The 71840-nt window shown below is 38.3% G+C and overlaps 2 protein-coding genes across 7 annotated transcripts; both read left to right on the top strand.

Moving 5' to 3' along the window:
• The first annotated feature begins 20791 nt into the window (after window positions 1-20791).
• ATP5MC3 (ATP synthase membrane subunit c locus 3) lies at window positions 20792-24031 on the top strand. Its single transcript, XM_030241866.2, has 5 exons — window positions 20792-20866; window positions 20948-21025; window positions 22009-22086; window positions 22437-22630; window positions 23788-24031. Exons 2-5 carry the CDS (start codon window positions 20987-20989, stop codon window positions 23900-23902), a joined length of 426 nt encoding a protein of 141 aa, XP_030097726.2. The 5' UTR covers window positions 20792-20866; window positions 20948-20986; the 3' UTR covers window positions 23903-24031.
• Window positions 24032-27779: 3748 nt separating this feature from the next.
• Window positions 27780-71501, top strand: ATF2 (activating transcription factor 2). Of its 6 annotated transcripts, none has more exons than XM_050976652.1 (16): window positions 27806-27866; window positions 31603-31633; window positions 35008-35117; window positions 36502-36547; window positions 36975-37049; window positions 37651-37720; window positions 39225-39321; window positions 41004-41122; window positions 42181-42309; window positions 46081-46259; window positions 46576-46690; window positions 46869-46955; window positions 56904-57053; window positions 58910-59116; window positions 62998-63103; window positions 68840-71501. In XM_050976652.1, the coding sequence occupies exons 6-16, from the start codon at window positions 37673-37675 to the stop codon at window positions 69064-69066; spliced, it is 1464 nt and encodes a 487-aa protein (XP_050832609.1). In that variant the 5' UTR covers window positions 27806-27866; window positions 31603-31633; window positions 35008-35117; window positions 36502-36547; window positions 36975-37049; window positions 37651-37672; the 3' UTR covers window positions 69067-71501. The 6 variants fall into 6 exon arrangements, with proteins under 6 accessions (XP_030097778.1, XP_030097781.1, XP_050832609.1 ...); XM_050976653.1 differs by lacking the exon at window positions 27806-27866 and adding an exon at window positions 27974-28146; XM_030241918.2 differs by lacking the exon at window positions 35008-35117 and having other exon boundaries at window positions 27780-27866.
• The last annotated feature ends 339 nt before the right edge of the window (window positions 71502-71840 follow it).

Here is a 71840-nt window from a genome sequence, read left to right as displayed (position 1 = left end):
AGAATAAATGTCTTATGTATTCCTGATGCTGTTTCTTCAATTTTCCTTTATTTCTGCCAATATTGCTTAAAAATATCTCCGACTTAAAAATATCTAGAACATTTTAAATGAAGATATCGTGTTGGTTTTTTTCAGTTTGTCTTGATAGATAAAGTGCCCAAAGAAAAGCTGACAAGCTTCCTTACGTGGCTTTCAGAGACCTTGCTCAGTATTTTTGGTATGTTGCATGCTGGAATCTGAAATACAACTTATTTTCTGTCCCTTACTTCTATCATGAATCAATCATTGTCAGGTCATTGCCTACTGATCATTCAGTCCTTCAGTCTGGTGCCACAAAAGTACTTGTTTTACCAAAAAATAACTAGGTTGCTACCTTACATCAGCTGATCTTAAAGTAAGATTTTCTGGCTTTCTGAAGTTCGATTTGCATGTTGCTACTACTACACTCCTTTGGCATTTATAAATTCATATCCTGTGTAGGTTGATATCTTGCCCCTGTAATGCTTTTCAGGCTGTTAGCATACTTCTTCAACTGGTGGAGATAAACGCCAGTAGTACCTCATAAAAATAAATTTGGGTTCACATGTGCATTAAAGAAAATATCATCATATATTCTGAAATAACAAGACAGTGGAATTTGTTTTGGAATTCTTCCGTAACTGCAGAAGTGCCTCAAAATCATCACCTTTCCTTTTGCCCTCTCCTGCTGAGCTGTGCAAGGAACCCGAGAAGTGTGAACAGAGTGCAGATGTGTCCTGCTGAGTCTGTGTTCACCACGGCTCTATCCCTGAGCAACAAACCTGGTGGTTCTGATAAACTCATGCACATAACCTTACATAAAGGATTAGCAATGTTTTCTCTGTGTGAGGCCAAGACCCCCAGTACCAGGAGTTTTGGGGGGATTCAGTGGGTAGGGAGATGACAGATAGCACTTACTGATGTCAGTGATCCATAGTGAATTATGGCGATCCGTACTGAATTACTCCAGTGTGTGAGAGGAGATGTGGTGTTTAAGAAGATAATAAAACTAACATTGGTTCCTTCCTTCTGTGGTTGAAGTCTATGAGATATGTAGCTTTGTTTCCAGTTTTTTTGTTTTGTTCCTAAAGAAAGACTGTATTGACCATAAACTTATTTGAAGTAATTTCTTCTTCTGCAGATAAGGTTAATGCTTTTGAGCTTGCTCTTCCATGCCTAGGGGGTGTAACACATATGGTAAGTAATAATAAAATACTGATCTGACTGTACAACTTTATGTAAGGCATGTGTGACTAAAACCTGAGCAATAAAATTTCCTTTCCTGCTCAGACAGAACTGTATATGCCTGTCATATTTTATTGGTCGTTAAATGGCACATGTCCTTATGGATCACAACTGAAACCAGACAGCCTAGGGTATCATTGCCTATTTGTCATCTTCAATGAAAACATTACAGGAGACTTCTGTATACCTGGGCAAATTAAGCTATAGGAAAGTAAACAATCTGGTTGCTGATGAATATGTATGCACTTAAAGCATGTGGAGACTTTAGCAGTTCAGTACTAGTGGCAAAAATATCTCTGATTTAAGTAGTGACACATGCAGTGATCAGGAAGTAACATTGTAAGGCGATATTTTTAAAAGATAATTAGACACCTTTATTGGATGCAGACAAAAATACCTTATAGATCCAACAAATTAGACCCCTTTTAGCTGCATTAGTAATACCATGTAATTCATTAACATCCAGCGACTAGAGCTATATGAAAGAGATACACAGAACTTCAATTACTGACTTAATATTAGTATAACTGTTAGTAGTGTTCCTCATCCTTTTGAGTTCTGAAATAGTTGGTTCTTTTCATACATGGTAGACAATTCCAGCAAATTATAAAAAATATTTTAAAAATTCAAGAGGAATCACATATAACAAAATTTTAGAAATAGATTGTGTTAAATATACAGTGAAACTGTGCTTTATATTTTCTTTCATGGAATCCAATGGCAAAAATTAATGACAAGGATTTTAATATTAGTTATTACTATGAATACGTATAAATTAATAATATCACATGCTGCAAACCAAACTGCACTGTTTTATTGTGTGATAAACAGAAGAAATTATACAGTTACACTTGTAATCCATCCTTTGCCCTTTCTTCAAATTGGTAAAAATAATATTTGTTTAACAACAAATAAAGCCTTGTGACTTTTGTTTAGCCCATATGGCAGCATAGCCCACTGAATAAGCTATTTGGACACAACAACAATGACCTTTATCAGACATACTTTTGGTAAGAAAAGATATGGAATTTCTTTCTTTTCAGGTGTTTAAAAAAAAATCTATGGTCAATGCCCAGCTGTCAACCAAATAAGTAACTGGGAGGGCCATGCTGATCTGGATTTTAAGGAGTGGTGTGTCATTTTTGTAAAGCCTCCCAAGGTAAGAAAATTTCATTTTTTCATATTCTTGGCACCAATAGCTAAGAAGAGACTCCAGAGTGACAGTGACAGTGACATGCCAGGAAACTGAGAGTGGATAAATGAAATTTTGGTGACTAAGTATAATTTACTTACACAAGACTGTGTACATTTCACATAGCATGTGTCCACCTCCCACCTGCCAGGCATTCTGACCAGATCCTTAGCAGGTGGGAGAGGCTGAGAGCAACCTGCAGCAGTGCTTCCTTAGGCACTGTGTCCTACAGCCAGGTGAGTGATACCAGTGATGGAGAACCCAGAACTCTGGCATCCCTCTATCCTCTTCCTGCAAAACCACCAGCAAAACCCTTGATCTTTTCTCTGCTGTAATAAGAAGTCTCTTCCCCCAGAGACTACTATTTCCCCCAATATTATCACCGCTTTCCATTCATCAGAAATGTTATAAAGGTCAGGCTGCTGATGACAATTAGGCTTTCAGTCTAAGATGCCTGATTTTGGGATGAGCTGAACTGGCATGGCCCTGGCAGGGACTGAGCTGCTGGGCTTGTCTTGGCTGTGTTTATAAGCACACCAGGTTGGTAGTCAGAATATCTTCCATCAGAGGTGCTGATAAGGTTGAAGGAAGACAGAGTTCAAGTGCACAGTGTTGTTATCTAGTCTACAATGTCATTGTTAGGATGATGTCTGTGGGACACATACATTGGTTAACTCTCAAATCCCTTGCTATTAAATGCTTTTGCTGTTTGGAAAAAAATATGAGAGAATAAGCTTAAGTGACAATAGTATGGGTGTTCACACTTGGTGAAGGTGATTAATGAAATGGGTAAAACAGCAAAGCCAACTAAAATATTCACAGGTGTATTAGGACTCAATTAAGAGCTGCGTAACAGAGGGTGTCTCTGCTGCTTTCCTCCAGCAGAAGTGTTGAAACCCAGAGCTCTGGAGATAGGCTACACTGCTTTAAATTCAATCTTCTCTAACAGGATTTTTTAACAGCTGTGAATTTCCATTTTTTTGCTAGATCGGTTGCATGAAAATGGTAAAATGTCTGTTGAGGACTGATTTAATGATTCTGACACTTTTAACTCTGTCTGAAAGTAAACTGCAACGACTGACAATTTTGAAATGTATTCCAGCATCTTTCAAAATCTTAGGTTTTGAGTAACTTTAGTTTTCATATTTGAAATGTGTCTTCCTACAGAACTGAGGTTTAGGTTGCACAACCAGAAGCAGAGTTTGCTGAACATTGTGGGAGCACGAATTTAGCTTATGAGAAGTGACTGCCATGGTCTGTGTAGTCAGGTCTCTGATCTTGCTCCAAATGCCACTCGTGTGCCATGTAGTTTTCACAAAGCTGTAAATGTGATGCTACTCTTTTAATTGGGAGGTACAAGAGTTTCTTTTGAAGAAAACAGGAATATTTAAAGGTATTCGAGGGTCACTCCTACACGCAGACATTTTTCTTTGGCTGCTGCTGATAGCGCTATTTTCAGGGTGTTTGCAGAGAGAATTTGGCTGATGGAGTGGATTAAACCCCCACAGCCTGTGCAGCTCAGTCACTGCTGCTCCCTCTGCTGGTGGTGAGAGACAAAATTACCATCAGAATCGTGAAGTTACAACTGCTCCAGAATACAAAACAAAATACTCACGGCTTATATGTGTAAATTAGCTAATATCCACAGCTTTTGTGTCAAACGGAGCTCTTTCTTTATCTGACATGTTCCATGTCGCATACCTACTGCAATTTCATGTATTTTCAACCATGATTCTTTTTAAAGTGCTGAACTATCTCATGCAAAAACATTCTCATTTTGAAGCAGTCATTGGATAAAAATCAGGATGCAAGCTAGCATCCAGAATGGATTCTGCCCAAAACTCTGTGAATACATGGCCAATAACCTGTTGCCAACAGAAATTCTTCAGAAGTGCAATAACTGAAACATTAAGCAGCTTACTCAGGAGATGTATGTGCATAATATTAACATGATTTCCCAGCCAAGCCACTCCCCACCTCCTACTCAATCTTTGTTTAACACTCTGTGTATGAAAAGTATTCTTATTTTCATAATATGAACGTGGTAAAGGGCTAAAGGATTGAATTACAGTAACTTGATAATAATTTAAACTAAAATTCTCATTCAAGGCAAATGGATGCAATGTCATACTATTTTAGAATTTAATCTGTTTACCCAACTTTCCCTCACTGCTACGTGTGCATCTGTAAGAAGAATCTGAGCCTGATGTTAGTGTTTAGCACACAGCTTGTACCTTCACACAAGCAAGAAAGCACACGGCAATGCAAGTGTTGATCATTTAGACACAAGGCCTGTATGTTTCCCACTCATTATTCCCTAAACTGAAGGACATGAATACCGACAGCCAAATGCCTTTCAGTCCCCATGAAATGTGTCTCCCCTTTTACTTTTTATTTTTATGGATAAGGGAGCTTTCAAGGAATTGTCATAGCACAGCTAAAAACTAAAGATCCATCCAAGTCTACTTAAGACACCTTAGCAAAAAAAAGGTTTGCTGGTCTGACATCAGTGCATATTGCAAAAATCATTTCCACTCAGCTGATAGTCTCTATTTAAGCTGAGCTTTTTGGACTGAAATAATAGGGAGATCTACATAACTAAATTACTTTTACCTCAAGAGACATTTTAGTCTGTGAGGGTACACTTGGGAGCAGTGACCTGATAATAGGAGTGCTGACTACACATTTGCAGGCAGGTAGACAAGGAGGCAGGCCTAGACCTGAGCTACTAACATTAAAATACAGTTTTATGATAAATAAAGAAAAGCTTTCCAATTACTCATAATTCTTACATTGTCTGTCCAGCACAAAAAGCCACCAGCAGTGGCAGCAAGAGCGTCTTTGAGAGGAATGCAATGGAAACTACAGATAGTTGCAGTTTCTGGAATTAACCTCTTTTAGAGGTGAGTTACTTTAACCTAATTTCAATGCATGTTTCCATGTGGGCATCCAAGGGATCACCCAAGGAAGCATCACAATCATAGAAGAATGACAGACATTCAAGGAAAAATAAAACCCCTAAGTTTAAATAAGGTTAAAAATTTCGTATAATGAACATTACTCAACATGTTTTTCCAGATGAAAATATTTATTCAAGACCACCATCCCCATATCAGTTTTGAAGAAAAATAAAAGCTTAAGGACTGTCAGTTTTCTGCACAGAGTGGAATAAAGGACACTCTTGCTCAGTTTATTTCTTGTGAAATAGAAAGAAAATCAGGATACTATGAAAATGATGTTTTTTCTAGTGCACTCTGGACTAAGACACTCTAACTTTACTGCAATTTCTTCTAGGTAGAGTTTTTATTTTTGTCAATCCATTATTTTACCTCACCAGGCAAGAAATTTCCAGAGCATGTTTAAAACACCTAGAGAAAAAGCTCCCCAAAGCTGTTCATGTCATGCAACTTTGCATGCTTCAATTAGTGCCAATTTTCTGGGGGTTTGGGGGGTTGTTTGTTGGTTTGGTTTTTTTAAGTAAGTAAATAAAACCAACTTCTTTTTCTCACCACACTGAACAGTCCACTTCATGGTAGGAGATGACCTTATCTTGTGTCTCTGGATGTAGCTATCACACCTTACAGGGAAGCCATAAATGACTGCAGGGAATTTTTTCCATTAAAAAAAAAAAAAAATTGATATCAGAGACAGGATTTTCAAGTGTGTGGAGAAATTCTGTATTTCAATGAAAGCTTAGTTCCTCAGACTCTTAACCCTTAGTGGCATAAAATCAGTATTTTACATAGTTCCTGAACAGCAAAATGAGTCACTAGTAAATTGAAGTTTATGATATGCAGAAATGTGAGTTATTAACAGAGAACCTATTCTAGGACTGGGAGGTACAGGATATTTTGCACTCCAAGAATGGTGTTTCTGAAGATGAATCCTTAAAGTTGAAATGTTCCAGCTGTAATCTTACTGAGTAATGCTTCCTGAGTGAAATCATGGTGTTACTTCTGCAAATAATTCAGCCCTGGAACTTGGTCATTTTACTATCTTAGATTAGATGAGCCAATTTCTTTAACACAATTCTGCTATGACTGCTGTTTACTTTTTTCCAAACTTTCGCTGTCTCATTATCTCTGGCATTTACTAACTGCCTGTCTGGAGTTAAAAACAAATTTTATGTTTACTCTGTGTCAAGTTATCATGGGAACACAAGGGAAAAACTCGAGGATGTAGACTCTGTGAAGAAAAAACAGTTGCATTCAATTGAATAGGGAAGTCTGGCTCTTTCTAGCCCCTGCAGAAAGGCCGGCTCGCCTTGGCAGAGCTTCCTGAGGCTGCTGGGCAGGGGAAGGCACCACCTGTAGGTGCTGCACGGTGACAGGTCTCACTGCACCCCCTGTGCTGGGCTGTGCTCACACTCCCTGCCTGGCATCCTGCCTGTGGCACCAGCAGCACGCTCACTGCACGCCATGAACTCATCCCTCACCATGAAGAAAAACTTGGCTTCCCCCTAGGCCAGCACTTGGTCCAAATTTAGTAATTGCTTCAGAAATCTGGTCGTTAAATGCAAGATGATTCTGTTGTATGCTCTGCAGTTTAATGACTTCAGCTTTTTCCATGCTGCATAGATATGTTTGGTGAAGATTTTAAAACACCAACAGCTTCTGCTAAGCATTAAAAATGCAAAGAGTAACAGAACAGGTGCAAAAGTAGTTCTTTAATGTCCTTGTGCTTTCCTCTGAGTTAGGTGGTTACAGTATATTCCAAGCAGATAAGCTGCAGTTTAATAGGCCAGGCTAACTTCCACTTAGGAACTCTGAAGCAATGATACATTATACAACTGCTAATTTTTCTTTACTTTGTTTCTTCTGAGAAAGATGAATTTTCTTTGCCAAAGTTCTCTCAGCTATATTTTGGGTTTCTATTTCTCAAAGAAGCTTTCTGCATTAAATCAGATGTAAATGTTCTGTTAAACTATCTCTTACTGTTACCAAAAAATAAAAAGATAGTAGGCAATATGAAAGATTCTTTTATATTAGACTTGTCAGTCTACTTCGACTAGTTGCTAAAGTATAATTTAGTAGTAGAAATTATCTCCTTTTTCTTGTTTGTTTGTGGAGTTTTGGTTATTTTATTCTACAAGTCTACTTGTTTTGTGTGATTCAAAGGATGCCTTACTGATGAAAAGAGAAATGAACTATGTAATGCTCTTCAGCAGTTACAGACAGCCAAAGGGGAGGTCTTTTCCATGATTTGAAATAGAAAAGTGTAATAGAAATGCTGTATTTAATGTTACTTAGTAAGTATGTGTCTTCCTAGACCAAAATCAGCAGGAACAAACAGAGAGGCCAGTTTGTTTCATCCTTGCAGTTGTGCAGTCAAGTGTAGTGCTTTTCCCAGTCTGGTTTTCAGTGGTTGGATCATAGGGGGTTTCCACTGTTTCCTACTTGCAGAAAAGTCTACTGGTTTTTAATTTCAGTTTCAAACTAATTCACCAGTTCCTCCCTTTCATTATAGTCCACCACTGAACTTTCAGGGGGAAAAAAATAAAAGAGAAAAAAAAAAAAAAAAGTATCAGCAAACAATTTTGGCATCATAGTTTTCTGTAAACCTGCAGATTCTCTGCAGCTCCAAATAATATTTTGCTTATATGTCTGATTTTTCAGTTAAACATTGAGTACTTCCTGGGTTTATTACTCTAGAAGTCTCTGAATGTTTTTCCCAAATGGATATTTTTGAAGGATGCTTCTGAACTCAGATGCCCCATACCCATAAAATTAATAGAATAAAAAATAAATTAGATTATGTAAGAACCAGAAAATTGTCCCAGATCTCCTTGCAAAAGCAAGTGTTGGTCCTAAACAGATTGTAAGTAAAAACATAATGAAGGGTGTGGAAGGCAAGGAAAGCCAAGTGACAATTACATGAACTTCAACGGGAGTGCCAAGTCAGTCTTTCATTTTTAAGTCTGACTATTTTTTCAAGTATAAAAAAAATATTTCAAGGCTGGCAACTGAAGAGATACAAGCAAATTCTCAACATCACAGAGTAGCTTACTATTCCTTAAAATTCAGTATTGTAGAGAAGGAACTCACTAGGATATGTAAAAGCTAAAATCTGTTATCTAGGAATAAGATTACAGGTGTCTTATTGTCTGCTCCTTGTCTGAGAATACATTAGAATCTGGGTAAAGAAAAATAAAATAGCCTACTGTTAAAATTGATGGAGAGTACAGACTAACAGAGAATACTACTGGATGGCTATTATTTAATTTGTTTTTTCCTAATACTCTACAGAAATATTTTAAAATATATATTCTAATAAATGCAACAAAGACACTTTAATGTACATTTCATTATATGTTCTATTAACATAAATATGTAAACATTCATACAGTTTTCTAGTCATCTTGGAGCACACATAAAAATCACTTTCAAAATTAAAACCAAAATCTCACTTAGGAATTTCACTTTCTTTAAAAACTATTAAGAATTCTCATGAGTCACATCCATTGCTTGCTTCTAGCACCAAGCTATAATGTAAAGGAAGTTTCTTTTACTCTGAAGGGATTGATTCTCCCTTGAAGCATGGATATAATCATTCCAATGCTACCTGAAGGATCAGTAGAGAAGAGCACTTCAACTACAAGTAAGAACCTGGGCCAAAAAGGAGCTCTTGGTAATTCTCACAGTGCTCATTATCTTGGCTTTCTGCCTGAGCAACTGGCATGTACAATACCAGGTGTATAAACGTTCTGCGTGGTCGTTGAGTTTGCTCCACACTTGACCTCACTTGGCAGAGCTCTGTCTCCTCCTCTGCTGCCTTTCACCTTGGGAAATCATTATATCATTTACATTTACATAAGGCTGATCCAAACCACTTCTAAATTACAAGCCTTTAAATGGCACCCTCTTTGCAAAGGTGTGAGTGGGCCCACAAGGGACAAGGAAACAAAACTCCTTGCCCAGAACCCAGATTTCTGAGCTATGCTTGCTCTGATTTTTATGGTAAGAATTCTTTAACAGAAGTGGTGCAGCTGAAACAAACACCAGTGAGCGCTTTCCAATTCACTCTTTATATGAGCTCATAAAAGTGACCTTGGTGTGAATTTACCAGGGAAAAATGTTTCTATCTATAAGATGTACAGATCTGGAGATGTTGAGAATATAAACTCAAGCAACATTCTGGTTGTGCATCTGGCTTATATTAGTCAGCAGTACACGATGTGATGGTTTAACAGAAGTTAAGAGCGCATGGAGGGATTCGAGCGCTCAGTTACCACATCTGTCTCCCTGCATTATCATCATTAGAGTGTTTAGTGCAATTTATCTCCCTTTCCATTTGGAAGATTCATGTTCCCTCCTATGAACTGGGCATCAGCCCAACCATGATGGGTTGTGTCCACAGGGGAACACCTTCACTTTGACACCTGCTAGTAGCCATCATCTGCCCAGCAAGCTCTGCTTGGCTTGTTAATGCTTGCAATATTTAGCCAACCTAGGAAGGAACCTGTGTGTGTTTGTCTGATACGGAACAGGAAAGGAAACTAGGGGAAAGGAAGATAAAGGTATGTCCACTCTTCCCCAGCTGATAGATTTTACAGCTCTGACATACCAAAATTAACAAAGCTGGGCTCTGCTTTTAATTAATTCTAAGTAGAGAAGAAAGATACTGCTGGGTTTAAGGCTATTGGCTGAGGCACAAGAAATGAAGGGTGAGTCATTAGCAACACAGTCTGACAGGGGACAAATCAGCCTCTCCATCCCAAAGTTACCAAAGAACTTGAGTGTTTAGACTTCATGCTCTTTTGCACAGAGATCAACTTTTACTATGTTTTTGCCAGAATCCAGTACCCTGAGGCTCTGATCTCAACGTGGTCATCTGGTTATTATCATAATGCAAAATTCATATCTCTGCCTTCAGGCCTAGCTCTTACCAAAAAAACCCACATGTATGAAGGAATTGAGGAAAAATACCTAGATGGAGGACAGAGTATTTTTCCTTTGGGTCAAAATTTCTATGATGTTAGAACAAAATTCTTGCTAATTAAGGCATAATGGAAAATTGGAGCTGGAGCAATTCCCTTTGTCCCTTTGGCATCGATGGCAAAATCAAAAAGCACTAAGTGATCAGAAGGTTTGGAGTACTGTTGTAGTGCATGTTGTTAAATCTGAAAACTTCTTCTGGAGATGGTTGTTAAAATATGCTTTCAAGGAAGGTACAAGGATTCCTATTTTCTCAGGCTTCTACTAGGGAGGAGGATGGAGGAGGGTCTGCACTTCTGCTAAGTCTCATCTTACTGGGATGTGTAAGCGGGTGTGATTCCTGCAGTGTGCGTAGGAGTTATCATGCCAGCTTTAATCTAGAAGCTGGCCTGTGCAGGCAGTGATGACACATCCAGTTGCAGCATACACAGATGTTAGATACAAAAGAAGTCTAATTTGAATCGAGAGATCTGGGTTCTGTTAGTGACTCTGCCATATATTTCCTGTATTGCTCTAGGCAAGGAATTCAGAGCCTGATCCAGTCTCCATTTAATTCCACAGCACCTCTTTGTCTGGCAGGACTCTGAGCTGGATTGGACTCCTAGCTTATCACTTTCCCAGGCTGTCCATACTCCTCAGGGGTATAATCTTACCTGCTCACTCCATAGGTGTCTGATATAGCTTAAACCATTTGCCTCTGAAGTGATTTGCTACTCAGGCATAGCATGAATATGCAATTGAATAAATTCTCAATTCAGCAAAAGCCTAAACAGCTTTTAAGCTTCAATCAAGTAAACACATCCTGGAGAATTCCAGGTTCTGTGTCATTAGGTGTCATTACTCTTTCAAATTCAAGAAGGTAAATTATTTCATTGGAACTACTTAGGGGCCTAAGATGAAGCATACATCGAAGTACCTTGCTCAAGGCCCTATTAGCTGTCATTAGCCATAGACATGTACTTAAAGTTAAGCATATCCTTAAGTGTGTTGCTCAATTCCTCCCTAAAAGCATAACCCTGATACGCTTTCTAGCACAGAAAATACATTTGAGCCTAGAAAATACTCAAAGTAATCTACCTTTCATTGTATGAAATGTCACAAATTATTAGTTTAATCTTTTTAATAAATCTAAAGAAACAAAGAAAATGTAAGGTCATGTAGCCCGTACCAATTTCCAGGAGTCTTGGTTACACTATAACCCTTCACTTTTACGTAACTCTGAAATCAAAATACGGATGTGTATTTTGAAGTAATTGTGTTGGTGGTCCCTTCGTGCTTTCTGAACATCTAACAGTTAGCTAAGCAAACACACATGACTGATTAAAAGAAGAAAGGGAACTATTTTTACAGGGACCATTAAACTTTAACTGCCATCTGGCAGGGAATGATTAGAGAAGATCAAAATTAAGGCAGTCAACACAAATACTGTGTGGATACCTCAGGGAATTAATGTGGATAGAAGACGGTGGACTTGTGGCTCTGTTAAGAGACAGACAGAGAAGGAAGTGGTGAACACATCCTTTATGACTGTGCCCTAATGGCCACATTCACAGCAACAGAAGCAGAGAAAGAAGAAATCAAAACCACCTGGGAATAATCAGACGCTTGCTGTCATAAAGAAAGAAAGTTAAAGGATTATACAAGAGCCACACCATTCTTGTTCCCCAACAAGCCAGGAAGGAAATTTTTATTGTGGAGGTGTGTTGCAGTTGGCAGGTTATCCACTATCTTTACATAGGCATTTTAAATAGGGTCTGTAATAAATCTTTTAATTGAAAGGCTTTAAGGAACACAGACCTGTGGTTGATCTAACTGAACACTGGATGTCACTATACACACTATTAGTCATTTTAGAGGCATTAAAAACACAGTCCAGCCACGAACTGGAGCAATCCAGACATATTTTTTTAAAATCAGCTATCTTTAATTATTGTTGTTCTAGAGATAGCAGTTTCCATGAGCCAAAGTTTCCAAGCTGCCTAGACATGTACCAGTCATTTTTTATGACTACCAAGCTGTGTGCCCTGGCAATGCTGCTGGTAGGTGTTCCCTAACAAGTGGACTTCATATTTTAGGGGAAAGATTTGAGGTTTGTATAGAGAGATAATGGATTGGCTGTTCATTGCAAAAATCTCGGAGCTAAGACTCTGACCAGGCAGCCTTATAACTTTGCTGTTATGGCTGGCAAGAAACAATCAAAATAGAACTCACCCAAAAGTGCAACAGCCCTCCCATGAGGCAGCTCCTTGTCTGACTGTGCTGGAGTAGAACCTTCTTTTCACCCCTCATGAGCTATTGGATTGGAAAACCTCTGTTCTCTCAAGCACTGAAGTTTTTCATTCCATGGCACTAATAACAAACACCTCTTCTGCACTTACCTGTTTTCTTAGGTTTTTTCTCAGGTATACAATTATTATGAGGGAGCCCTTTTAGGAGACTTAGCTTCCCTTATCTTTAGAGAAGATAAGAAAAAGAAAAACAAAGTATCTCTGAGTCCAAGTGGTATGGAAAACAAATCAGCACTGACAGCCCACAAGGTCAGCTTAGCTGCTAAAAAGACTAAGGAAAAAAGAGGTGAGAGGACATAAAGCTTAGTTACAATTGATGAGTAATGTAGTGTGAAATTAGGCTTATTTTTTATTTCTTGAGCTCAACACAGTATTTTGAAGTTATCAATAGCATAGGAAAAGCACAATAAGTGTGTTTCAAAGCCCATGTCAACTGTACCCAATTTCATAAACACACTAAACAGCAAAATTATCAGAAATACACCATTACTACTCTGAAATGTACAGCCAGTAGAAATGTTTGGTTATTTTAGACCTTGATTCCCAACAGAATTTTTCAGTATACTCATGTGTCTACTTGTCACTCTGCATCCTTGAAATGCTAGGACTCTAAAATGTTTGACTTTTCTGCACATCCTTAGTTTCAACATTTTTTAGGAAGAGGTAAAATACAACTAGAAACAGCCTTAGGTGGTTTTTGCAAAAATACATTTCTAGGCACAACACGTGAACCAAGGTCTTCTTAGTGACCAAAACACTATGGGTGTCAAGGGGGTTGAAATTTTTGGTTTATTTTCCACGGATCCTGGCTGCACAATAGAATATCACAATAGGAGTCAGAAATTAGGACTGGAAACACATAGCTGGAAATTATGTAGCCTGAGTCTTATTTTATTCCAAATAGTATTTTCTGAGATATATCTGAGCAAAATGTTCTTTTGTTTGACTGCAAAGTTATATTTTAAAATTTGAGCATAGTTTTGAGCTGTTTGGTTGAGGCTTATAAAGAGATTTTGCTCTTTCCTAAGCTATTTCTAGCCTTTATACAGTACAGTGTAATTCTGCTAACACGAGTAATCTGTTCAGGGGGCAAAACAGGAGTCAAGTGCACCTACAATATACTAATATGATACTAATGTGATATGTGAAATATATCAATCCAATATCATGTACCTTATACAGAGCATTATATAGACTATTAACTTTAATAAGCAGTATTAATGTTGTTGTACATATGTGCCATTTTACAAACGAGTGGGGGCAGAATATGCCTTACACAAAAATCTGTTGAGAACATAGAAAGGAAAAAGCTGTGGTGCAAAAAGCAATGCTCTATCATTCTCTTCTCAGAATATACTACAGACACAAAGCAGTGAAAAAGGCACCTGAAAAAGCAGCACAGCTCTGCAGAAGTAAACTTCTGCAGTTTACTGTCCCATCTTTGATGCAGTAACCTGTTAAGACTGCTCAGAGTATATAACAGCCTATGGCTCACTCCTGTGAACAAGGTGCAGAGCATTCATTCTCCACATGCAAAATTCCAAGCACTGAGCCAAACTGTAAGAGAAATAGAGTAGGCATTTGTTGATTTTTTTTAATAATACCCACAAGCATCTACAGATGTGATCCCATGTAATGAAGCATGTGGCCTTAAGCTGGAATTATTTGCAAACAGCAGGATCTCCTGGCAAAAGAGATGACACTTGCTGTGTTATGAAAGCTGTCCCTCTTAAACCATGTTTGGTTAGCACCTATGCCCTGTTGAAATTGGCATAGATAATTCTGAGTGGGAACAATGCCAGCACAACAGATGGGAATGAATACAGGCATGCCAGAGAACCAGGATGTTCATTGAGTCTGAGTATTAAGGACAGAGTCCTTTCCAAGAATTTAGAAGTGGCAGGCTGTCCAGAGTTTCTCTACTTTAGGTATGAAATGTGAGAATATATGATCTCTTTTGTAATTATGAGCAAAATCAATTACAGACATTTAAAACCAGATCATCTGAGCCATGCAAAGCATGACAGTAGGCAGCTGAATTAGAGCAACTTTTTCTCTGGGTTCAGACTGGCACCAGGTCCTAGAGGGCAGAACCTGTGCTCTGGAGTCAAAAGGATTCCACAGGTTTTCTGCTAAGTGCTTCAGAGTGAAAAGCTTTCAGATGATAATGAATATTGTTCATTTGTACTGCTTTTCAGGCTGTGAGCTCAAAGCAATTTGTATGGATATGAGACTCTAAACTCATAGCTGGGAGGTGTGTCATTTACAGTTAAGCAGATGAACCTTGCATGGATTAATGGTCTGTAGTCCCATCTCCCCTCCAACCAGGAATCATCAACTGGATGTAGAGCCTCTGTGAAGAAGGTGGAGGAAGGCAAAATCCTTCTGCCACAGTCCCATATGCCCTGCTTTTGCTCTTTATGTGACACAAACAGCATAACAGAACAGTTATCCAAAACACTAATTTAGTCTCCAAACAAGATTTACTAATTCCTGTAGGGTTTTTTTTGAAGAAAAAAAAAAAAAAAACTGAACAGCTACATTTCCTATTTCTTTTCTCAGATTATGAACGGCCAAAATGTATTACCCAAAGAGACTTGTCCAGGATCATTGATATAATTCTGGTAACAGGAAGAAAAGAGGAAACAGGAAAAACAACAGATCTAAGAAAAAATGCTTGGGTATTTTTGTTTAAAAGCTAAGAATCTGGTGTTTCAATTTTTCCCTGCACAAAAAGCCTGTGTTTCCAGAAGACCCCACTAAGAAAACATTCTTTCATTTTGGACTTCTTCAACTTCAGCTGTAAAAATTAATGGATACTTCTGACTAAAAATGGCTCTAATTTGGGCTAAGTCTTGGCTGTCTGTACTGTGTATTATAAGAAAGGCGTTAAAATCGGATTGCCAATGCTGTGCTCTAACCAGGGCAGTCAATAGTGTCAACTTACAGCTGAACTTTCTTTTCTGTTCAAAAGGTGTTTAGTACTGTTAGCAGCATAAAAAGCATTGCTGAATTTATTTTTCATTTTTCATTTAATCCAGTGATATTTTGTAACCTAGAAATCCATGTGTGTCTTATGCAGTGAACTGACTGACCATTTCAGGTATGGGCTGCTCTTCAATACAGCCTTGAGGAATATCAAGAGTCGTCTGAGTAAGAAAACTTAATTATAGATTAGTTAAAGGAGTTTATGTTCTAAAGAAATGCAAAGACGTATATTCATTCTAAATCTTCTGAATCTTCTGTGCGTTTATAAAAATTACTTTGATAAAGCATCAGTGGATTTTTTTTATTACAGCTTTTCCTCAAAAATCAATTTCCAAAAAATATTAGGCAGATGCATAATAATAATTTTTAAACACATGAGAGTTCACCCTGAATGTGGCAATCCTGACACACACAGTGTAACAGATGTGAAGCATAAAGTGAAACTATTTGTGAACCTGATATTTCCTTCCACTTTAAGTTACATTGCAAAGGTTAATGGTTGGACTCAATAACCTCTGAGGTCTTTTCCAACTTAAAAAATTCTATGATTGTATGAAATATAAATAAAAGTTACATTAAATTAGGGAATCATGATTTTGTAGAAAAAATATAATTTTTGCTGACATATAAAATTAATTTTAAAAGTACAGGACTGTCTTCCACCTTGTGACTTTCTGGGTTTTACAAAAGGCTGGATGTATTTTTTTAGAAAAGGCTGGATGCATCATAAAAGTAACCAGTAGAACGTGAATGCTAGGCAACAGGGCTTGTTATCCAGAGGGAAGATGGCTCTACCAGTCTTTTCTGGCAAGGTTTCTTGGAGCCTTGATGTCACTTGCCACCAGAATCCAACAGCTAGAATGAAGATGAGTATGCCTCTTTTCCATGCTGAATTTCTGCTGAAGCAAAATGTTTTTCCTCTTGACAACATCCCATTTGGACATATATAGCTATGGTGAAGCAGACCCCACTTTTATAAACATTGTGATATTTAAAGCAGATCTTAAAGACCCAAAAATTACACGACAAGGATTATAATGACTTCCCATTCAAATTGCATGAATGTTCTCAACAGTATTAGCACACATTCCAAATTTTGCCAAGTATGAAGATGGTACGATGTTTGTGGTTAATGTCATCCATTTCTAGGACTCAGGTGTTAAAATAATCAATGGAATGTTGAGCAGAATGCTCTAAATTAGCTCTACTTTGTTAATTGCCTCCTGCTCTTCACTGAAAAAAGCCATTGAGACTATAAAAAAACCAAATTTTAGGGAAAAAATGCTTGGGTAAGTACTCTTGGGGACAAAGATCACTGAAGAGACAGTTTCTCCCTTTTCCTTGTAAAGAAGTTTAGAATTTAGAGCAAAAACTTTATCATCTGTATTCCCATGAAAAACCTCTTATGATCCAGACAACTCTGCAATTAAAACAATGTTGCTTATGTCAAAATTGGCCGAATACTAATAATCAGTAGGGTAAACAGGTATTAAGAGAGTGCTACCAAGAGAATTTCTACTTAAAGCAGAGCTATCTAATAATGGCTTTGTTCCTTCTTCCCAGAGCAAAAATGGTTTAAATACTCTGGAGTGTATTAATTCTGCCCTATACATATCTTCTTTCCACAAGCCATTGCTCCAGTTCTATGAGACGTGAACAGGAAGATTCAGGCACACAGCTGTGAGTGGAAGAGGTAGAACTGAAAGATGGCCCAGGCTGTGAAAAACACTGAAAAACCCTGACTTTTTAAATCAATATCAATCAGTGCCCTGCAAAGTACATCATAAATCTGGATGTTCAAGAGAGCTCACCCTGAGGTAATGCACCTTAAGTTTTAAAATATTTCACATTAGGATAATCTCAGGAAGCCTTTGATCCAATTTCATCCTTTGGGGGTGTTCAACAATTAAGAGTTATTGGAATATATTGGTTTTCCAGATACATCTCCTGTTCAAAACAGATTTTAAAAAAAGACTAGTGTGAGTATGTGACATGTTTTGAGTTAATAATCCTCTGCTGAGAGATAAAATTTAACCTGAAGGAATAGGTTTCGATCTAGCAGCAGAACATTTTATTTAGGCTTTGGACAATGGGATTTCTCTTAACTAGCCAAGATTTCTCCTTCAGCAAATATAGAACATTCAGATATTGACATTCATCTTTTATAAGTTGCTAATAATAAATGTTGAATTCTGGCAGACCCTCCAGTGCAAAGCACTCAGGACATGCTCATTTATTTAGCATTGCACAGGATTGTACTTGCTCAACTGAACCAGTATGCAACTATCATAATTTGCCTGGAGGAAAACCAACCTGTATCTATGAGGCAAGCATTCCAGTTTATGGGTACTGTTCCCAGCTGCCTTATTACCTGCTTTCTGGACAGATATAAGGCTTGATAGCACTCTAAGAAGGCACTAGAAAAATGCCATTTGTATGCAACATCCATTCTGCTGATACTCCTGTGTGGTAGTATTCAGAGCCTGATATGTGTAGATACCAATTCATTTCAGGGCTATAAAGTGAAAGTTCATGTCACTGTAGGACTGATGCATGGATCCATCTGTGAAACTAGCAAATGAGCTGCTTGGCAGTGAGTGAAACAGATATTTCTTTTCTTAAAATAAGGACAAAAAGACTGGGAGAAGCCTTATGGTTCCAGGAGAGGTTTTTTAGAAAGCTTGGAAAATTTGGGATGACCTTTTCTCTTTCCTTTCTGGGAAAGGAGAAGGCCGTACTGTTGGAACCACAGCTAGTGGTCACTTGCTGTTCTTACTGCCCTAAGTAACAAAAGTTAGTGACACAAACCTAGCTGAGCAGCAGGGAACCGTAAGGGCACAGGAGCTGTGGCAGAGGACTGGCTCTCCAGGCACCATGTACTGCTCAACCATCTGCACTCTATCTTCCTTGCCAGGGGCAAAATGGGGAGAATATCTCCTCCGGCATCCTTGGTTATTGCCCAAGTGCTTAACTGGTCCTGACAGGGAGAGACAATTGGAAAACTGGGAACCTGCTTGAAAAGACTTTCAGAAATGTGGTGAGCAACTAGAAATTATGCTGTCTTTAGTGCACTGATGCCCTTCCTTGGGGACCTACCAGCAGGTCAGCCATAGGGTAGGAAACTGTGTGAGATTAACAAGTGTTTCTTTATGAAGATCTTCTTGAATTAAACTCAGCCTGGTCCCCAGAGATCAGTAACAGCTCTTCAAAATCCTCCTGAAAGGAACAGCTGAGTCGCATTCACAATACAGTATCAGATGTTATGCCTTAAAAGCAACAATAAAGCAGTGTTTAATAGTGGTTTTGACACGGCTCACAACAAATGGCTTGTGCATGCATCTTTTAAAAACCATTCTGGGGTGGGAATTGTGACAGAAGAGAGCACTTCTTTTGTGAAAGAAGAGGGTTTCTGTTTAATGCGGTTTTGAGTCTGTGTGACTTTGTGCTGTGTGTACACAGGAGTGTAATTTTCACTTTCTTCTCCATTCATGAGAGCTGGGGGAAGATTTGTTTCATGCCTGGAGGTCCAGTTTCCCAGTGAGAAAGCACGTCTCTAACTACTGTGCTTCCTTCTATGAGGAAGTGAATCTCTTTGTGGCAGACACCCTGCTGGCTGCTGCTCTTCCTAAGGTGAAGTACCCGTCTCCAGAAATGGGGTGCTCTGAATGTCACTGTGCAGCAGCATGTCACATCAAAGTCATTCCAACACTGCAGCATTCACCGTTGCTTTATGGTTTTATTCATCTGATGGAAATACTTATTCCCACAATAGCATATGGATTGGATTTTTTTTGAATGAATGAAAAGTTCTTCCTAACCATTAAAAGATTTTGCCATTGATATTTATTTCTCAGTGTTTGTCTATGGAAGAACCGTGTGGCAGACACGGCAGATCTGCCCATGCACCTCAGTTCCCAAAAAATGTGTGTAAGCTGTGACAAGGAAAAAAACTAAAAAAACAAAACCACTGACTTATATTTCTTTTGCTGGTGTTTTTACAGACTGAGTTTTTACTGCTGTTACTAAGACTCTGGATGCACAGTGGAACCAAACCAAGCTTGCTGCTGGATTGAGGCAGGGAGCAGAAGGCCGGGAAATTCAAATTGTGCTGTTGCCTCTCACCTTCGGACCTACAACTGACGTCTCTCCCCTGTACCTACAAATCAGAAGACACTGCATTGTAGGTTATAAAAGTAACGTTATGGTTAACACTGGTATGCAGCTGCTGAAAACACCTACTGATCATGTTTGTTGGGGGTTGTTCAGGTTGCTGATATGGAGGATGTCTCAGCTTTGTGGCACCCGCGGATTAACCAGTGACAGCACATCAATTGTACTGTAAGTGTGCAGGAGTCCAGCGCCCATCTTGAGACTGTTCCCAACCCTAAATATACACACAGCCCCTTACTTGGTCCATTGGAGATCACTTGCAGCACACGATTTTAGAGTTTATTTTTATGGCGCAGATTGTATCCAATGAAATTCGTACAACTTAGATAAATGTTTCCCAATGTTCTAGTCACAACGTCGATTTTTCAGCATCTTTACTAGTTAGCACTAATACCACTTACAATAGCAAATTACTATTAAAATAACAATCCCGTTAACAAATGAGAAACACCAAAGCACATGTAAGTGATTAAAGCGGGAATCTCAGGAACACATGCTCAGCTCAGTGAAGATAATCCTATTTCGTTTAATCTTGATTAAAACGGATTCTTTCGCTACTTGGGTGTGAATCTGCTGATCGTGCAGAAATGACTAATTGAACAGGAGGGGCTTTTGCACACAACGGGTGTCCTCGGACGCGCCCCCTTTTCCCTTCGTGAGCCGAGCGCCGGGGAGGAGACGCGACACTGACAACGCCCTCGGCAGCGCCGCCCTCACGGTGCCACTCTTACGGTGCCACTCTCACGGTGACACTCTCCCGGTGCCGCACTAACGGTGCCACTCTCACGGTGACACTCTTCCGGTGCCGCCCTCACGGTGCCGCCCTCACGACCGAACCGAACCGCCCCGCCCGCGGCGGGCGCACTGCGGCTGCGCGGAGAAGCGGCGCGCGCGCCGCGCCCCCCGCCGCCGCCAATGGCGCCGGCACAAAGTGACCTTGGCCGGGCTCCGCCCCTTCCGCCGCCCGGCCCCGCCGCGCCTGCGCACAACCGGCCCAGCCCGCCCGTCGGCCCGAGCGCGGCACCGTAGCGGTGAGAGCTGCCCCACTCCCGCCATCCGCGCCCATCGCCGCCCCCGCCCGCCGCAACCTCACCCTCTCCCTCTCTCCGCAGAGACGCCGGATCCTGAGCCCCGGGACACCGCCAGCTAAAATGTTCGCTTGCGCCAAGCTCGCCACCTCGCCCTCCCTGGTGAGTGGGGGTGCGCGGGGGGCGGCTGCGCTTCGTCACCGGCCCCGTCCGTGTCGGCGGCGGGGTCGGTGACGACCGCGGGACGATCGCGGGTCGGGCGGGCCGCCGAGCCCCGCGGCAGCGCCCTGGGACGGGCCCGTACCGAGCGCTGCCCTCCCGAGAGCGAAGGAGTGGGGGTGGGGGTCGGGCAGACTGCGGCAGGGCCGCGTTCTCCTTCCTGCCTCCTTGGCGCGGCCGGGGCCCGGTGCCAAGGTGAGGGGCCTTCGCACACGAGCGGCGAAGGAGGGGGAGGTCAGTGCAGCCGACAGATCCTGGGCCTACTGCGTTCCGTGCCTCGCTGTAGGTCAAACTCCAGCCTGTTGCTTGGGCTGTGCAAGGCCGGAATTCTTTGTCCTTGCGGAGATAAAAGACTGACCCGCATGAAAATGCCTTCTCTGGCCCGCAGAAGGTCTCATTTTGCATGGTCCAGGCCCAGGTTTCCCCTGCAGGAAGAGCTTAGTGCAAGAGCCGATATGACCTTAGACTGCTGGGAGCCCAAGGACACATGCAGGCCGCTTGTGAAAAAGGATTCATTCATTTGTGCCTCGCTAAATTTAAAAGTCTAGGTTACATCTGTGCATTTAACAACTTCGAAAATCATTTTGATGGCTTTTATTTGTTCATTTCAAAACGTGTTTCACTGCTTCGTGGTCGGACGCTGTTTTGTCGCTGTTTTGCTCTATTTTCTTTCAGCATAATGCGTGTATATGTTCTTTGAATGGTGTGGCTGTTTACTATATATCTTCTGAAAACAGTACTGTGAGATTGCATGGCAGTGCTTGCTTCTGTATCGTTTATTGTATATCCAGCTGTTCAGAGATTGCTGTCTTTCAAGGAAGACAAATGGCTTAGTAGCTAATAGCCTTACTGCCTTACAGTCTATTGCATGGAACAGCTGTGATCAAATGTTTCATTTTTTTACAGTTTTTTTCCTCCTCTTACAGATCCGTGCTGGATCAAGAATCTTGTACAGACCAATTTCGGCATCTGTGTTGTCTAGGCCAGAGGTCAAGAATGGAGAGGTACCTTATAAACAAAATTCTGTATCTTCCTAAATTACCTGGTGAGCCTAAATGTCCTCAACCTAGAGTTCACTTGTACTAACTTAATACCTGTAGTGTGAAACTTGCTTTAAGTCAAACACCTAATAATACTTGTTGCTGTCTTGCTCCTTCCCCTGAGAAGTCTTTCACATTTAAAGTTGATACTTTCAGGTGGAACAGGTAACATTCTGAAGTTTATGACTTAACAGTCTCATCACTCTGAAGAATAAGTAGACATTGGATCTAATACAACTTTTAAAACTGCATGCTAACACTATCACATGGTCTTTTGTCTGAATATAATGTTTTCTTATGTTTTGTTTTCTTAGGGCAAGTCAACAGTTATCGGGGCCCAAAATACTGTCTCCCAGCTAGCACTTAGGGAATTCCAGACTAGTGCTATCAGCAGGGACATTGACACTGCTGCCAAATTCATTGGTGCTGGTGCAGCCACAGTAGGTGTGGCTGGTTCTGGTGCTGGAATTGGAACAGTCTTCGGTAGTCTAATCATTGGTTATGCCAGGTAATCAATCTCTCTCTTTGAAAACTGTTTGATTGTATGCAGATGTATCTTGAGACAGCTGAACTGTAGAAATAATGGCACTGTAATAAATTCTGTTAATGGTTACTGTTACTGATACACATGGCTGAAGAGAATCTTATGAAACTGTACCAGATTCATCAGGATGGCTCTGTTGTTATAGTCAGAACTTTGTACACTCTTCCTGGAGGAAAGCCATGAAAGAAATTGCATCATTAGACTTGGTTGGTCTTTTGGGCACTGAAGTCCAGTGTTTGGGCATTCAGTTCCAGAACTGAAATAAAAATCCAGCCTGTATCTTTCCCCATGTAAGAGGAAAAGTCCTACATAGTCTTCACAGTCAGAATCATTGTTTAGGAATGGATGTTTTCTAACACATTCAGCTTTGCATCTCAGAATATGCAGTTATTTTAGCAAATGAGTTTTCCTTCCAGAAATCTGAAGGGGGAAAGGGTGAGGATTTTGTAGTAGGGATGAGCTTTCAGGTAATTTAACAACATTCCTATAATAGTTCACATGACACAATGGAAGAGCAGAACTGATACAGGCATAAAAAAGGTTTCATGTTCTTCGCTACTTTTTCAACCAGTTAAGTCTTAACTTCTTAATCAAGATTTTTAAGCCTTTTTGAAGATAAGGAAGCTCACCTTCCACTTAAAACAAGTGTTTTCAGTTCAAAATTAATATATCAAGTTTGGAATTTGGCATGAACATGTCAATAAGCGGTTGTAGAACATTGCTACTTAGTTTTATATTGGAGATATTCTCCTCTCACTTCTTGAAGGCATATTCATTGCAGTTTTGCAACAAACTGCTGCAACTTTTTTTTTAATATTTTTTTCCTGTTCTTGAATGGTTTCAGTTCCTGTCTTTGCCTTGAGAGCTGGTTAAAACATGATACACATGAAATTCCTTGGGAGTATGATTCTCATGTCACAGATGTGAAATTTCTAAATCAGACCTGAGTCTAGTCTTGAATGCCAACTAATTTGTCCTCAGTGAAATCATTGCAAAAAGTTGCTTGGATTTATTGGATTTTCCTGTTAGAGAATCTGTAGCAAGGAACTACAAGGTTAAACTGCATGAAAAACATCTTAAATGTAAGGATAAAAAGGACTTACACCTTCTCTTTCTTTTAGAAATCCTTCTCTGAAGCAGCAGCTGTTCTCATATGCTATCCTGGGATTCGCCCTGTCTGAAGCTATGGGTCTCTTCTGTCTGATGGTTGCTTTCTTGATCCTATTTGCCATGTGAATGGAGATCTGCCTGTAACATTGGCATTGGAATGTAACTGCATTTTATGGGACTCCCAAAATGTTGGTGTCATGGAAATTGATGCTATTTCCAAAGTCATTTCATTAAAGATAACAACTTTAACTGTCACCTTGTTGCCTTCATTTATTGTCTTTCTCACTAGGGTATCTGGAAGATGACATTTTGTAATACAGTCTCCATGGATTGCTCCTGATAATGACATATTGCATAGCACTCTTCCAGTCAAACATTTTATTTATTAAGATTAATGTGGCATATACTTCAAAGATCAAAGGATTCAGAGATTAAGTGTGCAAGGCTGTACTGTTGGCCTTGTTCCTTCACTTGTGTTTTTGTTTTTCCCTAAGCAAGCTGACACACACATTCTGGCACCTCTTGATGGAACCCAGCAGAAATCCATGAAGGTGATAGGACACTTCGTATCAGTTTTCAAGTACACCAGATATTTTGATTACCGTGGTAGGTTTTCCACTTGGATCTGACCAGCGTCCCCATTGAGCTATATAAGCAACCACTTTAGTGTGGTCCAAGGCATTTAGTTGTGATACGTGGACATTCTGTTTTATTTAGTTACTGCATTTTTGGCATCACCTAACTTAAAGACAGAGCTTCCAGCTTTCCAATATTGTACTCAGCCTTGCATTATCTCACACATCCTTTGAAGAGCACTAGGATTAAAGCATTTTGGTTAAAAAAAAAATAGCTGCGGTATCTACCTTTGCTTCTCTTGTAGCACTCTAAATGGGTTTATGGTGTCATCTATACTTGGAGGAAAGCACTGTGTGCAACTATATTTACCTGGTGGGGGGCTTGACAGCATCTCAAACCTTAACCAACTACTAAATAATCTGATCATCTAACAAAAAAAAGGAAGGTGAACTTCGTAAGAATGTAAGACAAGCTTGATAAATGTTTTGTTATCTTGCTATCAAGTAATTACTGAATTAAATATAGGAATTTTTATTGGAGGAAATGGAGAAATGATTAATGACTCAGATAAGTGTAAGGTGTGGGTAAGATTTTGTTTTAATCTGAATTAAAAAGCACCAAGTGGGTATTGAAAGAGATACGGTTTAGTGGACTTTAGTCGACTTCAGTTTATGGTGGACTTTGCAGTGTTAGCAGTTGGACTTAAAGATCTTAAAGGTCTAAAACACCTTTCCTTAAAGGTGTTTCCCAACCCAAATGATTGTAGAATTTGTGTAGCAAAATTCTAGAACCTAGCATGAGAAATAACTTCCCCCACATGTTTTTAGTAGAAAACAGTAATCTCTAATACAGAGAATGTTCTTTTATATATGTGAATTTCGGAGGTGTAGAATATGAAGCAAGTTAGTACCTTTTGAACAATATTAGTAGTTTCTTACACGAGTAGGTCAGGAAGTAGGGGTTTTGAGGAGTGAGGGGGTAGGAGGTGAAGCATCTTGCAGGTATCTTCCATGTGGTCTATGCTCATGCAGTGGTGATTTTAGGGACTTGCTATTACCTGTTTTTGGAAGCCATTGATTTGCAAAGTTGCCAGTGCATTTGTCCTGGCTGAAAGGTATTCTAGACTCTAAATTTCATCTGTGCATTGCTGTCATGGTAGGTGGTGAACATTTTTATCTTCTTTCAGTACAGTAGGGATCTCTACAGCCATCTGAGGTGGCAATCTGTATTTCCTAAAATCAAGGACAGTCCAGTGGACTAGCTTATTCAAGCTTCAGGTATCACTGGGATTTGGCCAAACAGGCATCTTCAGATTTGTCTTGGTCAAGTCCAGCTCCAGCTCTGCTAATTGGACTTAGGAATTTGTTTGCATATGAAATGTTTCTGCTGAGTTGTAATGGTGTTTGGTGCAGATAGAAGACCTGGCTGAATCACTGCTCTGTAACTTCACTAAGAAATCCACCTGAGTCACTGTGAATTATTTGAATCAGGTTTGAATAATGAGTTTTGGATTTACATCCCATCTTTTACCACCCTTTCAACACGAATGTTTTTTCTTGTGACCAGCCTTGCCTAAAAGGCAGTGGACATCTTGGGTGATCCTAAAGGTGGATATGAAGGTTGTTTTAGTAGTAGCATCTCCCCAAGCTTTTTGCCTTTTAACTCACTCTTAGACTGGTGAGCATGGGCCAAACTCAGGCAGAGTGGCTGCTTAGTTACAGCACTTGTGCAGGAGTCAGATCTGTGTTCTACACATTAAGATTAATCGAGGACTTTCAAAGCAAGGCAACAAACCCTCACACAGAGGATTATCCTCCTTATGGACAATAAGGGGCTTAGAGTTAGTGAGTGATGGGCAGATACTGACAGGTGAACATGGAATCCCTTTCCAACAGAGCTCAGTTGGTCAGCTTGAGTGGTCTGACAGAGAGTACCCTCACTTTTCCTAAAATGCTCACAAAAGTAACAATTATAAATCTGTAAAAGACTTACTTTTTTCCTTACCAAGAAACCCCACCCCAGTCTCTTTGCCTTAACAGGGCAGCAAGACCAAGATCTCCTGATCTTCCTGTAAGAGTTTCCATCAATAAATCTTCCCTGTAGGTCAAAGAAACCAAACTTAAGTTTCATGACATGTTATTGTAGGCTTTACTTCCCCAAAAACTTTTCCAGTTTCTTCTGACATGGACCTTGCTGAACTCAGAGATGGTCAGCTCATGAAAATTTGTCTTGTAGGTTCAGATTGAAAGACTGACCATGTTTCATTGTTGAAGAGGAAGCCAGCTAAACCTCTGAAATAGCCATGTTATTCTAATGGAAAATGAAGGAAATGTTAAAGTTAGCAATTATGCTCTAAAGTTACTGCTGTAGGTAAAAGTTATTCACCCCATGCTGCAGGTAAAATTGAACATTCTGCTGCTGTTTTTTTCCCTTTTCCTGCTTTCCTTGTCTTTGATTTTTGCATCAATTTCACACTGAAGAAAGACACAGGGATTTCAGTTTTTTAGTCCAGGCTTAGGACTGCTGCTGCTCTGTAATGGTGAAGCTAAACCATCAAAAAATAATTGTTTCCAATACAGACCTTAGTTGCTCTCTGAAGAAAGATCTCTATTTCTCTCTTCTGCATGTACAATTGAGTTCTTGCAACATGCTACTTTAAAGAATAATTCCACCTTTAAGTAAACAGTGTTCTTTAGTGCAGCGTTTTCTATCCTGAGTTTCAGAGAAACTCAGCCAAAATGTATCTTACTGGAACTGATACTACTTTTTTTAGAAGCACTTTATTGTTACGGCCTTGCACTCTCAGATCAGTCTCAGAGCAAGATCAGATGATGCACATGCACAGAATTAAAGCCCCATGTGTGATTCAGAGTACACACTAGCTTGGCAACACACTGTGTTGCCATATAGGGTTATGCTTCTTTAACGAATCCGAAATTCTTTTAGTTCCTCCTGTGTAAAATACAGGCATTTGCCATTATTCTACAGTGCTGCAGCATTTTTTGATACATTAACCAAGGTGAATGTTTAGCACACCCATGGCTTCAGGCACACACCTCGCTCCTGCCCTGACAGTGGATGTGGTGAGGGGAATCTCGCCAGTCCAGGGCTTTGGAGCGCGGATTATTCCAGAAGTTGGATGTGACAGGCACATGAAGACTTGACGCTGAGCGAAGCCTTGCAGTGGTTTATTCACTACGTGGTGCCTGCTGTGCTCAGCTGCCGGCCCTCCTGCAGATCCCGCCGCAGAGGACGGGCACTTCATGCTGATCTCCCTTCTGCCACGGCCGCACCAATCCTGCCGCAGCACGCGAGCGGTGCCCGCCGTACCGAGGGCGGCCATGCCGGGGCCCGGCCGGGGTCGCTGTGGGGAGCGGGAACCGGCCCCGGCCCCGCCCCCGCGCCGCGTGACCGCCCCGCCCCGCCCCGCGGAGGTGTCAGCGCGGCTCTCGCGAGAGGTGACGGAAGCCCGCGGGGGACCCGGCCTTTAATGTGCGGTCCGGCCGCGTTCCGGGTGAGTTTGTAAACACGGCCCGGCCCGGCTCGGCCCGGCGCGGCGACTCCTCCTCCCTCCGCGCTGCGGCGGCGCCGGGCGGGCGGGGGCTGGGGCGGCGGGGCGGGAGCGGCACGGCACGGCGCGGCAGTGGGCGGGGGATGCCCGGGAGGCAGTAACATGGCGCCGCCGCTCCTCTCCGCGGCAGCCCCCTCCCCCAGCGCGGCCTGCGGCTCCCGCCGCCCCTAGAGCGGGGCGGGGCGGCCCGGCCGGCGCCGCGGACACCGGTACCCGCCCGGAGGTAGGGCCTGGCGGGCGGCCCAGCACGCGGGGCGGCGAGGCGAGCGGGTGGGTGGGTGACAGTGGCTGCGGCGCGTCCGGGAGCGGGTGCCCCGCGGGGGCATCGCCGGCAGCCGCCCCGGGCCCGGCCCGCGGCGTGGAGAGCGGGAGGAGGGGGCAGCCGGGCCTCGCCTTTCCGCCTCGCCTCTGCTCCAGGGATGCCTCCGACTGCATCCATCTTCGGCTCTGAAGGAGAACTTGGTCCGTGCCGGTGCGGAGAAGGGTGCGGGTGTGGGGGATGCCGGGCGGGGAGATAAGAACGGCTCTAATGCACCAGGTGTTGGCCTGCCGGTGTCTGGCCGTGGAGCTGAACCTCCTGGACCAGTTGCCTCGTTGACTTTGCCTGTTATTGTGCGTAGTGCCTCTCGAGTTGTCAAATAAAAGGTCTCTGAAGCTTTCACGTGAAAAAAACATGCCACCGACCCTCAATTAGTGATAGCTGCACAGTGTTTGAGCCACAAATGTTTTATTTCAAGACGTAACGTCATGTTTAGAGTTAGGGGAAATGTGTGCTGCCATGTTGCTTCTGCAGTCTTACTCATTCTACAGCGGTTTTGCATCCCTGTTTTTGGAGGGAGATCCATTAGTGTGTTTATATGGCCTGTTCATGCACTCTATGTCCCTCACTTGCTTTTCGTTCTGTTGCTTTCTCCCAGAGGTGTTCATTTTCCACTAGTGATACTGTCACCTGTTTTCTTGTGCTGAAATGAGAAATTTGAATAATCTGAACATTCTGAATCATCCCCTACTTTCCAAAAAGTGACCACAAACATGGCTGAAATGTATTTTATTTCCCACCTTTTAAAACAGTGGTTTTGTTTTCTGTTTGACATATTTTACTCATGAAAGTGAAAGTCACGTCTGCATTTCTTGCTGAGCGTAAAGCCGGGTGAGAGGTAATAAAAATAAATGTTTTGCAGTGTGGGTCATAAGACTGCTAGTTCTGGTTAGATGTTAAATTCAGCACGAGCTGATAGCATCAGGGCAGTCCTTGTGGTTCTGGTCTTCTGCAGGTGCTTCAGGTGGAATTACTTCAGCCATCCACTGAAACAGGTTGCTGTCTGTTAATGGACCTCATTTCAGAGGGACAAACTGTAGTCCAGTTTGGCATTCACTTGAATTAACTCTGAAGTGTTTATAATTATGCAGTCCTGAATCAAGTCTTGTTAAAAGACTAAACAATAATTTTGTCAGGGACTGGTTGTTATATAGTGCCTCAAAAGAATTGTCACATAACGAGACCTTGATGTGTACATAGAGTGAAGCAGCTCTTTTAAAAATCCATTAGGATTTTATGTTTCAATACTGACATTGTATGCTAATGCTTAATCAAGTAGTTGAGCTTTTGATCTTCTTTACAATGTAGTTGATATTTCTACCCTGACTTGAATTCTAGAGACATGAATATGTTTGGTAGGTCTTTTTCCAGAAACTTCTAGACTATGCAGTATCTAATGTAAGATACTTTCAGATCTTAAATTTCATCATACGTACTTTTATTAGTAATCTTGCTTTTCATGCTGCTTTCCTTTTGTGACCTTGTTGAACAGCATGAACTATAGTATTATTTTCATTCTTGTTTCATTACATTTTGAATGGGCCTAGTGCTCAAAATTCCTTTTCTGTCATCAGCTTTTCTTTCTTCTATTCTTAATTAACTTAAACTTACAAATTTACATTTTTACCTCCGTGAAGATGTCCTAACTCAAAGTTATTTATAGTATCAACATTCTTAATGGTTTCTTGACATAGTCTTGAATGTCTGTATAAAAATTATGCATTTTCTATTTTCAAAGGAGCAAATGTGATTCAATACTTTTAACTCATTTTTTAATATTGAATAGATTTTGAGTTACCATTGTTCTGCATAATTGAACTGTACTTGTTTAACATATAATATGCACTCTAAGGAGGCTTTGGATATAGTTAGTTGCAAAAATATTAGTCAATATTTAATAATTATGCAGTAAATGCTTTTTTTTCACATTTATGCTGTACTGTTTTCAGCTTTGTTCAGTGTCAGCTTCAGTTAAGCCTAAGAACTTTTCCATTAGCTTCACTTCAGATAAGAGTTTTGCTTAAGCAAGGCATTCCAGGCAATATATTATGTTTCCTTCCTAGGTAAATCCAGTGGTCATTTATATAAATGCTTATAGAAAATAAAGAGATCATTCTGTTTTAATGAGCAAGAGGAATCCTGTAGTGAGATATTTAATATATTTAAAGATTTTTAGAATTAAATTCTAAAAATTAATTAATTAATTTAATTTTAGACTTCAGGGATGCAATCTAAGAAAATGTGAAAAGCAAACAACTTTTTGGTAAGCTTGGTTTTTAAGTTTTGTTGAAACAAGTGTAGAAAAGTGAGGTTGGATTTGTAATGTTTATTAGGTTGAAGATGTTCAAACCTGGATAAATGAACTGGGGAAAGCAAGCCCTAATATCTCTGTAAGCAAATTGTGAGAAGACGGGAGGAATATTAACCCCTCTATATTTCTTTTATGAGGTTCATTGACATTTTGTGTATCTACAGGAGCTGTATTCACAGAGCCTGAATTTTTAGTAAGTTAAAGATCAGGGGTGTCCCTGAAAAATACTTCAGCCAGGGAGTTGAATTAGAAGCCACCATGTTCAGCCAGCAGGAGATATTAAGGCTAAGGACCTTCCTTTATGCCATTAGTGCTCTCTGTTTGCTAGAAGCCACCATGTTCAGCCAGCAGGAGATATTAAGGCTAAGGACCTTCCTTTATGCCATTAGTGCTCTCTGTTTGCTCTCTGTATCTTCTTGAGGAAACCACTCCTGCAGCTGAAGGAGTTAAATTGCTTTGTTTCTGTGTATGTGACTATACAACTGGCTGTCCAACTGGCTGGCTTGTTCTTACTGGAACTTGTTAGGTTGATCATCCTTTCTTTTGTCTTCAAGTCCATCATCTTTTCTTCTTGTCCAGATGTGCTGTCCTTTATAGAATTTAGACAAATGGTGGAAGGCGTGGAGTTAACTTTAGATATCAGATATTAGCAGTTAACTACTAATATCAGAAAAAAGTGCCTAACATTTGACTTTTTAAAAGGAAAAAGTTGAGCCTTGTGCTAGCAGTGTAATGTGAGGAGGGAGCTCCTGTTTTTCTGTTTGCCAGCCATTGGTATTTATGAACTTTAACTATTCTGGATTAGGGTTTATTTTTCTTGCAGGATCTACAAGGTTACTTTCTGCCAATCCCACTTTCATTATGAGGAGGAATGTTTTAAATTTTCAGGTTGTATCTCCTCCATTTCCTTCATTGTTCAGTTTTATTTTTTAGGACTGTCAAATTCGACAGTATTGCACAAATACAGTCAATCACTTCTGGAAGTGCCCTGAAATGGTCAAGTATTAATTACACTGGTTTTGCTTCACCTTTCTTCTTTTCCTTCATAGGAAACAGAAAATATAGCCCCAGTCCCTCTAGGTAAGTAGAGCACTTTCTTTTAAAATAAAAATTACTTTCTTCAAATGTATGTCCCTTCTTAAGTGGTGTATTCTACCTACTAACTTCTGATTTTTACTGAAATCACAACTTGCAAATCTACATGTGTAGAAATTTGTGGAAATAAAGATAGACTCTTTAAATGTGGGAGGTGATTAAAATTCTTGATGTGAATGCTGTATGTAAGTGTTGAAAGTGTAAAGACAGTGTTCATTTTGATTTTGGTTATTATTTGTTTGGTTGCATGAAAAAGCCATCTCTTAATCATGAAGTGTTTAAATTTAGAAAATAAAAATAGCTACCTTCCCCCCATCTAAAGACACCTTGGCAGGAGCTAAGCAAAACACTAAATTCAGCTCTCCAGGTAACCATTAAGAGAATGTTGCTCTTTACTGAAGCAAATATGTTCCATTCATTTTACCTTGAATAAGTATATACTCTTAAGTAAAACTCTTAAAAGTTGATAAAAGGTAAAAATTTTGACCTGGTTCTTTTATGCTTCAGTTTCCTATTATAAAATGAAGCTTTAAAGTCTTACATTACCTAAAGTAGTTACACACTATGATGAGATCCACAGAGAAGTTGAGTAAGAGTTAATAATTGTCTATACAGTAAGGCTTTGTCTCTTGCAGTAAAAGGGGGCACAATCCCAGATCCAATGTAATGAATAAAAGGAAATGTTGCTTAGACATGGCTGGTCTTGAGGAAATGCTAACATCCGTAGGAAAAGGCATCAGTGGTGCTGTAACATAAGCACTTGGCAGTGTTTGGACTCAGAGCAGACCAAATGCTGATGGGCTTCTGTAACTCTGGCTCATCTCAATGGCCTGATACAGTTTTTGTCCAGCTCATCTTTTTCAAACCACAGTGTACAGATGTTTCGTGGGTTGGAGCCTCGTGCAAGTGGTCAGTGTAGCTGCAGGGCTTGGGTGTGCTTCTCACATAAGCAGTAGGAGATAAATCAGCTACTGCTGTAGCTGCAGACTGACAGATTGTCCTCTGTGGACTGTCCAGTTTACGAGGGTGACACACTTGTGAAAATATGCCTCTCTTCCTGCATGTTGGCCAGAAGAAGAATGCTGTCCTTCAAAAGTTTTACAGTTTTGGTTTGTTTGTGGGGTTATGTGTGTTCATAGCTGTATTTTCTGTGCTCAGTTCTGGTAGTTTTCTTCTGTGCAGTTTGTGTCAGCCCTGATGTTACAGGAGGGCAGCCTCTGTATTGCTACAGTGCTTAAAATAATGAATCGCAGGGTAGGAGTGCACAGCCTGTGAGCAGCTCTGTGCATGGATGTCTTTTCACACACACCTTGCTTTCTACAGGTCAAGTAGAGGCTTTAGCTGCAAGTCTGGGCAGTCTTTAGTAGGTACACATGAAGAATTTGTTTTCTTAGCAAATTTAAAGTTTTTGCAAGGACTATTGATACATATACATTTTAAACAGCTGCTTAAATGTTCAGTAGAAACATTTTGAAACAAAGTATCACTTGTATTTTCCATGCTCCTGTATGTAGGCAATTAAGAGAAATCAGAAGAATCTTTACCACCTAAATAAGCCAACAAGACATGGCTTAAATCAGTGTAGGCTTCTATTCTTTGTGGGATTGTCTTCTGAAAGGTTTTGGAAGCAAGCCTCAGACTATGTAGTAATAGTTTCCACCAAGTGTACCCAAGGTGTTTAATTAAAATCTTATGGAAATATGCAGATAATTGTTGAAGCTATTTTTGTAGCACATTTAGATACATATTAAAGTGACATTTTATGGAGACACTTTTATTTTTTAAATAAGCACATTGCCTTATATATTTGTGAATTATTTGGAAACTCTTTTTTATTTCTCCATATTAGATATATTTTAAAGGTGGATATATACTTATTTATATAGTTTACTGTACTGTTTACATTCCAAACATCATGAAAGAGGCTTGCTACATTTAAAGTAGGCATGATGTGAGTGTATTTTACTTCCATGTTGAAAGCACAGAGCAAATTCCAAAAAACTGAGATTATTAGTGTGGTTTTAGTACTGAAGGTGATTATACTTTAAAGATTATTTCAAGTTTTTCTTGTGTTTAGCTCTGATGCTGTTACTGTGTGACTGGAGTTCTGCATATGGATTTCTTTATGCTAGCTGAAAGGAAAGTAGAGATTGAAGCTTACCGAAGGAAGTTGTGGTTCAGTTGACTGTAGTAAGAATCATTTCACTGGATGTTCATTTTATCTGAAGAGATGAGTTAAGGCTGGAGTTTCACATTCATATTGGATTCCTGCAGGAACTGTCTTTTTTCTCTGGGACAAGGTGTTAGCTGTTGCCTAGGTAACAGTCCAGGGTGACTCTAATTCCCCTCTAGGGACAGGGTTATCACTTCATGTATTATATTTCTCATTTGGCTGGGTGAGTAGCATTTTTGTCAAGAAGGCATCAAAGTTGCTATTTTGGTTTTCAGGGGAAGGGTATTTTCTAAATGTTCTTTCTTACTGTGATGTTGTCACTTTGAGCAGTCAGTCTACAACACGGAGAGACTCCTTTGAAATTAGAGTGGCAATTACCAACATTTTTTCCTGAAAATTTGCCTTCTCTGTGTTAGCTTTTTTATGCCTGTCAGGCAACATGCAATACAGAAGGAAAAGAGGATGCAGAAGATGAGGTTTCTGTGTATTTTGTAGCATGAACAGGTTTTCTACCACTCAGAGTCTTCTAAAGATGTCAGAACATTACTCAAATTTGGATTGTTCATTGCAATTGTTCACCTCTGTTCCTTGCTGTGATATCTTTATGGTATGCTGTAAATTTCAGAGTTATCTTGGATTGCACAGAATTTTATCCAGTCAGATTTTGAATTTCTGCAAGGCTGAGATTCCACAGCCCTGCTTGACAGCCTGTTCCAGTGTTGTGTTTTTTTTTTTTTTTTAATGCTGTGTTTTCCTCTTCCTCTACTCTTGCTCCTAACTTTCTTGGTGTGTGTCATGAATGTTGTGTCTCAATCCTTTTATTATACTCAAAGTTTGGATCTGACTTTTCTTTGTCAATACATTAGATAGTTTATGACAGCAAGCACATCCTTAGTGCTCCTTCTCCATTCTGAACCAACTTTGCTTCCTCTTTTTATGTAATAGTCCAGCCTCCTTACTGTTTTGATGGGGCCCCAGATGTTTTCTCTCCAAATCATCAGCTGTCTTGAGGGGCTCAACTCTGGATTTGGCACTTCAGCTGTAGTCTTAGAGTGCCAGATAAAGGACAGTAATCACTTCCCTTCATCTCATTGCTGTGCCTCTGATAATTCATCCCAGTAGCCTCTTGTCTTTCAGTGCTGCAAGTGACATGATACTGAATCGTGTTGGGTTTGTTGTCCACCAGGAGTTACAGGTTCTGCCCCAAAGCTGCTTGACAGGCAGCTGCCCCTCAGCCTCCACTGTTGCATGGAGTTATTTTGTTCTAAGTGCAAGCCTTGCAAGTCTTTGTAACAGGTAAATACAATTCTTACCAATTTGGCTGCGCTAACGAATGTGAGCCCTTTGTTTTCCCATCCTGTCAGATCCAGTTTCTCTTTAGATTTAAAATGTCCAAAGTCTTGCTTAGAATGCAAGTGAACTTCTTTTAGGTGCAAAAATCTCAGTACTTCAGCATAATTTTTTTTCCTCAGATGTTATCCAGAATTTCTTTACAAGGGATTACCTCACAAAATTCCATGTGGCCCGCAGTCAAATAATGTTACAAAGATGAGGAAATTAATTTATCTCCAACTTTTTTCCAGTAAGTTTGCCAGAAGGATGGTGCTGTTTTTCTTTTTCACAAGGATTGATGTTTTACTTTTATATCAGGCATTCAGAATTCACAGGCTTCACAAACTAAGACATAGAACCAGATAAGAATTTCAGATGCAAATACAAGATTTGGTAATATTCCTTGAAAAGAGAAAATGAACAGACCTAAAAAATTTGCATCTTCTCACCTACAAAAAATACTGACAGCATGGAGGGAGCTGATTTTGTGGCCGAAACTGCATCTCTCAGAGACTGACAACAAGACATAGTAACAGAGTGGAAAAAATGTCCTCCATGCACTTCAGTTAATCAAAAGTTTCTTCCACCATTAGATGTTTTTGATACGGGTATTACTTGTCTATTCATAATACTCATCCATATGTCTGTATTGGCATATGGTGGCATATGTAGCCATTAAATAGGTGTACAGTGACCTGTGGTGACAGGTTCAGAAAAACAAATTCCTCTTGAGATCGAAACAAGACTAACTCTGTTAGTTTGAGCCTGCATTTGAAGAAATGAGATTGTTGCATGGCTGAAGAATACTGGGATCGCTGTTAACTGTTGAAGTTCCACATGTTGTAAGGATATACTCCTAAAGTGTCATGGATAAGGACACTTTTTCTTACCCTGAAGCCTTAGTCATGAGTATTCAGACTTGCCCTTAATTTTGTTAATATTCCTTATTAGTGAAAGTACCAAGTTCACAGTTTGAACAGTTAAATACTTAATTCCTTCAGAAACTTGAGACAGGTTATGAACTCTTTGCAGACAGTGGAACAGTCTTCAGTCTTCATCTCTGATTTGCTTTGGCATCCTTTCTTTGGGATGTAAATGTTTCCCTGAGCTGTCAGTGCCAAAGACTGAAGTTTCTGGCAGCCATTCATTTCTCTTGGCTTCTGATCTCAGGTCAGTATCCCCATTCCTTGAAACATGTATATTTAGCAGTGACAGTTTAGAATCTCCTGCATGCCATGTTTTTCTTTCTTTGCTGTTGGGTGAACATTACCAAGGACACGGGGATCTTCTCCTCTTTGAAGGAATATCCAAAAAAGTCTCTACACAGTGTTTTTTTTTTACTGTACAGGTACATCCAGAAGGATCAGATACTGTATTCCCTACAGATCTCTGAGGTAATAAGTCTGAAATTATTTGCTTATGCTTACTTGCTATGTCTTGTATCTAGTGCCCAGATGTGTACCAGAAGTTTACATTCTTAGGATGGTTAGCTTGAGAATTCTTTCAACTTTACATAACCAGTATGCAGGAGATGACATGGGTTTATTCTGCCTATGATCTTTATTCATAAAAACATCTTTATTCATCTTTATTTGCTTCATCAGTCTAAATAGTATTCAGAACTAACACTGTTAGTTCTCCATACAAATACTAATTTAAAGATGAATGTATTTCCACTAAGGCAAAGCGCAACTGATTAGAAGATGTATTGAAGTAAACTATTTATTTGAAAAGCTGTTGTGTTTCATGGGTGAATAGTGGACATTTTATCATTCATTGTTAATATTTTTAGCATGCATAGTAATAAATATCTTCTTTTAGTTACAGTTCATTGCCATGAAAAGGAGGATATGATAGCTTGCCCTATGAAACAGGTTTATATGTGAAATCTGGCAGGTATGTGTATTAGTATGTGGGGCGAGTATGCAAAATAGCACCAAATATCACTAATACCTTACTTCTTTTTAAAGTATTTTAGCCTGTCAGTAATTAAGTAGATGAAACATTACTAAAATACGTGTTTTTGTAATTAAATTAATAACAGTTTACACAAAGGGCTATGTGCCAACTTTTGAACTTTAAATAAGGGTTGTGAAAAGGCTGAGGAATGAACACTAGTTCTTCATATGTTGGCACCAGAACCTTGACTGCATCCTGTTGTCTGCTGCTTTGATCTCTTTTTAACTGAGAATTGGATCATTATTACAATGTATTTGATTTTAGTGACAAGTTGTTCTTACTGTGTTGTCAGATACTTTTTGCAGTTAGTCATGTTACATGTGGATTTCTGCTTGAGGTGTACATTCAGAAACTGCTGAGGTGGATTTTCTGTAGCTTCCTGTCAGCTTGAAATCCGTTCTCTGAATCATGGGTATTTAGAATATTACTATAGTCAGAAGGCAGTAATTCTTGCCCATAGAATATTAAAATTGCTTGTTGATGTATTGATAATTTGTTGCATTATTTTAAAATTTGTTACATTCTAATTTTAATACAGGTAGCACAACGACCTGTGGAATATGAGTGATGACAAACCCTTTTTATGTACTGCCCCTGGATGTGGCCAGGTAATGGTCTGAACTGGAGTTATTGGCATTGTTCAAATAAAAGTAAAACAGTGAAATGTATTTTTAGAGATTGAAGAAAAGGGACTTATGATAATCGCTACTAAGTATTTATGTTTTGCTGAAAAGCAAGAATTTATAGCATGTGGGTCTACACCAGCCCGTGATTCCAGGGAAGGTGAAGAGAGAAGTTCATGTCCCAGATGCCGGCTTCATGCTGGAGAACAGAGAGAGGGAGTCAGGCCTGGACATCATCTTCCCTCTGGAAGGGCTGCTCCACCTCCTAGTGAGGACAGAAAGACAGACTTAAGTCTCTTAGCATGATAGAATGCAGAAATTTGTCATTTATGCTTTATGCAGAGATAGGGTGCAAGAGTTATGGAGAGCTGGGCATGATGAACTCTGGGCAGTAAAGTTCTAAGGAAAAAAAAAAGTCCCTTGCTTGTTTCACCCTGTCTTACAGTGATCTTGTATTTATAATTTCCCTCACAGTTCCACATGCACATGTCCTTTCTCATGGAAACATTCTGAATTACTGTACTCTGAGGTGAATTCAGTTTATAAGTTAGTTCCTGAAAAGTGATTCTTAGCATGCATCTCTTATATGTGGAGTGACTTAAATTAGTGAGACATAACCAGAAACGTAAATTGGAGCTCAAATATTCACAAAGAAAATTAAGAATTTCAATGTTTTGTGTAAAATGTGTTCTTTTTAGGAAAGCTGTATCTTGGGAAACATTTTCTTAGATTATGTCAATTGAAACACTAACTTCACCCACAATTACAGATGCATAGCAAATTAGTGAAAAATAAACAAATAGTGAAAGTAAGAATATATCTTTTACAGCACTTAGTTTGTCTGCTTACTGCTTTTTTTATTACACATACCCCAAGTATTGGGGACAGTATACATGAAATGAGCAAACCTGAGAGGTGTTTAAAATGCTGGTAAGGTTTAGTTAATTCACAGCATTTCAGTTGTCTGGCATTGTTCTAGTGTTACCTATTCTACCTGCCTCTTGTTTTATGTAGTAAATTGTCAGGGGCAGGAGCTATAGTATTTTATTTTATCTTTACGCTGTTAAATGCAGTGAAGTTTGTGATTACAGATCAATTCTCATTAATGTGGTAATACACACAATGCAGTAATCAAGTAGTGGTGATCAATTACTAGACATTGTCAAGATCCATTAATACAGCAAATGGCTGTTTGCTGATGGTTGATGGAGGCTGCAGCACTCTGAAATGTTATCTTGGGCTTTTGATGAATGCATGTACTTATACTGCAATTTCCCTGGTATATTTAGTTACTATGAGCATAATTTGAGTTTTATAATATTTCTTGCTTGGTACTGTTGACCAAGGAACAAGATATATCTGCCTTAGAAGGTTGTATTTTAACACAGTAACGGTAGTTTTACATGTTGTAAAAACTGCTTTCTGTGGACTGGCATTTGTTGTGTTCAGTCTCCCAATTACAACTGTTTCTTAAAACTTCCTGCTGCAGCGTTTTACCAATGAGGATCATTTGGCTGTCCATAAACACAAACATGAGATGACACTGAAATTTGGGCCAGCTCGTAATGACAGTGTCATTGTGGCTGGTAAGTATATACTTGTATTAAGTTTGTTCACTTTTCTGCTGGACTGGGCTTGTGCTTTATGCATTTTCTGTACATAATGCATAGATTCACATTAAGAGAATGTGATGCTTTTTCTGCACTAAACTTGTCTAGAGTGTGTGCTTAGGCAGTGTTTTCTTACATAATGCATGTCAGAATTTGAAGCCAGTATTATTCTCCATAAGTTACTTTAATTCATATCTGATATATAATCCAAATATTTCAAAATTATCAATATGTATATAATTGATTTTATTATATAAGAATTTAATAAAAGCATGCTAATAAAGACTACTCCGAAGAAGATCTGTAACTAAATTAAACTGTATTTCAGTTTTAATTATTCATTGATATTACTTGTCTCTTAAATTTTAATATATGTAGCATCTTTTACATATCATGGTGATATTAGAAGAATGAATCAGTGATTATTCTTCCAATGGGATAGTAAAAGAAAGATCAAATCTTTTGTTTTCATTTTGGCTTAAATTCAAAATACTTTATTTCTACCTCTGAATTCATGTTATTCCCTTAGTAATTACAAGTTTTGTCCAGGATCAGAAGTAATCAGCAATGGGTGATTGACTGCATTATACATTTGAGAATTTTTGAATGATAGCATGTGCATACTTAGCATGTGCTAACTATGCTGAAGTTACAGTCAGTCTGGGGTTTTTTCAGTGGTGGAGCAGCCTAAATGAAGTTCAGAAAGACTTTCAGACATTTTCTGTTTTGTTTTTTTTTTTTTTTTCTTGTACATTGCTAATCTGTTACAATGAGCAGATTAAAAAAGTATTGCTCCTAAACTAGCGGTTAAAAATTTTAAAATTCTGGATGTGCTCCTTGTCAATTAGACCACAATAAAAAGGACCTTCCAAGTAATCAGGTGTTTAAAAATGAAACTATGGGAGCGTCTCTGTGCAGCCACATTCCAGTGTAGGAATTGTTGAAGACATCAGGCTTAATAAGTCCACACAGTCATGCCACTTCACAGTATTTTAAATGCAAGTAACTTCGTGGCAAGTGTAGTTAATTTTGACCTGATAATAACAGTGAAATAAGACAAATTTATATACTGACAGGGGCTTTATATAAAGATGTTTTTGAAACTACTTCATGGGATAGTCACCCAGATGCTAGAAGTCTTATGGTTCCAGCTTGATCCAGAGGCATCTTAGGAGTCAATACAATCTTGGGCACAGTCACACTTTCCTTTAGAAGTTCTTGCACTTGGAAGTAACCACTAATGTTGTCAAATTAGGAAAGGAAGCAAACTGGCTTTGAGCTGTGCACTTCTCTCATTTGTTTTCTAATTGAAAGCCTTCATGTAGTCCTTATCTCTGTTTGCAGCTAGAGTCTGCTTGCTCATTGAAGTGTTCTGCTGTGCACTTGAGAATAGCTCCCTGTGGTTCATGGCCACAAAAGAAATGCTGTGGTTCCCTGCTAGATCCACAGGGTGGTTTGCAGGCTCTGGGTGCTTGTCTCCAGCAGGTGGAGTTTGCCTGCCAGCTGTCTCCCTGCAGGGCAGAATTCAGCCCGAGGGATCCCAGCCACCTCCTCCCCTCTTTCTGTTTGTTTATATTCTGAAAATTATTTAGGACAAGTAGGCTCATAAATGGTATTGTAAAAATAAAGTTGTGGGGGTTTTATGCGCTTCTTTTCAGATCAGACACCAACACCAACTCGATTCTTGAAGAACTGTGAAGAAGTGGGCTTATTCAATGAATTAGCAAGTCCTTTTGAAAATGAGTTTAAAAAGGCTTCTGAAGATGACATTAAGAAAGTATGTTCAAAACATTTTTTTTTCCTCAGAGCTTCCACTTTTTTTAATATCAGAAATTCCACTGCCAAACTTTGGATTTATATATTGCCTTCTAAACTATACCGATAATCATGTTAGCTGCTTATATGTGTTATATGTAAGGAATACAAATCTATGATTACTCTTCCAAAGTTTAGTTTGCTGGATTAATTTTTCATATTTAGCATTGATAATGGGACACCTTGTCCTAATCATGTAAGTATCTAATCTATATCTGTTGAAGTTAACCACTGGTTTTGCTTGAAATTTCCTGAGGTCCTGAACAAGCAAAAAAGGAGTCTGAAAAGTAAAGTTTTTAGCAGAAAAAAAACCACACATGAAAACAATAGTATGTGAACATGGATCACTTTGACTGGGAATTTAATTGAAAAAAAAGCATTTGGAAAAACTTCTTTGGGGGAAATTTCTTCTAAAAGTATTTGGATAGCAGACTAGACAGGAATATAGGCTTTCAAATCTATAGTATTGTTTTAAGTACTTTTGTAGCTCAATTTCTTTAAGGCATTTTAGATGTCCTGGTGAATTTTACCCATGTAGTAATACAAAATTTGCTTTTTCAATAATTATTAGCTGCAATTAGCTTGAAATTAGTCTATACTAACTTTCTCAATTTGGAAATGTGGTTAGACTTTTGTGCTTTGTAGCACAAGATATAATAATATACAGAAGGATAATACCTTAATTTAGCTGTAATTTTTTAACTGTAACACAGTCTTTCTGCAGCTGCAATTTTCTTATGACCCTTGGAAATAGAAAACTTTAGGAGTGTTTTTAATTCTCAAGAAGAAAATACTTAGTCTGACATTGTTGTTGAAAGATGTTTGTGTTACTGAAGGTTTTTGTTCATGTAGGTGCTGGTAAAATAGCCTTGACTGGTAATGCATCTGAATCAAGACCTTTCAAACATCAGCACCTCTGTCTTGTAATGGCCTGATATTTCTCTTCAGTTATTTATATTTTCTCTCTCAGTTATGGTTTTTTAAACATTGCCTAATTTTGTTTTACATTGTTGCTCATAGATGCCTCTAGATCTGTCCCCTCTTGCAACACCAATTATAAGAAATAAAATTGAAGAACCTTCAGTTGTAGAGACAACTCATCAAGATAGTCCTTTACCTCATCCAGAGTCTACCACCAATGATGAAAAGGTCAGAACCTTTATTTTTCTCTTTTTGGAATTTATTTTTCAACTTTCTGATGATCTGTAAATTTATTGTATATGGTGATAGCCACGCTGTCGTTGAAAGAGAGTTTTCCTTTGCCACGTTCCAGTGGATATATATAGGTAGCTTGTTCATTTCTTCAGTTAGCTTTGCTTGCTAGGATAATTGCTTCCAGTAAAGCTGGCCATTCAGTTAAGCCAGAAAAGAAATAAAATTTAAGATTTATGCTATCTTACAAAAGACTAGAAGGGCTCTTTTTTCTTGTTTATGCATCATCATAAGTAGTGATCACTTCAATATGTGACTTGCAGTGTTTTCATCTTGTGGAGTTCTCTTGAAGTACAGAAAATGAAGCAAAATTAGTGAATTAATTATTTCTAGTCTTCAGTAAATACAAACATTAGGAGCAGACCATAATAAAGCATAGAGATTGCTCTAGTCTGTTTTTATGTTCCTCTTCAGCAGGCAGTGTGTGTATGAGGGGCTTAGGTGCCTCACTCCCAGGAATCAGCAGGACTTTTTCAGGTCCCAGGTAATTCAGGTTGGAAGGGACTGCCGGATTTCCTGGCCCAACATCCTGCTCAAGGCTGGGGCAGCTCCTGAGATCAGACCAAGTTACTGAGCACTTTGCACAGTCTGGTTTTGAAACCTCTCTGAGAGAGAGGCTGCACAGCCTCAGTGCCACCTGCTTCAGTACCAGGTTGTTCCTGTGGGCAGAATGCTTTTCTTTGGATCCAGTCTGAGCCTGTGTTTCAACTCTTACACTGCAAAAGGGAAACTAAGTGTGCGACAGAAGTTGTAAAGAATTTTAATTCAGATTTGTCCTAAGTTTAAGTTTCATTAGTTAGCAAGGATGAGTAATCATGGTTAATCAAGGCAATCCTGCAGTCTCAAAAATAGTAAAAGCATTTTAAAGGACTATATGTAAAGAGCTGCTTGGATTAAGTGAATCATAGTTCAAATCTTTAGTCTTTATTTCAGAGGTTAGTTTATTTTTTTGCTGCAAATACTTATTCCCAGTAACCTAACTTTGGCAGAAGATAGTAATATTATCTTCATACACTCATGGGTCAGTATCTATTAGCATCATTACAAGTGAAAATTCTATCTCAATGCTTAGCAGTATTTATAAACTTGTCTCAGTGATGCAACTTCGGTGTGTCACTGTGACAGTGCTGCTGCTCAATGCCATTCTCATGTCTGATTGTAGAGACAAGCTGAGCAAGGCTGAGGGTGCTGCTTGGAGTGTACAGCTCAACGTGACCTGCAGACATTGAGAAATGTGAGCAGAGTGTTGTTCAGTTAGATTTTTGTGTTCTCCTTTTGAAGATGTATTGAAGGAGAGAAGGTTTTTTTTTCAGGGCATAGATGGTTTTAACTGTAACCATTTTGTTGGCTGCATATATTTTAGTAGTCTTAAATGATTACAGCCTATTTATGTATGTGCAAGCCAGTTCTAATTGTCCTTGTATATGTCAAAATAATTCCTTGGAGACTCTCAAAAAAAGTATGCTTAATTATTTTCCTAGTTTTGTGAGAGCTCCATGAGTTCTGTTAGGCTCAGTAAGAGTAAGTACTTTGCTTTGAATAGACCAAGATATCACTAGAAGTGTATAAAGTCTTTAAGCATTAAAGTAGTAAGAGCTTTCAAACATTATAGTTGTTTATTAACAGGACTTTAAAAGGGCAACCCTCAACAGAGTTTTAAAAGTTGCTTAGTTGTTGCCAAGTAGCTAACTGCATAATTTAAGTACTTTAAAACCAGTTGTTTTCTTACGGTAATAGTCAAATACAGTATTAGTTCTGGCCATCTACATTTCTATATAAAGAATTCTATGTATTTTTGATAGCATTAGAAAGTTATTGCATGAAATTTGCTTTTAGATAGGAAATACTTGCAAATCTGAGAACATTTCAAGTAACTGTCCTGTTCTGTAATTTCCCATTCAGTGGGTTTTAGTTTCAAGAATAGGAATTAGAAGAGTTGGAGAAGTCCTTTTAGTAAGGGTAGTACCTTTGGGTGGGCTTCTGTCCTGTAAGGAAAGGTAGGTAAAGGTAAGGTCACTTTCACTTAATCTTATAATTGCAAAATCAGTTCTATTGTTCTTTAGGGGAATATATTTACAATGTATTTTATTCCAGACAAAATTAATACTTCATTAGTGCAATGCAGCTTGTTCATGCTAGCATTCAGCTGGTGTTCTGAGCTCTGAATTCCCACAGGCAAGCAGTTCAGTCTCATTTGTATTCTCCCTGTGACTCCTGAATAAGAGCTGTAAGATGTTATACCAAATTCCTTACTTGCAAAGAAGTGTTTAATCCTGTCCTAACAATATGATTGGACTTCTTTTTCTTTGTTTCCACAATTCTGTACTAGTTGTCTTTTTACTGAATGGTCATCTGTAGTGCTAAGTGCAGCCAAATACTATGCCCCAGATTGATACTAAAACAATTTCACTTTCTTCAGCACAGCTCACTGTTACTCTCCAAAAACTCTGATTCACTGTGAATAGTTCTAGGTCCCTTGGGAAAGAGCATGAATGAACTAGTGAACCCTGATGACAAATCTAGTCTGTGAGCTTTTGGAGGGAGAAAATTTCATCATCTAAAGTTTTTTTCTTTTGTAAAGCCCACAATTTGCCAGCAAGCTTGCAGTTCTATGAATTGCTCAGAGGATCTCACACATTTGTGCATTAATATATACAAAGACAAGCAATCTGCTTAGAGAGCTCAGAGTTTACTACTTAAAGATTTGCGGACGAATTTTGAAAACTCAAGCTTCATTCAAAGAAAATAATAATCAGTGCAGTCTGTGTGACACAGATATAGAGATTTCTCTTTGGATTACTGTTTACCAGCAGAGCAACTAAAGTTTGCTGGTCTTAAGAATTTTATGTATCATTGTGATTTTATGTATCGTTGATTGCAGTAGGCATTGTCAAAAGAATAACTTGGCAACAAGTCTGTCTGAACATAAATTTGAAGTCTAGCAATATCAAGAGTTTCCTGAGAAGGAAGGCTTTGGTTACAGTAAGGCCTTTCTGGATTTTCAGAAACAGCAAATAGTGGTATAGCATTCAATTGATAAGTGTGCTTTACCTTGTTGCTAAGCTAAGAACTATAGGGATTTCTATCTACTCTTTATTTGCACCTAGGAAAGTTTAATTTCTCTGCTCAAATAATTTTTTCTCTGTCAGGATATGCTTATATTTTGCAGAGCTCTGAAGATAACATTCCAAGCACTCTTATCACTCTAGATAGAGAGCTACAGAAAAAGGGTCAAAAAATTTTTTGTTGTTAATGTTTTTACTGAACCATAAATGTCTTGTTTCTCTTGTTTAAATCCAGAACAGTGGACTGAAACTGAAATGTACGTAAGGACATCATAAAACATTTTTCTTATTCGGAATGTGGGTAAACATGATGGTGCTGGTAGTACCATGGGTTTCTTGGGGAAAAAAATTAAAATCTGATCAAAACTGAATTAGAAGCAATAAGAAGTAATAGTAGCCTTAGAATAAATTGAGCCAGGTTTGTCATAAAAGTAAAATCACTGTTGTTAAAACAGTTTTACTTTGGTGGTTTAAATGATTCATCCAGAGGGAGTTTTTGAATGTTTTTAATTGTATAACTGATTCTATTTGCATAATATTACAGAAATTCTGATTTGTTCCATCAAACTGCATTCATTTAACAGTTGGAATTAGTGGTCTGTAATTGTATTTTACAGACTGATGAAGCTTTATTTTTCCTCAGGAAGTGTCACTGCAGCAGACTGCACAGCCTACATCTACAATAGTTCGTCCAGCCTCGCTCCAGGTTCCCAATGTTCTGCTTACGAGTTCTGACTCAAGTGTTATTATTCAGCAGGCAATACCATCCCCAACTTCTAGTACTGTTATCACCCAAGCTCCATCATCCAACAGACCAATAGTGTAAGTTACATAAATCTTAGTAACACATTTTCTTGCAGAATTTGAAAATCTGGTTTACTTTCAGTTACTGTTTCTGCAGTTAATATATGAATTTGAGATGCTTTGGTGTAATGTGGTGCTTTACTACACATGAAACATTGGACTTCCACTACATGTGAGATGTAATGCCATGTTTTCCGCATCACTAAGTTCATATTTTGATCTCCAAATAAATTATACATTACACCTGTAAAGAAACAAACCAATTTAAAATAATGTGTAAACTTGTTCTCTCCTCTGGATAAGTTTTCTTTTATATAGTTCATTCCTTTTTCAGTCCAGTTCCAGGTCCTTTTCCTCTGCTGTTACATCTTCCTAATGGACAAACCATGCCTGTTGCTATTCCTGCATCTATCACAAATTCTAATGTGCATGTCCCTGCTGCAGTTCCAGTAAGTAAGCATGATGCTATATTAATTTGAAAGTGGAGCAGATTTGCATAAGTGCAGCATAGAACTTAGTTTTAAGCACCTTGATAGCTGTTTTGGCTTCAGAGGGTAGTGCTGTCAAATGCTCTCTATTATGATAACATACTCAGGTTTTCTTCATTTTTATACTTTATCTGGTCAGCTTGTTAGACCTGTCACCATGGTGCCTAGTATCCCAGGAATCCCAGGGCCTTCCTCCCCACAGCCAGTGCAGTCTGAGGCTAAATTGGTAAGTGAAAAACTCCATTATTCCTCAAGAAGAATAACTTGAGAAATTAATTACATTCTATTGCTTTTTAAAACAGCTTTAGTTTTCTTTTATTAGTCTAAATTCTGCAAATACAAATTTAATAAAACCAGAAGAATAACAGCTGCATTTATTTTACAGTTCCAGCCTCTGTGTTAGTTCCGTTCTTAATGGCCATTTTGATCTTATTTTTAGTCATTCTTTTAAATAAATTTTCTAACTAAACTCCTTCTCTCTTTTTGTATCAGAGGATCAGAAATGCTAGCTGAGAGAAAGACAAGATTAGTAGCATGTGAACATTTCTCTCAAAGAAGCAGAATGTTTCCTCCCAAAAGAATGATATTTCTTAAACTATGAAAAATATGGGTTTTTAAAATGTTTTCAGACTCCCAACTGAATATAATCTATTGGGCAAGAGTTTTGCAATTAAATATGTAGTACTTATGTAGTTAAGAAATTATTCTGTGTGGAGGTTGTTTCTGTTGTGTTGGGTGTTTTTGGGGGGAGTTGACGATTATTTGGAAAATGTCTAAAGCAAGAAATTGGTTTACTTTTTGATTGGGGGGGTTGTTCTTTTTACTTAATATTAGTGACCATTTAGGGTGGTAGTTTGAATTTATCAATTTATTGAATTATTTTATACAGCATTAGGCAGTTGCTTCTCTGTTTTTTACTGTCTTGTTTGTTCCAACTGTTCTAAAGCAATAGAAGATCTATTATTCAACAATAATTAACCCGTTGATATATTTACAAGATGCCTCCATGAGCAGTATCTATCCTGTGAAATAGTGTTCCTCTTCCTTCAGCTCTTACTTTGTGCTAAAAGAGAATCAGGAACACCTGCTAGATAAAATATATTTTTCTGCATTGATGTTGGTAAGTGGGAGGATTCCGTCAACATTCTTAGATATCTCATTTCTCTTGATCTAAACTTGTGGGCTTTTTTCCTTACCAGTTTTCTCTTTTCAAGCCACAGTATGAGAAACAGTGAGTCTGGTTTTTCTGGAGTGAAGGGATTCCTGTAGAGTGAGCACATCTAGACCACATTCACCAAATACTGAAACTGCTGTGGAGAGGTGCACTGACACTGCCTAATGCTGTCAGGTCTTCCTGCATTTCCCTGCTCTGCTGAGCACAATGACTTTGGAAATAGTGTAGAGGAGGACATAAGGGAAGACTGTCTGATTTTGTGCATCCTTGTCTCCCTGGGAATAGGAAATGAATCTTTTAATACCTCAGAAAATACTTAAATGTAACCAGCTCTTACAAAATTAATTTACCTTAAATCCAGGAGAGAAGAATGTAAAGCAAGTGAAAGCAAGGACTGTTTTCTCAGAAACTGAACATGTTTTACAGTCAGGAGACTCATGCTCTGAATTGTGTTTGAAATCCAGGAGAAACTGGTTCCAAATAATTTTTTTAGATGGGCAAAAAATTAGGTTTCTAAGCATATTACTGAGTGATTTTCTCTTAGAATGATTCAAAGGCGGAGAGGAAATACATGTGTGTGGTGAAGACTTTGATCTCACATTGGAAGAAGCAATCACTCAAATGCAAAGGAAAACAAAGATCATTAGACTTAAAACTTAACAGTCTCATTAGCCTTCTCATTACAATTTAGCTAATATATGCACTTCAGTGATTGCTTATCTTTTTTTTTAAGTGAGACTGTAAAAAGAGTATTTGCAGTATTTCCTTTCCTTGTTGCTTAACATGAAGCATGAGCAGAATTCAGGAATATCAGAATTATGTATATTTCTTATGCTCATTTACTTTTATATAGTGCCTATTCACAAAAATAAAAAACCTAATTTCTTATCCCCCTGAAAGTAAAAGCAATTTAATGAGAAATTTAATGTTTATGTAGAAAAGCCTCCAAGAGTAAGACTAATTCACTGTGCCATGGGATGCATTGTTGGCAGATATGTGATGGTTTATTAACTGCAAAGTTCAATTTAATTTTTAAATTCAAATCTTTGTGATATCAAACCCTTTCTTTCATGTCTCTCTTAAAAATAATTTTGCTTGCTGCATACTAAATTCTGTGAAGGTCTGCGAAGCAGGTTTGTTTTTCACTTGTGTTCCTGGTTAAGCCAACTGAAGACAGTATTTAGGTTTACAGCTCATTTTAGTTTTGTTAATAGTTCACATTTAATGTTGAAAAATAAGCTAATACACTGAAATTTAATAAATGAATACTCTGTGCTTCATATATTAATGGTATACTGCAATTTGTGGATGTATTGGTGTGGTTAAGTTAGCTGAACTCTGGGAACCTGCCCTGTGTCCTTAACCTGCCCTGTGGCCATAACCTTACCTGTTATGGCCACATTTCTGCTTCGTGTTGGGAGGCCAATTCACTTCTTAAAGGAGTCCAGGACATCCTTTAAGAAGTGAATCTTAAAGGTGCAGGAGCAAGCTGTTGCCACGTGCTGAAAGATGAGCCAGCAGGGAGGATTGGCCTGGCTGAACAGAGAGCCTTGGCTGGAACACAGGAGAAAAACCTGTGACCTGTGAGAGGGGGGACCAGCAGCTCAGGACTCCGTGGATGTTGTGGAGCATGTCCAGAGAAGGGCAGTGGAGCAGGTGAAGGGTCTAGAGGAAGTCTTTTGAAAGGTGTCTGAGGCAGCTGGGGCTGTTTAGGCAGAAGAAAAGGAAGCTCAAGGGGGACCTCCATGCTCTGTACAGCTACCTGGAAGGAGGGTGTAGCCAGGTGGGACTCAGCCTCTTCTAAACAGCAGCTGATAGAATGAGAGAAAACAGCCTCAAGTTGCACCAGGGAAGGTTTAGATTGGACGTTTAGGAAAAATTTCTTCTCTGAAAGGGTAGTCAAGTATTAAACAGTCTTCCCAGGGAAGTGGTGACGTCACCATCCCTGGAGGTGTTTAAATGACATGGGGATGTGACACAGGGCCATGGTTTAGTGGTGGACTTGGGGCAGTTCTGGCTTAATGATCAGACTTGATCTTAAAGGTCTTTTATAGCCTAAACAATTTTATGAACCCATGAAGTCTGTCAGCATTCTTAGTGTATTTTGAACAAAAAGCCAGATGAAGGGGTGAAGCTGTGATGTTCCCTTCACAACATTCCCAGGAGTATAGATATTAGGATTTTTTTTGTGTGTTTCTTTATTTCTTACTTATTATTTGAGGACAAAAATCGTTGTTCTTTATAGACAGAGCGTGCAATCTCATGGATTTTTTTGTATTGCATTATAAAATGTATGAATAGAAAAAACATGCAGGAATAGATTCCTAACTAACTTCCCTAACTTCCTTGGGTATTTAAGTGAGCATTGTACTGTATGGGATGCAGAGTTTGGAAAGTTAACATGGTTTATTTATATCTGGTGTTGGCAGTAGTTGTTTGAACCGCTCCTGTATTGAAGGACCGTACTTGCTGTTAGGGTGTTCGGCATTTTCTGCTATCATACCGCAATACTATTTCAAGGTATTGTAAGTTGACACAGATCTAATAACTTCAGAGGTTGAGTAGAATTCCTGAAAAACTGGTTGTAGTAAATTTAATGTGAAATAGCACCAAATTGTTGCATTGTTATCAGATCTGGAGCTGTCCTGTGTAGAAGGTACAGCTCTTTGTTTTGGATGAAATACCTGGCACAAACCAGGCACTTTCTTTTGTGCTTTCTGCCTTTCTTTGCAGAGGCTATTTCTGCATATTTCAAGGACCTAACACATTTTAGAGGTTTATAGTAAGAAAAGAACTTTGTGCTCTGATTGCATTCCTCATTGCAGTAATTCATTTCACTCTGACTTGCTTACAAAAGACTACTGTTGTGTGGACTCTTTTTTTTAAAACTGAACATCAGAAGTAGTTAGATAAAAGTTAAAGTAGAGATTGTAGAGCTTCTTTCCTAATGCTCTGAAATTTAAGTATGAATATAGATAATTTAATTTCTGTATTTGTATTAACATGAGAAGAACACATTTTTATTTTGATGAATACCTGTTGTTTCCCTGCGAGTTGCCAAATTGTACAAAGAAGTGTATTTTTTTATAATTTCATGAATGAAATGTAGTAAACAAATTTATATTTTCATTTTCAAAATCTAAAACTTAAAATAACTGGCAGGAGATGTCTTTGGTAGTGGACACTGGATGCCTTCCTGTAGCATAGTTAAATTTTTTCTTTGGCTGTCCTAGAAGTCGTACAACCCTTTAAGGATAAAGGAACTGAGGCAGTTGCTGAGAATTTTTTCCCACCATGGACAGCTTTTGGAGACTTTTTACTTTTGCAAATTGTGTCTCTTACAGCATTTGAAAGGATTTTTTATTAGGGGCATCCAAGTTTAATGCATAATAAACAAAACTGTGTGTTTATTTCTATTTTCAATAAAGTTTTTAGTCTGAAGTGTCAAACTCCTTCAGCATGGCAGTTTTGGTTGTTGATGGGAAGCAAGTCACTGAGATGTCACCTCTCGAGCTCTGTTGCCTCTTTGCTTAAATGGTCTTTTCTCCGCTTACTGGTCAAGTTGCCTGACATTAAATGATTGTATGAATTCCATAGAGGAGCAGTTGTATGTGGGAACAGGTTCACTGAGTGAAATAGCAGATAGCAAAATGAATACCAATTGCAAGGACTAATAACTGGGAGGAAGAAATAGTCATAAAAAGAAGGAATACAAAAAAGCGGTGACAGACAAAAATTTAAATATTGTATGTGCAGTGAGCAAAATCCTTATGATTGGTGGCATTCTTGCAAGAGGCTCTCAACTGAAACAGTTGACACTAAGTGAAAGAGTGCATTAAGCACAGTATTAGGGTCTCTTTCACCAAAGAAATAATACAGTGCTTGATGTGTTTCAGTGCTGTGAAAGAACTGCATGAAATCAGATTGCATTTTAATTTTATTGCCTCAATATTGAATTTATTGTAGTGAACAGAGCTAGTCCATTCACAGCTGTGAAAGGCACTGTTACTATAGTTTTGAACATTCTTGGATCTTTTTTCTCTACTGCTTATGGAACAGAAGTAAAAAATGACTAGAGATCTTATTCAGACACAACCTTGTCTTTTACTGCTACTATTTTGGAAATATTCTTACATCTTATATTAAGAATGACATTCAGTAGGAGTAAAAATGAGTTTCAGATCTCTGTGGCACACTTAATATAAATTGTCAGTTTTTCTGACATGATTCCATGTATGTCAGTGTGCTAAAGAAACTAACTTTCGCTTACTTAAGTAAAATCATAGGTATGTCAGTTTTGTGGTATTTTTAGGCTTAGAAGTAGATGCAATAACTGTCTTTAAAAAAAACCCCAAGAAACTTAAAACCCCCAAAAAACTTCCTCACTAAGATAAGGATGCATGACTTTAAATAACTGTAGAATTGCTTCTGATGTTCTTATGAGGAGATCTGTAATTGTCTGCTTTCTGTGTATGGAACATGAGCCTTGAGTTGCAGCTGTAAAACATCCTTTTTGAGTGTGCAGCTTGTGGGTGCAAACTTAGCATTCAGACTCTTCAGCATGGATTGCAGAAGTTTCTGAAGAATTTCAAAATTGCTTTAATGTGGAATGTTTCCCTCCATCTCCTCCTTTTCCCATGCAAAACTTTTTGTCACAATCTGAAAAATACCTTGCACTCAGTAGGCAGCCAGTAGTCTTTTTGCAGGAGGTTTCTACAGAGAAGTGACAGAGGGCAGCTTGGCAAATGTTCAGAAACCAACATTAACTTGCCGGAGCCCGGCATGGGACCTTGTGTTCAGCAGAATTCCTCTGACCTGTCTCTCTGCATGCCGAGCTAATCAGCAAACACCTAATGAGCCTACTCTAAAGAAACAGACCCTCTCACAACCTACTTCATTTTCATATGTTCTCTGGGGGTGGAGAGACAAGACTTCATAAGGACTGATGATGCTGCAAAGACCACAATAATGATAATTAACTTGCTGAATTTAGAAGATTATGCTGTTAATTAGTTGCAAAATAAAGATAAGTAATAGAGGAGCAGATGGTAGGATAACACCCAGGAGAAGGAGGGTTATTACTCTGATGAGCTTTTGTGGCAGATATGAAATATGAATCTGAGTTTTTCACAAATTGTTTCTGGAGTATATTATCTTGTTTCTGTGAGCTCTTGATGGAATGATCTAGTCCCACCAAATTTTGACAGATGTGGTAAAGATTTGTTTTCAAGGATATACATAAATGATAAAACCTTGCTAATCAAGATTTTAAAAGCTATTAACCTGTTTGTTAGTTCACCTATAACCAAATAATATCAAAAAACCTCGGTTGTCATCAAGGTTTTCCACATAAAAATGCTTATTTACATTTATTCTAATACATGTTTCTGTATTCTTGATTGTTAAAAATGAGATTCTCATTGAATTTAGGGTGACTGTCACAAGAAGCACAACACCCGTATAGTATTTGACTCCAGCATTACCTTTTAAAATATGAAACTTATTAAACACACAAGCTGGAAATCTCCTTGTGAAAATCTGTAAATATTCCTCAGATTTTCACAATGTGTCTGTCTGCATTTGTGGATAATTTAATCCTAACTACTTTAATTTCAACTTTCAAACTTTGTAATTTGAAATTAGATTTAGTTATTTACTATTCTTGTTTTCATAGTACATTACAGTTAACAATGTAATACTCAAAAGGATTTTGTTTACTTATGTATTTACAGAATATAATGTTCAAACACTGGCATTACAGTAAGTAAAGTTAAGTCCAACTTTGTTTGCATGGCCCAGTGCAAACTCATCAATTATCATCATGGGCTAAACAGATTTGTCTTGAGGAAAGGCTCAGTTAATAAATGAAACTTGTCTCAGTTTCATTTATTAGTAGTCACATCTAAGTAGGATAATACACCCAAAACTTTAAAACACCTTCCTGCCTTTCTTCCTGGGCCTAACTCTTCCCTACCTCCTGCCCCTCAGTAGCCCAGGGGAAAGGGCAATGGTGGTTGTGGTCAGTTCCTCAGACATCTCTGCTGCTTCCTTCCTCTCTTTGGAGAGGACTCCTCTCACTCTTCACAGAAATACAGCATGGGCCAAGTTGGAATGGACCACAGTGGTCATCTGGTCCCCTGTGCCAGCAGGGCCATCCCAGAGCAGATGACACAGGATTGCATCCAGAGGGTTCTTGCCTATCTCCAGTGAGAGAAGCCTCACATCCTCTGTGGACAATCTGTTCCAGTGCTCACTCACCTGCACAGTCAGGTTCTCCTTCATGTTTAGGTGGAGCTTCCTGTGCTTCAGTTCCTGCCACTGCCTTTGTCCTACTGCTGGGCCTGTCTGAGCAGAGCCTGGCTCCAGTCTCTTGGCACCCACCCTCCGGTACATGGGGACACTGCTGAGGTCCCCTCTCAGTCACCTCTTCTCAAGGCTGAGCAGGCCTGGCTCCTGCAAACTCCCCTCGGGGCTCTGTCCTGGAGCCAGCTGCCCTTGGCTCTGACGGACAAGGAGGGAGCTTCTGGCAGCTGCTCACAGGAGCCACCCCTGCCACCCACCCCCGCACAAAACCTTGCCATGCAAACCCAATATATGTCATTTTTGAGATGGTAACTTTAAAATCTGTCCTACTATGACAGCTTAAAATAGAAGAGAGCATACCCTTTAACTGATTTGTACTTTCACTGCTCTCTTGATTAGGACTGATGAAAATTTGTCATGTCCTGCCTAACAGCAAGTTATGATAAAAGAAATACTTCTAAAGTTATTCAAGTCATAAATGAAAATACACTGCAGAAAGTCTTACCTTAATAACATACAGAAAGGTTATTGTCATATAAGTGTTAAATACTTGCTAGTTTCTTTAAAAAAATTCTATTTTAAAAACTGACTTGGATGTCATGTGTTTCCCTGGTAGTGGTTGTGTAGAAGATTTTACAATTTAGACACCAGGATTACTTAAAGAGAGAGAGGAATCATCAACCATCAACTTTGCAGTTGTTGCAGCATAGAGTTTGGTTTTAGTAATTTTAGTTAGACATCTAGAAAACACTTAGGCCTGCTGGAGACAGGGACTGAAATGTTTTTGTTAGCTTGTTTTTCAAGCAAAATACTATGCTATACATGTACTAAAAATTATGGACATATTATCTTAAATTTTTTTGTTATTCTGTCCTAATGCTTGCAGCTATCTTAAATTTTTGTTGTAAAAGTTGAGCACTGGAAATTGCAGTAAATTTGTGTAATTTTCTGAAGTGTCTTCTTTATTCTGGGAAACTTGGGAAGTTAATGCAGTAAATGAGGTGAGAACCACTCATGTAGCTGTTGGGATTAACTCCTAATTTTTCATGTGCACTTGAATGGTTCCCATCTGATGTAATGTGCTGCTAATTCAATCCAGAGCAATCTCTACAGAGCAGACTTACTACAGAAGTCACTGGCTAAAGATTCTTTAATAGCAGGCCAGTAGAAGAGAATTGGAGTTTCTTGGTTTTGTTTCTAGCCCTCAGTTGGGATACCTGCTGGTGTTAGGTTATGTGCTACCAAATCCATGTAGGTGATGGTAACTTGCCATATTTCAGACCTGAAAATATTTTGCTGTTTTGACAGAGGTAATCTGCAATCTGTTGTTTTAGTTGTAGCATAGGCTCCAGGAAAGCCTGTCACCATGGAAGGAAGGAGAGAGATGTTACTGTATTTCACTGACTTAATTGTTGGAAGGCATGGGATACCACAGTTTATAGAGAATATCTATAGAGATAGGTGCAAAGTTCTCTGTTTATTCTGAGCTGGCCAAATGTTGCCTCTTTCTAGTATTCTTAAGACATTCTATTAATGTTAGTATGTGGGTGACACTTTGTTCATATTTCAAAATATGATGTTATGAGATATCAGAATTTCCACAAACTTACACGTTTAAATCATTGATCTTCTCTTAAACTTGTACTGGATTCTTAAAAAATACAGTGCTCAGTAGAAAAACATTTTCTTTCTAACACCATTTCTCTAGTAGGGCAAATGCTTCAATAAAACAAAACAAAAAAAAATCATAAATTTTACAGTATTCATGGAATTTTAAGAAAGGATCTGGAATTACAAGCAGTTGTACCTGCTGAAATTGGACACTTTGTAACTTAAGATTAAGAAATAGTTTTAAATAGAATATGTTATATTACAGTTTTAATAGATTTCCCCAAAAGTTGAAGGAAGTATTTTTCAACAGGCAGTCAGTAAAATGCTCTGAGGTTGTCAGTAACTACTGGGTGTATTAAATACAGCTGAACTTACACATTACTGTTCTTCATAGTGGCTGTTTGCAATAAAGGAAGAACATCAAATTTTTAAGCAGTCTTTTACTGCAAAGTAGCATGCTGTAGTAGTTATCTTGCATATTTCTACATAAATATTCTTTACATGTAACCTTAAGCTTCTTAGTCTTTTGCACATCATTAGGATGCTTCAGCAAAGGTCTTGGTCTTTCTCTAATTACCCATAGGAAGGATTGCAGAGGTGAGTATTTGTAAAGACCATGAATTAGTGGAGGCATAACAAGCTATTTAAAAATGAATAGGGACAGAGAACACCAGAATTTTTTAAGTGGAAAGATGCTTGTGTTCCAGTTGTTCCCTATTTTCCTTCATGTGTCATCATTACTCTTCTGGCACTACCAGCTTCAGTTTATGGCCTTCCACTCATCTGTTTGTGGGCACAGCTCACTACAGATTAGCCTTTCTGCTTACTTCTCCATACAGTTGACCATCCCTCCCTTTCTGGGATCTTATGTAAACCTCATTGCTATTGTCATGATTGCAGAAATTTATCCCCTGTTTTTAGGTGTATGCATAGGTCACTGTTGAAAGCCTGTAAAAAGCAACACCTGATTAAGAGTTGGAGTTCCTGTTTCCAAAGTGGAAGTAACTGCTTGTATAAATGATTAATCATTCAAGGGAGCATGATAGAATATTTCTTTTCTTTTTCTTCTTTATTTTCTGCTTTCAGAGATTGAAAGCAGCCTTGACCCAGCAGCACCCTCAGGTAACAAATGGAGATACTGCCAAGGGACATGCAAGTGGGTTGGTTAGGACTCAGTCAGAGGAACCACGACCACAGTCACTCCAACAGCCTGCAACTTCAACAACTGAAACACCGGTATGACAGGACTGGGCATGTGCTTCCTACCTCCTCCTTTTATTTTACAAACACATTTATTTTTTCTATACTCTTGATTTGTAAAATAGAGATTAACAGACTCCTCTTTTAGACTCCTCTTTTAGACTCCTCTTTTAGCTCTATAGCAGTAAAATGTTTACAGGTCTTACGTGTTCTTAAATGCTTCTAAAATCTATTATCCAAGATAATGATTTCAGAGTCAGGTGGTATCTGTCTGCTCAAATTTAGAACTAAGTCCTGATTTCTGAAGATCATTGTTAGGAGATTCTGTGGTAGCTGAAGTTTTTACAGCTGGTCAATATATTTTTTTTAAAAAAAAGTGGTTTTATTTTGTGTTTCTGTTGCATCTGTTTTATGTTTATTATATTTTATATCATAAATGTGCTTAAAATTTTTTTTATTGCATGCTTATGTTTGTTATCATGCTTATGTTAGTTTGCTTGAAGGCTCTTTTCTGGGCTGTCACAGGAAGAGTTTCAGCTGTGTCATTAAGGGTACTTCATCATCTCAGGCTCTGGAAGGAGGCTTCTGGTTTTAGATGTGATTTGTTGTATTTTGGGGACAATAGATGAGAACAGGGGAGTAAAAGACAAAACCTCTGAACCTCAGACTGGAAGTGGGCATGCTGCTGGAGGAAAGATACACTTCGTGGTGAATCCTGGAGGACTGCAGCTGTTCTATGTCTAAAAACCTCTTGGAATGTGTTTTCAAACTGCTTATAAAAATATCAAAGAGTTATTTTCAGAATTTGTAGTGTAATATTAATTTTATAAAAGCTACACTCTTTGCCCAGAACTGACAGGACTTATCTGCAGTGAAAGCCTCAGATTCTTACCCTGGCTAGTGAAATCAAATAATGTATCAAAGCAGATATGTTTGGAACAGAACAGGGGAGAAAGTGACCCATTGTAAAAGGATCCCTTTCTTAAAGCTGCTGTTTCCTCATACTGCCTTGAGGTTTTCTAAAGAATATTTTCAAAGTATCACATAGCAGAATTTTCAAGATGAAAATTGCTGTTTGATTGTCTTGGAGTTATTTTACAATTAGTATTAATCAAAAATAGCAAGTGTTTCATTCTTAAAACACTGATTTGAGTTCCCAGGGGTTTTTTATTCTTGGCTCATTAGAATTAATGCCAAATTGATATGCCAGCTGGTATGTGTTTGGGGTTTTTAATTTAAAAATAAAACTTTCTTGCTGTGTGAGACTGAACGTGGAGATGCACCTGTGAACGTCATGTGGGCAATTATGTTCTGGCTATCTTATCTCCTTAAAGGATTTTAAGACCATGATATTGATTAAATTTCATTGAATCTTTGTCTAGGGTCTGTATACAACTGTGAAATGAGTAAAATGTATAATTTCAAGTATTGAAGTATTTTGATACTGTCATGTAATGTGGGTAGATTAAGGGAAATTGTTACTCAGTGGTGGGGAACACATGAATGAGTAGGAAATTGCTGTCTGGAGATCCCAGGATCAGGGAGTCTCAGCACTGCCAGCATTTGTCAAACAGCTTCTGTGTAGTGGGCATAAGCAATTGTGTCATTTTTCAGTTGTGACTAGGTGTGTGGGAAGAGTCAAAAATAGAAAATTCATTTCCTACTAAATGGAGCTTGAAAGATATTTTGGATGCAATACGTTAATGTAAGATGATCAGGAGAGTAAGTATGGGTAAAAGTTTTAAAAATATCACTGTGGAGTTAAATGGGCACAGCTTTAAAAAAAAAATAAGTGTGTCACCTGAATGTATTTAGAAATGCCCTGAATGCTTTTCTCAAGAGGTGCTGGCTGTTTGTACCAGAACTGTGGGTTAAGTCATGGCTGTTTTCAGGCATCACCAGCTCAGCCTACGCCACAGACACCAAATACAGGCGGTCGGCGAAGAAGAGCTGCCAATGAAGACCCTGATGAGAAAAGGAGAAAGTTCTTGGAGAGAAACAGGGCTGCTGCTTCCAGGTGCCGGCAGAAACGGAAAGTCTGGGTGCAGTCATTGGAGAAAAAAGCTGAGGACCTGAGCTCACTAAATGGCCAGTTACAGGTATACCTTTTATTTCGAGGAAAAATTAATACATTTTGTTTGTTCTGACACAGTGATCCGTGATCAGTGGACCTTAAAACTTAGCATGAAATCAGAAATATAAATGGTTTTTGTAACTGGTGGCTCAGCTCGGGCTTAAAACTCAGAACTAGTTGCATATAGCAGTAAAATTAGAGGATAAGAGCATACTCATATTTCAAGATGTGTAAATTTAAAGATCATACCCTTTTATCCTTTGTTCCACTTGAAGTAACTTTCAGGCTATGATACTAAACGAAGATGACAAGATGTGTTGGAATAAACACTTATGAGCAAAGTAATAGTCTTTGCTCATAAGTGTTATAGTCTTATCTTGAACACATCTTGCTCTTAATTTGTACCATGGCCTGGGTTATTTGAGTAAGTTTTGGGCTTATTTCTTTTGGATCTTTTCAACTTCACGTTTTTTCCTTTAAAGTGAATGTAATGCTCATGAAAGGTGCCAGGTTGTTATCAGTGGATACTGAGGGCCTCTTTTGCCCAGAGGATGGGTACAGCAGTGCACTGCAAATTTTTACCAGCAGCACCTAAATCCTATAGAGATGAAGTGTGCTGTAAGAGGGTAGAGCCCGTGTATGTTGCAGGTCATTTTTCCACTTCATCTGATCTCAGAAAGTCATCGTGGAATGTACTTTTTCCCCACAGAACAATCCATGACCCTTTTGTTTAAACTGCTATTATATGTTAAAGCATACTTTCCTAATGTTTTCCAGCAGCACATAAAAAATTGGCAGAAATTGTTTTCAAAATAAAAATTCTAAAAGCTTTGCTTTGAAAGTTGCTGAAAGGAAAAGCTATGAAGCATTCATTTAGAAAATGCCATAAGACTTATTTTGATACATTTAAGTGTCACTTGTTTTTCTTCATCAGAGCTGTTCACTGAGTCAGATTCACAGATCATCATCTTCCTATGAAAACTCACCTGTCATGCTGTTTGGTATATGAAACATCACAATTTGATCAACAGGAAAGTGGGGCATGTTGAGGTTATTTTTTATCATGTTATCAAAGTTACAGTGTATCAGTCATCTTCTTGTTCGGGTCTTTAGAAATACTCAGCATCACAGACCCTGAAATGTAAAAGATTCCTGCCTAAGCACACACCCTGAAATGGTTTCCTGTGTTCCAAGAATCATGACACTCTCCACAAGCATTAGTCAAATTTCTTGCAAATATGTATTCTTCTCACACCTGTTCACAGTCTTTAGACATACTCATTTAATGTACAGTCCTCAATTAAGTCCATTAATTACATAATTATATGTAGCACTGTAGGTTAAATAATCAAAGGAGAATGAAAAAAATCAGCCATAATTCAGTATTTAGTGAAAGTAATGTTTGATATCATGAGAACAGCCTTTCACATATATATACTGTACACCAAGTTTTATAACAAAAAAATCACCCAAGTACCATAAACAAAATGTTTCCAAGTGTTAATTCAGTAACAGTGAATTCAAGAAAGATTTTCTTACAGTCTACCGAAACCAAAACTGTTAACTGTAAAGAACAGAAAAACTTGAAAGTTGAATATCAAAAAAATAATTACCCTGTGCTTTATGTGGAAACATTAATCAATCCTATATTTCCATAATAATAACTTGACACAGCTGATCAGCAGAGTGGGCAGTAATGACCCATGATTACTTACTTTATATTTAATAGAAAATTTAATAAGTTTGGAGTTTTGCCTTAATGCAGGTTGAGTAGTTCATATTTAGTTCAATGTGTAAGTGGCCTGCTCAGCTAAAGTTACCAAGATGTCACAGTTCCAAGAGCAGGTTCATAGCAGAATGCCTGCATTGCATTGCTGCATGTAACACTTCTGACTCTGTTCAGTGCTGCCTCTGCTCTCTCATAATGCCTGTGTCAGAGGTTCCCATGTCAGTGGGAAGGGTTGTAAGACTGCTCACTAACAGTACATAGCAATTTTGAAGAGGTTTCCTTGGTTGATGTCTTTATTTTTTTCTGTATATTAACTTCTATCAAGTTCTTTGAAATGTTTGAAGGTAACTTCATTTTGAAGCAGTATTTTTCAAATATTTGCTTAAGGGTAAATTTCCATCCAGCCTGTGTCAGTTCTGTGCAGCTGCCTGCATGGTATCAAGATTTGTGGCTCCTTAGTAAATAACATGGTGAACTAAGGGCAGACAGAGCTGGAGGCAGTAGTCCTGTGCTTTCTTAACAGCCTAAGGTTTCAGGACATGTAATGCCACCTGGTAAAGAATTTGTGGGCTTTTGGTTGGGTTTCTATCATTGCAAACCTTTTTGTTTGCAGTCACATTTTTCTTTTATTACAAATGTCTGTGAAGTCAGATTTTTGGCATCTTCCAGCTTTTGCTTTTAATAAAAAGTTTCTAAAGGGTATTCTACACATAAAAGGACTGAATAGAAAAGGAGACCTTAAGAGGATTTTGCAGGTATAAAGGCTTGACATTTGTTGTCTTCTAAATGGAGAGGGAACACAAAAAAGGAGCTTTTCTTTGAACAGTTTGATATTTTAGTTACTTAGAGTAATTAAACCTAATAAGTTTTCTTCTGGAAAAATTGTTTTCTTTTAGAATGCTTTAACTTGTAATTCATCTCATCTCTGGCTGCATTGCCTTATTTCTTGCTTGCAAGTAAATAGGTTGAGTTTCTTGTAGTTGATTTTGCAGATAATTTTAGACGCAATCTAGATTTCTTCTGTTGTTTTTTTTTTCCTTTAACTTGCTTCTAAATGCAGAAACATAAGCATTTACTAAATAATTGTCACATGTGTGGGGTATTACGATATTATGCAAAGGTTCTTATACTTGAAGTATTTTCAAGTGTTAATAGAAAAGATTTATATTCAAAATAAAATAACCCATGAAAAACACATATTGTGTCCAGATATGGGGATCACAAAGCATAACAGATAATTTGATTCATAAATATTTTTCTACTCTACAAAGTAAAAATGGGTCTATCAAAATGCCACACCATTCTTAATTTGGATTGTCACATGCAATGCACTTACGTAGCACTCATCTCTAGTCACCAAGCTGCTTTCCAGGGAAGGTGAGGATTGCAACTCTCCAGTTTACAAATGGGCACGTTGAAGCACAAAGCAGTGAAATGACCTTGCTCAAGGTCACCCTTGGAAAGGGTGGAAAGGCAGAGTCTGGAAATGAATGCAGGCCCTGGATTGTGCAGGTGCTGTCTCTTAGCGACTGTGCTTTAGCGACACAAGCTGACGTCTCCGGATTTTGTCATTATTATCAATGATTGCTTCAGAGGCCATGTTTATGTATGGCTGCCAAAATAAAAATCAGTCTGAAGATCAACCAGTATTTGCTAAATTATTTTCCACTACGTGAGATTTTCTTTTTTGAAGTCCAGGTACAAATACAGTCACTAAAAAATTATTCTGCATTGGCTTTTTGGATTTTCTTATCTGTTTTTCCCTTTTTTTAATGTTGGCTGTGACATTTGTTAAAATGTGTGGAGCTAAATGTAGGTTTACTCTGATTAGAATTCATCACAAAACCTTCCAGAAGAGTCTCACAGTAGCTGGATCATGTGAATGAGACTATATGTAGACTCTGCATCTGCAAACTGAAAACATACGTTATATTTTTTTAAAAAACCCAAGCATTTCCCAGTAAATGTAATAAAGCTAGCCAAGTTTCAGCTAATACTTGCATTTTCTAAGGTAAAATAAATATATATATATATATTTGCAGTATATACCAAATTGAAACTGCTTGTGTTTCAGCTACCCCTAAATGAACAACTGAAAATCCTATAAAACTTAATGCTTACCTTCAAAACGTGTGTAGTTTGAGCCTGGTAAAGTACATAACTTTCTTCTCCTTTAGAATGAAGTCACCCTGCTGAGAAATGAAGTGGCACAGCTGAAACAGCTTCTTCTGGCTCATAAAGATTGCCCTGTAACTGCCATGCAGAAGAAATCTGGCTATCATAGTGAGTAATGTTCCATTACCTATAGCCTGAGGCTGCATCAGTGAAATACTGCCAAAATGAACCGAATGAGCATTAAAATTGAGAAGTGCAGTTCTAATATTACATATATTACATTGAAGATCTTTTTTTTATAATCTCTAAGTTATTGGAAGACAGGAAATATGACGTGATATTTAAAAATATATGTTTAAGTTAAAATGGAATTGTTGCATAACATTGAAAGGTTTATGTTGGTTTAATGAATGCATATGATAATTAGCATTTAAGGACTATCAGTTACTACACCTGCTTTGAAAAATATAATTAAAGTATTAAGAGCACACGATAAACCATTTTTTATACTTAATACAGTGAAAGGTCCTTGTGGGTGTTTTTCCTTCATTGTAATGAGATTTCAGTGGAGGTACTATAACAGCTGTCCTCATTTACCATAACATGCAGGATCAGTCAAGCCATTAAAATAATCAGATGCAGGTTCATGGCTCCTACTGTACAATGTCTTCTAGTTTGTTTTGATATCCACATTAAATGACTTCTTTTCTATAGAGAGGGTATTTTTGAAGACAGTTCTAGTATTGAGGAGAATACTGACGCTGTCAATAGAAATATTTTCTAATCCATATTTTTATTTTTAATTGTTCTATTTACTTTTCATCTTTCCAGCATTTTAAAGGTTAATTATGCTTTCCTGACTTGTAGCTTCCTTTTTGGCTGTGATACACAGTGCCAGAACCAGCTGCTGCTGCTGTAGAATAAATGGCCAATTTTGTCCATTGTACACAAATTTGTTACAAATAACTGAGCTGGGAATGCATTAGGCAACATTCATAATATATAACCCACAGCTTTCATTTTTATGATTTAGTGATATTTCAAGATATTTGTAAATGTGAAGATTGTTTCTGCCATATGTAGCCACTTCATTTTAATTTGCCAGTGTCAGTAATTCAGGAGAATAAAGGAACATTTTGTACTGCATGCAAACAGATCCTCAGGTGCTTGCGATAAAACTTAATAGCCACCATCTTTACTTGTAGTCATTGTAAGCAATTTCATCAGAATGGGCAATATTTTTTAATTTAAAAGATTCAGGAGATTTAGCAACTCTGTATTGCCATATATATTTAGAATACTGATTTTGTCAGTTTTGAGCTTATAAATCTTGGTCCTTTGATCTCCAGTCATTTTGACAAGACAGAAAATAGCATCTTGGAGTAAATTGGAATGGTATAGAAATACGTTTGGGATTTATATTAACAATGATTGCTGCAGGGATGAGGCCATTATGGCTCCCATCTGACAGAACAACATAATTTCATAGAGAAGCTACTGGGGGATGGCATTATGCATGCAGGGTTTTTAACAAAAAAAAACCCCACACAAAAGACAAACCATAGGTTCCTTAAATTTTGATGTTTGGAGGATTCACGTTCCTGAATTAGGATGTAAAATATTTCATCGTAAGTGATAAACTGTCAAAGTGATTCCATGCCAAGGATTTCTTTGTTGAAGGATTAGTGAATGGCCTGTCTAGTAGTGCTTGTTTTCAGCCCTTAGTAAAGGACTATGCTTCTGATTCACTAAAGAATACAAAATGAATCAGACCTAAAATCCTAATCAGTGGCAAAAGCCTACATTTTAGAGGAAAACAGTATTGAGCAAGGAAATTGGAAGCATAGCTCAGTTTCTTCAAAAGTCTGTTGAAAGTAAAAGCTTAACATGAATGATAGTTGTAATGCCATCCCTCTGAAAGGATTTTGTCACATTATCTCTGCATGAATATTGTTAGGAAAGTATGTTGGCTAAGTGACATATCCACAGTACAGTTTATGAGAGAAAAAAATGGTTTCAGTCAATGTGTTCATGAAAATGGTGTTCCTTTAAAGTGTATTTAAATAAACATATTACATTCATCAAATAATCAAAGTTGAATTGCTTCAGAAATGTAGTGAGTGGTTTAACAGTCTTGTCTCTGGAAGAAATTGAAGACCCCAGCTTAAAGAGCTCCTGCAGTGCTGAATATTGTGCACTGCATAGAACACGTTTTAACAGCCAAGTCCACAATTTGATGGCTTTTCATGCATTATGCCTTTAAATAGGAACAAATAATCTATCACTTGGCCTTTACTTTTACATATCTTTAAAGATCTTTTGCATGTCCCAGACACAATTTTTTTCTCAGGCCAAGTGAAAAGCACAGCTGTGCATGTAGCCCTTTCTCCTAAAATTGTTTTCATCATCAGTAATTTTCCTTCTTTTAAAGTCTTGTTCCTGCTTCAAAAGAGGGTGTCATCAGGACAGAGAAACCAGAAAAATGGATATTTTACTTTGAGTCAGCCAGCTTAAACTTTTTAATTTTCCAGACAAAGATGCTTTTGGTTCTGACTGCATCTTCACCTATGGATTGAGAAAGTGCTCTGTATACAAAATATCTAGATGCTGTTAATTTATTGTTCATGTTGTCTTCTATACTAGATAATTTCTAAAAGTCTCCTACAATACTCCCTGTATTTTGTTGGGATTTTTCTGGGCTTGTAGTAGGACAAAGGTAAAAACTAGTGAGAAGAAAATGAGTTGTGGTATTGAGAGTTTTCTTTTTAAAGGGAGAAAGAGTATTTTAGGTATTTTTTCATATTTTTCACAAGGACATCTTAATGTTCAAGAGCATTTTTTCAAAACAGAATATAAAGATAGATAGAGGCTGCAGTGTAGGGGGTGTGAAAGGGCTGTTTGTGTTCTTTCTGTAGCTAGTTTTAAAAAAAAAGATGGAAGGTGACTAACCAGTTTCAGATCTTGAATGATTTGAACCTCTCAGACCACTGTGTTCCTGCAGCCTGTTCAGGACAGGTAATGCTGCTTTAGTGCCTGCAGGGGATAGTCACAAAGGACAACTCCCTGGAAAAAAGCATTTCTAGGCTTAGGTCCCTCTGTAGTCCTTGAATGGCCTGATGAGAATTGCCATGAGACTTCTTCCTTGTTAGTGATTATCAGGGGAGTGAAAGGAATTCAGGATCATGTCAGTGCTTGTGTACTCACTCCTGTTTTGGTGTAGGTGGGTTTTTTCTTCTGCAGACTGAAATGCCTCCCTCTTTGTTTGTGCTTACCTTACTGAAAGCTATTGATAAGCAATGCTTACTGTGGTGCTAACACAGTTGGTAAGAAGCAAATAGCAGCAATGTTTGGCTACTTCAAAAGGGTACTTTTTAGTATATCCTCAAAAGTCTGTGCCTGTTTTGGTGCTCTTTAAATCTTTCTTATAGCCCAGTCTAGCCCACATTGTGTTCCATATCCATAGTGGCTTGCTCCTCATGACACAGCCTGTCTAGCAGCTATGTAGCCTTCATGAAAGTTCATGTGATGTAGCTCTGTAAACTGTCAGCCTCCTAATATACAGCAAACATTATTTCTATGAATTAATTTCTGATTTGGAGTGTGCATTTTCCTTGATTTGAGGCAAAGCTGAGAAAGCCATTGAAAAACTAAGAACTAAAATACTTTTTTTTTTTTTTAATTGTTAGCTACTGTATGATTGGTGGTCATCTCTGAACTCATAACTGTTTCTTGCATTGCTTGTAGGATCTTCCAGAGCCCATCAGAGTCAGAAAACCAGGCCTGTCTCATATTCTATACCACTGTGATATTATTACAGACATTTCTTTTGAGTTCAGAAATATGTGTTAAGGAAGACAGAACAGTGGAAGACCTTCCTTTTCTGGCTGAAAGATAGTGGTGTATTTCAACTTCTTCTTTGTTTCTGGCTCGTAGCATTTAAAACTAACCATTTTTATTGAGAATGAGGAGGTTTTGGACAACCCAGACATTGGGAATCAGCAAAAGAAGCTGATAGGAAGATTGAGATTCATAGGAGAATAGCAGCAGTTCTGAAGAGGAGGAGCAGGTGTTACAGCAGAGAGACTGTATTTGATACATGGCATCCCACTTGCTGCCATTTCGTTCTGTCTGAGGAAAAATTATGCTGCTCTCATAATTAGTAATGGAGTATTTTTCAGGAAGTGGCACTAGGATTTCTATTTTTAACAGAGTTTGCTCCTTCTTGCTTGATTTTATATGAGATCTTGTAGGTCTTGCTAGAGGTATGGTAAAGATTATATCCTGTTGAATACTTCTAACTAAATGGACACTTTTTCATATTCTTTCTGTTCTTGAATGGACAAACTCTCCTATGGGTCACAAATGCGTTTTGGAAATACCTTCATTTTCTTGCTGTATAGTTATCATGAAACCTTTGGCTATACAGTACTTGTCAGCAGATCTAGTTCAGTGTCACCAATATCTCTCTCCTTTAATGTTTGAATGGTCTGTTTTACAAAGTGCAGGATCTGTATAACAGTTGGCCTTGTGGATCAGAGCATTCTAACTTCCAAGCTATTTTGTCCGTGCTCTTTTAGTGAAGTTGTAGGAGAGATTGCTGCCTTGCTCCTGTAGTATTTCTTAGTAAAAAATTTAGCAGTTTCTTTGCTTACCCATCCTTTTTGACCTTACCATTCTTTTCTAGAAGCAGTCAATAATAGAATAGTTTTGAAGAGGAGTTTGTTCTTAGTATGCATAGGGCTGCTCCAAGATCTTTATATTGGGGTCTTGACTTGCTAAGTTAGTAATTTTTCTTACCCATAGCAAGCATGTCATATAAACCTCAGTAAAACATAAGCTTTATTTCACTATTGATTTTTCACACTTAATGTTCCTTTTAGTTGCTGCTGTTAGCCTGGCTTTTTGTGGAAATGAGGACATGGTACCACTGCATTGCTTGTCTCCCCATGTTAGTGTCATCCTTTCCCATTATTTCTCTGAGACACTTCTGACCTTGTAGGCCAATCTCAGGCAAATCTGAAAGGGATTGCAAAGACAGGACTAGAGAAGATCAAGCTTTGTTCCATTGCTTTGTCCCACGCAATAGTTCGTGCCTGCTTCTGGCTATGTTTGTATCATGGTAGTCAGCAGTAGTTTAAAAGGGACTTCCAGTATTCCCCCTGGGTACTGGTTTTGGTCTGTTTATAAAACTGGTGTGAAAAGTACTTGAAGACATTAAGTAGCAAAAGTGATACAAAAAAGTTATAATGAACACAGTGATAATCTTTTTGCACAGTGATAATTTTTTTAACCTGCTTACCCTCTGCCATGGGAAAAAATTATGTAATTCTGTGGCTAATTCACTTTGGTTATGTGGAAAACACCTAAAATACTCAGAAAATATTTTTTAAACCAGTTTTAACAATTTTAAAACCTATCAAGACGCCTTTGTAAAGTTATGGAACTGAAAACTTGTGTAAGCATTGTCCAGTAAATGGAGTAAGTAATATTTTTTCAGATGTCTTACTCATGATGGCAAATATTTATTACTGAATGTAGAATTACTCTTGTTTGATTACCAAGCAGACACAATAAATAGCATTTTGTAGTCTGTGAATAATGCTTACTGATGTGAGCACACATCATTAGAATAAGGCGTAGTACCTACTGGCTGATTTACTAGGCAGGAAATGTTAATCATGGCCTCGAAGATGTGAAAATACTCTGGTTTCCTGAATAGCCCATACTGCAGTCTGGTTTTTCTGCTTAGAAAGTAGTATTTTCTTTTTAAAAAAATGGAAATAAGCTTGTTTTGCAATTTGTGCTGCATTACCGCACGAGTGTTAGTTATTTTGGGGGTGCTTGCTGTGACTGGGAGGAGGTGTTGTGCTTCCGGGCCAGAATAAAGGAGTTGTTGTCGTTCAGCTGCAGATAAAGACGACAGCTCTGAGGACATCTCGGTGCCCAGCAGCCCGCACACAGAAGCGATCCAGCACAGCTCCGTCAGCACTTCCAATGGTGTCAGCTCTACGTCCAAGGCGGAGGCGGTGGCCACCTCGGTGCTCACGCAGATGGCGGACCAGAGCACGGAGCCCGTGCTGTCCCAGATCGTCCTGGCGCCTCCCTCCCAGGCCCAGCCATCGGGAAGTTGATTAAAAACTTGCGTTGCATCAGTTCCTTAGATACACATCTGTGACTTTAAAGGGAAACCAACAACAGACCAGTCTCCATCTAGGAGAAATTGTAGCTTAAAATGATTCATTTTGAAAAATCCAACTTAAATTTGGCTTTAACGATTGGCAGGTGGAAATAAGACAGAACACCAGTTCTAGTCTCTTTGCGAAAGACTTTTTTTTTTAAGTATTAGTTTTACTAGTTATTTTTTGTGCTTAATGTGTAAAGTGTGTGTACAGTACAATGTGGTTTATTTCATTTTTAATTTGGTATTATTTTAACAAACATTGGGGTGAATTACTGAAGGTCATCCCCAAGACTGTGATAGGAATATTATGTGACATTTTTATACCAAAGTTCTGCATAGTCCCTATTGACTTTGTAAAGTTAGCAAGGTCATAAAGCACTAGGCAAGAGAAAGACAGTAACAGTAAATTTGCTTTTAGTCTTTTTGCCTTTTTGTTGTTTTGCACATTATGAGAGGAAGAATATTGGAAGAAAAACATTTGGGTTTTTTATGTATAGCATTTCGGTTGGCTTTTAACTGTTGGGGTCTTTAATTTGTTTAATAGGGCCAGTACAGTATATGAGATACAGTACTTATGCACATACCAATCCTAGATGAGGATCATTACTAAATAGATTTGATTTTTTTTTTTTTTTTCCCAATTGATGTCAGGTGGGGTTTTTCCCCACTCCAACACTTGATTCTGGTGGGAGGAGAGCTTTAATTCTCCAGTCAGAATAGATATCTATAACCACCCCTTGTTGCTAGGCTGAAACCAGTAAGCATATTGTAAAATACAGGGTTATCAAGTATGGAATACTTGTTATTCCAAAGTAGGTGGATATTTTGTGGATTTTTGAGTCGCAGACTAAGGAGTTTACTCATGGTTTTGGATGCCAGAAAAGCCTAAAATCCTTCTCCAGACAACTCGACTTTTTTTTGTCATTGTCTTGTATTTGCAAGCTAACTTGTACTTAATTCTTGTGTAAGCACTGTCATCTTTTAGTAGCAAAAATTTTGATACCTTTCTTGTGGAAAAAAAAAATCAGTATCTACCGTATCTTGGAAACAATGTAATTATAATGTGGTGTGTGTGGTGTGTGTGTGAGAATGGTTCAGTAGTTAATGCCAGCAGTCTTTTGCTTGAATGTTTAAAGATGCCTTCAATGTGATGCTGGCTGATAGGTGATTGCAGTTTTAAAATGTTATTTACTGTGCGAACTTGGATAACTAACATTCCATGATGTAGTTTGTTTCTGATGAGATGATTGTAGGTACACTTTTTCTCATTATCCAATCATCTGTAGGATACTGAGTTTTTTAAATGTGCCATTATCTATTTTGATTCTGTACTCATGTTCAAAATACAGTACAATATTTTACAATAGATTAAGTTGTTTTAAAAAAAGTAGATGTGTGCTTTCAGGTCGGAAAACTTTGTATAATAGCAAAAACAGATGCATAGTAGCAACTGGCAGTAAAGCAGGATTCCATTATGTATATAACAAAAGATTTAATGCATTTATAATGGGTTGTGTAGTTCATTTGCTCTTCCTTCTCCACACTATACCATGCATTTTTTAAGTGTCAGTGCCATCAGATTTCTATTTGGTTCAGTTTTAAATCTAAAAATGTAATTGATTCACAGGAAAATATAATTTCTGCAATATATATACAACCATACTGTAATGAAAACTGGACAAAGAAGTATCTAAGTCATATATGTATCATTGCAGGGCTTTAAGCATGAAAATATTAGGGAATTTAAATATTTTGTATTTTAAAACTAAGAAAGTTGTGTTGATAACCTCATGTGTTTAAAAGTCTTACTTTCCCAATTTCAAGATCAAAAGCTGTAACAGTTACTGAACGTTTCCAGGATGCTTAAATACAATGGACCTCTTGTGAGAAAGAAATGAATTGCAAAGGCACAAAATGTGAATTCTGCAAGAAAGCTCTCCAGTCACTTTTCATTGTAGGTTTGGTGGACTAGATGCGGCCTCATTGATCATACTATAATTTGCCCTCCTAAACACAAAGGCTTTTAAATCATATCGTGGAGTTTTTTTATAACAAAACTGTTGCGCTTGTAAAATAAGTCTACATAAGTGTATAGGAGATGTGTAAACAGTTAATGAATTTACCAGTGGGGCTGGAAAAAGAACCATTAAAATCTGTGTTCAGCAAATAGAGAAAAGGTATTAGCCGTACTACCACGGATTCTGTTTTGAGACGTTGTCACACTACTTCTGTACTTAGCATTTTGGGTCTTTACATTTGACATGTTTCACAAACTGTACTGTTTTCTTTTATGTGCAGTTTGCATGAGTAAATCATCAAAGAGAATAAAATCTATCTTTAAGTTATGTTCCTATTTTAATGAAATTATAATTGTTCTAAAAGGCCGCACTGTCTTCAGACTTGTTTCTTCATCCTTGCAATTATCAGCGTTTTTCTGGAAGTCATTACTGTAGTGTCAAAGTAATGTTATGTAAATGAGAACATGTATGTTTATTGAGAAAATAAGGTAAATACGAAGCTGAGCTCCAGCAGCTGCTGAGGAACAAGCATTGTATCATTAGTTCCAGGAGCCCAAGGTAATCCACAGATAAATGAGTTCATAAACATAGCTTGGTGATCCCAGATGTTGCTCAGCCATTCCTGGTTGCCCTGAGTTCCCCAGCAAAAGCACTGTGTGTAATCAGAATTTCCACCTAACTTCCAGTTATTTTAATCTTATTCCAA

The sequence above is a fragment of the Serinus canaria genome, chromosome 7 (genome assembly GCF_022539315.1).
Source record: "Serinus canaria isolate serCan28SL12 chromosome 7, serCan2020, whole genome shotgun sequence".
In the NCBI taxonomy this organism is placed as follows: Eukaryota; Metazoa; Chordata; class Aves; order Passeriformes; family Fringillidae; genus Serinus; species Serinus canaria.
Note: the sequence above shows the minus strand (reverse complement) of the source record. Positions and strands in the feature narration are given on the sequence as shown.

Excerpts from the sequence above, each read along its gene's own strand:
- ATP5MC3 (XM_030241866.2), top strand. The coding sequence starts at position 20,987 with ATGTTCGCTTGCGCCAAGCTCGCCACCTCGCCCTCCCTG. Across the intron at positions 22,087-22,436 it reads CAGAGGTCAAGAATGGAGAG|GGCAAGTCAACAGTTATCGG; the intron begins GTACCTTATAAA and ends TTGTTTTCTTAG. Across the intron at positions 22,631-23,787 it reads CTAATCATTGGTTATGCCAG|AAATCCTTCTCTGAAGCAGC; the intron begins GTAATCAATCTC and ends TCTTTCTTTTAG.
- ATF2 (XM_030241918.2), top strand. The coding sequence starts at position 37,673 with ATGAGTGATGACAAACCCTTTTTATGTACTGCCCCTGGATGTGGCCAG. Across the intron at positions 57,054-58,909 it reads CTTCAACAACTGAAACACCG|GCATCACCAGCTCAGCCTAC; the intron begins GTATGACAGGAC and ends GGCTGTTTTCAG. Across the intron at positions 63,104-68,839 it reads GAAGAAATCTGGCTATCATA|CTGCAGATAAAGACGACAGC; the intron begins GTGAGTAATGTT and ends GTTGTCGTTCAG.